Below are 68,793 nucleotides of genomic sequence, written 5' to 3' on the forward strand. Positions count from 1 at the left end.
ATGTCACCCTCCGGCCTTTGTCGCCACTTTGGTTTAACCCTCGCCTTCCCTTCATGTGTTTTCTCAGTTGTAGAAGGAAAGATTTTTGTCACAGGTATGTTGAGCAAAAGAAAAACACTGGTGGCCTTCACCGCCCGATTGCTCCTCCTCTCCCAAGAAAGCCGCCGGAGTTCCCACTGTTGATCACCGGGTTAAGAACCCAACTCCTATCCACGAGGATGCGCGTTTGATCTCTGGCCTCACTCAGTGGGTTAAGGATCCGGCATTGCCACGAGCCGTGGTGCAGGTCACAGAGGCAGCTCAGATCCCGCATTGCTGTGGCTGTGGTGGAGGCTGGCAGCTGTGGCTCCGATTCACCCCTAGCCTGGGAGCCTCCACATGCCGCACTGTGGCCCTCAAGAGAAAAGTACTGAATGTAGTCTAGAAACAAGAACACACTTTCATTTTGAATGTTTCCAAGTTGTGTCAGCCAATCTAGACAGTTTGTATTTCCATATAAGTTTTTAAATCTTTTGCCAGATAGGTATTTTGCAAACATTTTCTCCAACCTTAGAGCTTGTACTTTCATTTTTATAACAATTGAGGGAAGGAGAAAAATTGGGAATAGAGTGTATTATGATGAGAAAAGTGGCCCTGCTGATATTAACGTCTGATGTCTGATGGGGGTTCACTCTTTGTGCGAAGGTTAAGCTGAGCCTTAGCTGAAGGCCCAGGTTCTGGGGTTCACAGACTAGGGGGTGCTGTTACCTCCAGCACAGTGGTGTTTCTTTATCCCCTTTTTTTTTTTTTTTTTTTTTTTTTTTTTTTCTTTAGGGCTGCAGCCACAGCATCTGGAAGTTCCCAGGCTTGGGTCGAATCACCTGCCAACCTACACAGCAGCCATAGGAATGCTAGGTCCAAGGCACATCTGCGACCTACACCACAGCTCATAGCCACGCCGGATCCTTAACTTACTGAGCAGGGCCAGGGATAGAGCCCGGATCCTCATGGATGCTAGCTGGGTTCATTACTGCTGAGCCACAAGGGGAGCTCCCACAATGATGTTTCTGTGTGAGCTCTTCCGAGTCTCCCCCCAACTTCATCAGGTCCAAGTGACATTGAGAAAATGCAGTTCCTCTGGGGCTTTGGGCTCACACCGGCTGGGGCCTCCCTCTGCTCTTTCCTGTCCTCCCCCAGGGAAGAGGTGGCTTGCTCTGGCCTGGTGAGGAGATTCAAACTGCTGAGCTTTGGGGCATCACACATAACCCTACGCAATCCGACTTCACCTGCCCTTCAGATCCCTCGAACGAGTCATTGACCCGATGAGTCTTAATAATTGAACGTCCTACTTTCAAGTCATAGTTTAACTCGGTGCCTTGAGAGAAGTTATAAAAACTAGTTTTGAGTTCAGGTGACCTAGGGCTACAGCAGACCCAGGAACAGATGAGCTGAGGAGACAAAGGGCAGTTCGTCCCCCACCCCCCTCAACACTGAAAGATAGCTGACAGGTGTGGGAGTCCGGACCTCAGCTCCAGTGCCGCTGCTATAGGTCCTGCCCCGTGGCCTTCACTGACCTCCTGCTGCAGGTCGGGGGAGTCGGCCGCTTCCAGCAGATCCAGATTGTTCTGCTGACCCTGCTCATGACCTTCATGCATAACACCCTGCAGAACCTCACGGCCGCCATCCCCACCCACCACTGCCGCCCACCTGCCGACACCAACTTCAGCAGGTGGAGGCCTGGCTGCCCCGGGACGGCCAGGGGCGGCCTGCATCCTGTCTCCGCTTCACGTCCCCCCAGCGGGGACCGCCCTTTCCCAGTGGCGCAGGGACCAACGGCACGGGGACCGCAGAGCCCTGCACCAATGGCTGGATCTCTGACCCCAGCACCTTCCCTTCCACCATCGTGGCTGAGCTGAGGACCCCTGGATCCCCTAACCCCCACGTCCAACCCTGTGACCCCATCTTACCATCCCCACACACAGACATAGACGGTGTGAACCTGACCGGAGTGCGTCTGACTGTGGGAGGACCCTGGAGCCTTTAAGAGCTCTGCCCCAAACACAGGTAAGAGGACAGGGGCAGGGGTGGGTGGGGTGGAGTTGAGGTCTTCCTGGTAGAGAAGGTTGTGGAATTCCTTGCAGAGGGTGGCTCCCTGCCCCTCCACTGCCAGCAGAGAGACAGTTACTGCTGCTGGAGATTGATATGGTGCTTTGGTTTCCCTGAAGGGTTGGACGATTCCACAGGGTAAGGGCATGGGGAGGTGGTACAGAGGAAGGGAGAAAAGAGCCCCGCAGAGAGTGGAGGGTAAAAAACGAATTCCTGAGCAGGGGATGCTAGGCTCAGAGTCCTAGAGACAAAAACCATTTCCTGACTTCATCTAGAAATAGCTCTCAGCAGCTGGAGCCAAGAGATGGAGAGCAGCCAAGGAACTAAGAGGGGAAAAAACAACAGGGTTATGGGGAGGGGGGAGTCCTTTCATCTCTAGTAATTTAACACCCATCCTCTGAAACACACATGCAGTCGATTGTCGAGTCTCCCTGCTAAATGGTGCATCTGGCTGAATTCTGCACCTCGTAGCTGTGACATCGATGATGCTCTTAACATCTGTTCTAGTTCATGGCCTTTTGGTTGCAAGGAAGAGAGGCTGTCTCAAGTCGGCTCATGAGAAAAGGGACTTGCGGGGAATCCAAGTGCAGGAAATCCAGGTGTGTGTCCAGGCCTCACAGAAACTGCAACCAGGAATTAGAGCCCGGGCCATCTCTATACACTGAGCTCTGTTACTCTCTTTCTCCATCCGTTTCACCTGTGTGTTCATATTGCAAGACAGCCACCCGTGCCTGCTCTGATCCACCACCCCTCAGATTCTTTTTTTTTTTTTTTTTCTTTTTATGGCCACACCTGAGCCATATGGAAGTTTCTGGGCTAGAGGCCAAATTAGCTGCAGCTGGGGCCTATGCCACAACCACGGCAACACGGGATCCGAGCATGTCTTCGACCTATGCCACCGCGTGACAATGCTGGATCCTTAACCCACTGAGCCAGGCTAGGGATCGAACCTGCACCTTCCCAGAGGCAACATCGAGTCCTTCACCTGCTGAGCCACAATAGGAATGCTTACCTCTCAGATTTAGGGCCCACCACCAACCAGGACGTTTCTGTGTATCTTCATTCAAGTTCTTAAAAAAAGGCTCTGATTGGCTCAGCGCGGCACACTGATGCACAACTGTCGTTCAACGCAAGCTCATCTGAGCATGAAGAGTAAGTATATAAAGACTCCCGAGGCCAAATCCCAAGATGGGCAGAGGTGGAGCTGGCTCTACAGGCAAGAGGAAGCAGGGCCGTGATGTCATCAGGACCCTTGCTGACGCTCTCCCGTCTTTACCTTTCTTTGCATACCAGGCACATAGCTGCCTCCCAGAGCCTTCACCACGTGGCCTCTGACATCCCAGGCTCACTGCTAATAACGTCTTCATCAGAGAGAAAAAAAGTTTCTGTCTCTCTGCTCCAACACTGAAAAAATCTAGGACAGATTTATTTGCGACCTTCGGTCCTGTGCCCACCCCTTGGTCCAATAGCTGTAGGGAGGGAGGGAGTTATTATGAAGGACCAGGCTGAGTCTTAATTTCGCTTCTGTTCTGCAGATGCTAAACAGCTGTCATTCCACCGCTCTACTTCCTGGGCCCACGACCATCGGGTTTCTTTTCTCTCTTGTTCTTTCCCCTGAGGCCAGTCTCATAGCATCTGTTCATTTCTCATAGCCTTTATCAAGTTAGCAAGGCAGAGCTTTCCTCGGCAGCAATTCTCTCAGTCTCCCTCAAATCCACCTCTGTCTGTTCCTAGACTTTGGTTCCCGTTGGCGATAAAGTAATTCTATATACATGAAGCCCAGGAGCCCACGGAAATATATGATCCTCAGAGTCTCGTGGGCACGTGAAGAGGACATAGTACATACACAGTGAAAGCCAGGGCCAAAACCAAGGTGATGGACGCCCCATGCACCTGTCGCTTTTGCGGATGACAAGCACAGTGAGGCAGAGTCGAGGCAGAGAAGTTCTTTCTGAGCACATAGTCTATATTCATTTATCCATTTCTAACCTGAACTATACCCCGTTTCATCGCTAGACCACATACAGGTCTTGTTCCTTTGCATTCCTCTGGTTTGTCACCTCTTTCCTACAGTCTCTTGGTTCTCATCCTTCTGTTCCTCAGTTCCAGTATACAGGGTCCCTAACCCCTCACTGTAAGAGGCCCCACGTGCCTCTCCTCGGTCGTATTTCACTCACTGTTAAAATTATTACCCAGTATAACACAAATCTTTAATAAATAAGTTATATCAGAGAGTTCCCACTGTGGCTCAGTGGGTTATGAACCCAACGGGTATCCATGAGGATGCAGGTTCGATCCCCAGCCCTAATCAGTGGATCAAGGATCCAGCATTGCCATGAGGTGAGGTGTAGGTCACAGATGCAGCTCAGATCCCGTGTGGCTGTGGCTGTGGCTGTGGCGTAGGCCAGTAGCTACAGCTCCAATTCAACCCCTGGCTTGGGAACTTCCATATGCCACGGGTGCAGCCCTAAAAAAAAAAAAAAAAGAAAAAAAAAAAGTTACCTCAGATAACACATAGAATTACAGAATAGCAGTTATTTGAATAAAACAGCGATAAAGTCCATTGCTCTTTAAAGAAAGTGTTCAAATGCCAACCTCCCAAATTTTACGTCATGTGATGTGTGCATCCACAGGGGATTCAAAGTCCCGCAGTAGAGTTCCCACCATGGCACAGTGGGTTAAGAATCTCAGTGCAGGAGTTCCCGTCGTGGCGCAGTGGTTAATGAATCCGACTAGAAACCATGAGGTTGCGGGTTCGGTCCCTGCCCTTGGTCAGTGGGTTAATGATCCGGCGTTGCCGTGAGCTGTGGTGTAGGTTGCAGACGCAGCGCGGATCCCGCGTTGCTGTGGCTCTGGCGTAGGCCGGTGGCTACAGCTCCGATTCAACCCCTAGCCTGAGAACCTCCATATGCCACGGGAGTGGTCCAAGAAGTAGCAAAAAAAAAAAAAGAATCTCAGTGCAGGATGTGAGGGCAATCTGGCTGCGACATCTGTCACCCCATTGATGGCCAGGGTTGATTCAGCTGATCTGGCTGGCTAGACGGGTGTCCCCTTCCTCCCTCACTGCTCCATGTGCGTCCCCCCCGCCCCGAAGCCGACCATCCCCGAGAAAGGAGGACCGTTCTTCCGTCAAGGGTATAGGAGTAGCGGCGCTCCCCTGCTAGAACCTCCAAACGAGCTCTCAAGAATCTGACTGCATCAGCTCAGGTCACCGTGCAGGTGCGGGGTTTGATCCCTGGCCCAGAATAGTGGGTTAAAATTTCCGCGTTTCCTTGGAGAATAGCCTTGTGGCTGCCCTTCGGGAGAGGAAGGGAGTGGGAGGGATCGGGAGCTTGGGGTTATCAGATACAACTTAGAATAGATTTACAAGGAGATCCTGCTGAGTGGCATTGAGAACTATGTCTAGATACTCATATTGCAACAGAACAAAGGGTGGGGGAAAAATATGTATACATGTAAGAACAACTTGATCCCCTTGCTGCACAGCGGGGGCGGGGGGCGGGGAATAAAAAAAGAAAAAGAAAGAAAAGAAAACACAATGAAAATTTGAGGGAAAAAAAAAATTTCCGCGTTTCTGCCACTGAGGCACAAGTTGCAGTAGTGGCTCGGATTCAACCCCTGGCTCGGATTCAACTTCCATAAGCTGCAGAGGTGACCATTAGAAGAAGAAAAAAAAAAAAAGTCCCAGAGTAATCATTACATTCACAAATAAGGATTTCTCTCCAATCAAATCAGGAAGAGAAGTAATGACACTTAAAGGATGAATTCATTTGGACATAAACTAACATATTTTAGGGAGCATTCCCTAATCGTCCTGATCAAGCCGGCCCCTTTTCCTTTTTTTTCAGTTAACAAAAGAAATGAGTTTTCAGATCCACTCCAAAGTATACAAAAATGAGCTCTTAATTGTGAAGGAAATGCCACCGCTGTTTGTCATTTTGACTTAATTTTAATAGCACATCCATCCGTAGTATGATTCCTGCAGGCTAGAGAGCTGTTTTACTCCAGCTAGAGAGGAAGCAATTTTAAAGTGAGAAGTTTTTTCTTATATACATTGAAAAGAGCAACAAAGTGTAAACTATCAATTGAGGTATCCAATTGCTGCTAATTCAGGATGGCAAGTAACTACCACCCCCGCAAATGTGCTTATGAGAAGTTGATGGAAGAATGCACAAGGGCATTTCACAGACCCCAAGGTCAAGAGCCTGAGCCCAGCCCTACGATGGACCAGGATCAGGTAGTTCAGGAGAACTGCAGCTGGACTCTCCATCTCTGCCTCTCTGGCACTAAGCTCTCACCTTGACGTCTCTCTGACTAGATTATTGCATCCTTTGCCCCTCCCCGTCTTCCTTCTCCCCCACCTCCTCCTTCTTTTTCTCCCTCTCCCTCTCCCACTCTCTCTCTGTCTCATGATTTCTCAACTCCACTTCCACGCTGTTCCAGCCTTGGCTGTCCTTACGAACCTCGCTTCTCTGAGTTGCTTTTTCCAAGTTTTGTAAGAAAAGAACCTGATGAGCTCTGTCTGCCCACCTCCAGGGTCACTTTTCTTCAGCCACACCCAGGTCAAAGAGCCCTGAAAGAGGGTGAGGTGTCAGTGCTTGGAGAAGAGGGAGCAGTCTGGGAAGATATCCCTTTACACATCTTGTCTGTTTGTTTTTGCTTTTTAGGGCCGCACCTGCAGCACATGGAGGTTCCCAAGCTAGGGGTCTCATCGAAGCTACAGCCGCCGGCCCACACAACGCCAGATCCGAGCCGCGTCTGTGACCTATACCACAGCTCACAGCAACACCAGATCCTGACTCCCTGAGCGAGGCCAGGGATCGAACCTGAAACCTCATGGTTCCTAGTCAGATTCATTTCCACTGCGCCATATTTTGAAATAACTTCTCACCAGATGATGAGAAAGTGTGGGTGACTCAGGGAAGGAGGCCTCCTTACGTGCTAGTTCCAATTCAAGATCCTCAGCCCCACCAGGAGAGAGGGAGTGGGTTTTTGTGGGGCCAACCCAGCTCTCCCTGACCCCAGTTCTTCCTTCCTCACAGTGGGATCTCATATGCACACACAAGAGCTTGCCGCAGTTGAGTCAGTCCATCACCATGGCAGGGGTACTCGTTGGAAGCTCTATATTTGGGATCACAGCCAACAGGTCAGTGGTGAACAAGGCTGAATCAAGAGCAAAGGCCTCACGGAGTTCCCATCATGGCTCAGTGGTTAATGAATCCAACTAGGAACCATGAGGTTGCGGGTTCGATCCCTGGCCTTGCTCAGTGGGTTAAGGATGCGGCGTTGCCTTGAGCTGTGGTGTAGGTCACAGTCTCGGCTTGGATCCCGTGTTGCTATGGCTCTTGCATAGGTAGGCTGGCGACTACACCTCCAATTAGACCCCTAGCCTGGGAACCTCCACATGCTATGGGTGTGGCCCTAAAAAGACAAAAAGACCAAAAAAAAAAAAAAAAAAAGAGCAAAGGCCTCAGCCCTCTAGGGAGCACTGGCATCCTTGAGAATCTAGGGAGGGACACAGGACCGTTCCACCCAAGCCTGACCACGTCTGGAAAGTCTGTGGGAACTATATATCAGCATTTTCCATGTTTCTCCTCATTTCAGTTACTCCTTACAATTATGCTTGCGAAGCCAGGGTGAATGGTACTATTATCTGCATTTTTTTTTTTTTGATGAAGACATTAAGTTTCAAGGATGATAGATAACTTGCCCAAACTGCCTAGAAGGAACCCAAGATAATTACGCTATTAATTATGGGGAGCAGAATTGGAGAGAAGAGGAATTTTCCTTTTTCATTACTATGCTGTTTGAATTTTTATGATCATTCATTACTTTTACGGTGCTATAAAGTGAAAGTTAAATGTTTACTTTTTTAAAAGTACAGTCAGGGAGTTCCCACTGTGGTGCAATGGGATCCACGGCATCTCGGGAGCACTGGGGCAAGGGTTCAATCTCTGGCCTAGCACAGTGGGTTGAGGATCTGGTGTTGCCATAGCTGCAGCTTGGATCCGATCCCTGGCCCAAGAACTCCATGTGCCACAAGACAGCCAAAAAATTTTAAAAATAAAAAATAAATAAAAGTACAGTCAGTACAGCTACTAAGTGGCAAAAGCAGGACAAGCATCGAGATTTCCCGACATCCTGAAGAAGTCACTTTCCACCACTTCTGCCTTGTATGTGACACGTGAGTGTCACAGAAACACAGACCTAGGAATCGGTAACCACTAGGGACAAGTCTCAGATCTGCCATAACTGTGTGGCACAGCCTCTCTTGGACTTGGTTTTTCCATTTATATAATGGGGGCCATGGCGAGAGTTAAATTAGCACCTGCAGCTCAGCATTGGTTACCCTAACCTTGACCATCTTCCAGGCCAAAGTCCATAAAAAGACATGGGATGAATAAGAGGCGGCATAAAGAATCAAATTTGAAAATATTAGAAATGTCATAGCAGATCAAAGACACAAAACTAGATCTATTATTCATAAAATATAAGCCACAGACATGTCCATTCTGCACAAAGCATAAACCTTGCATGCATTTCCCCCCTAAAAAAAAATCACATAAGCCAAGCTCATAGATACAGAGAACAAGATGGCTAGTTGCCAGAGGCAAGGAGGGGTAGAGTGGGGGTGAAGGGTGTCAAAAAGTACAAGCTTCCAGTTATAAAATAATTCGATCATGGGAGTGTAATACACAGCATGATGAATATACTTAATAACACCATATTGCTTGTTTGAAAGTCTCTGAGTAGATCTTAAGTGGTCTCATCACACGCGCGCGCACACACACGCACACACACGCACACACACACCAATCATGACTATATATGGTGATGAATTTTAAGTATATTTATTGTGGTGATAACTTCACAATATATACAATACAGAATCGTTATGTTAGACGCCTGAAACTATTTATAGTATTGTGTGTCAATTATACCTCCGTTTTTTAAAAAGCACACACGAAAAGGCTGTCTCCTGTCTTAACAGGAGTCACCATTGACCAACAGTTGAAGAATCAACCACACCCCAGAGCAGTAGTTCCCAAACCTTGGGAGCTTGTTAAAAAATCAGATTTTTAGGAGTTTGTCATGGCTCAGCGTTAATGAACCCAACTAGTATCCATGAGAATTCAGGTTCAATCCCTGGCCTTGTTCAGTTGGTTAAGGATCTGGTGTTGCCTTAAGTTGCGGTGTAGGTTGAGATGTGGCTCAGATCCTGCATTGCTGTGGCTGTGGTGTAGGCTGGCAGCTGCAGCTTCAATCTGACCCCTAGCCTGGGAACTTCCCTATTGAGCGAAAAAAAAAAATCAGATTTTTAGCTTACCTTTCAGATATTCACCAGGCCTTGCGTAGAACTTAGGTATCTGGATTATTTTCAACACACCCCTATGATTCTGATGAAAGTGTGCAGCTCCCTTCAAGGAGATATCATAGGTTGTGTCAGGACCCTGGACAGCAGCAACCAAAGGCTCCTCCCAACACAAGGTCCCCTGGATGCCAGCAGTTACCCAACTATTCCCCACTTCCCATTCCAGCATCGAACTCATGGCCACATGTACGCAGCCTGAAAAGCATCTGTTAGATTGTCCAGGGCACTAAGGATGAGACAGCCGAGGACATGGGGTGGGGGAGCAAGCAATGTGTTAAGTTAAGTGGGACACAGAGTTCCCGTGGTGGCTCAGTGGTTAATGAATCTGACTAGAAACCATGAGGTTGCAGGTTTGATACCTGGCCTTGCTCAGTGGGTTAAGGATCTGGCGTTGCCATGACCTATGGTGTAGGTTGCAGACACGGTTCGGATCTCTCGTTGCTGTGGCTCTGGCATAGGCTGGCAGCTACAGCTCCGATTAGACCCCTAGCCTGGGAACCTCCATATGCTGCGGGTTCGGCCCTTGAAAAGGCAAAAAGACAAAAAAAAAAAAAGAAAAAAAGAAAAAAAGAAGTGAATGAAAAGTGAGGCAGAAAGAGAGGGGAATAAAGTTCTGGGGCAGAGTTCTAGACAAAAAAAGTAGAATAGGCAAGGCCCAGAGGCCAGAGTGTGACTCACTGAAGGAAGGGAAAGTGGAGCAGGATGGCCTGAGGGTAAGGCTTGTTCATCTCTATTTCCCAGGTCAAGCAAAGGGCATGGCACAGAGTTGCCAACACAAAATATTTGTTGAATTAAAAAGAGTTGAAGGAAGTGCAGAGGGAGTGGCTGTAGACAGGTCAAAAGGGGTTTGGGACAAGCAAGGAAATATGAATGTTGGGGTTGGGGACACCGAACAGGAGTATGCCTGGGAATTCAGAGCCTTCCAGTCCATCCTTGCTCCACACATTACTGAACCTAGCCAGAGATCACACCATCCTTGCCTTACCTGTGAGGGGGCTGGGAGTGCAGAGTAGGACTGAGCTGAAGAGAGGAGCCCTTCTACTCCAATGTGAGGATCCTCCTCCATCTGGAAGTGACAATCACCCCCAAATACACACACTCACACAACCCTGACTTCAACCTAAACTCTGCTCTGCTCCCCAGATCTGAAGTGGCTGCTCATCCATGCCTGGCCAGGTCTAGGTCTCCTATTTGGATTTACCCCCACCTTAGATCAGCTGTTCCTGGCTGGCATGGCTTATGCTGTGCCCCACTGGTGCCACCTGAAGCTACTGGTCTCTCTGTCCCTCTTTGTCGTCCTCATCTACTAGAGGTGTGTGGGACCTCGAGTAAGGTAGAGGGTTCACAGTAAGTCACAGATGGACATAGTCTCTCCAAGAACACCCCCTACCTTTCCCCCTAGTATCAAAGCAGATCCAAGCAAAAAAGAACCAATGCCCAGATTGATAGGTAGGGTAGACCATGACCAGAAAGGGGCAAGATGTATTCCAGGTCTCCCAAGAAGACAGTGGCAATCCTTGCAGTGGTACCCAGGTCTCCTAATCCCCAGCCCAGAATTCTTTTCGCCACTCCAAATTGTCTTTCTGCCCTGGTCTGTGCCTGTCTCAGAAAGCCACACCTCTGTCAACCTGTGCTGAAGTCATGCCCACTCTCACCCCCCACCCATAGGTTCTTCATCGAGTCTGCCCTCTGGTACTGCTCCTTGGGGAAACTGGACATCACCCTGAAGGCCCTGCAGAGAGTGGCCCAGATCGACAGGAAGCAGAGAGAAGGTGCCAAACTGAGTGTGGAGGTGAGAATCCTGGGACCTTCTGTGATACCCCTCCCAGGGCTCTGCCTGCCCCCACCTTCATCCTAGAACCCAGGACATCTGATGCTTCCCAAGCAGGGAGTAGAGGGAGGGGTCCTCAGAGGAACCCAATCCCTGAGCCCCTTCTATCCAAGCAGATGCTCCAGATGAGTCTGCAGAGGGGCCTGACCATGGGCCAAGCCCAGCCTTTGATGCTGCAACTGCTGCACATGCCAGCTGTCCAGAAGCTCTTCTTCTGTCTCCTGCCACTATGGTAGGTCCATCCCCACTCAGGTAAGGGGACAGACCAAATGATGGACAGATAAGAAGACTGAGAAAACAGGACAAGCTGGGAAGGTGAGAGGCTGAGGGAGGCCCCCCAGCCAGTGGAAAAGGACACAGGTGCTCTGGAGGCACAGAGGGTTCCCCACTTGTCTAGAGAACGCCCAGCTGTCCCTCTGCTCCTGAGCTTTGAGCTCGGCCAAGTGGCCCTACTGACCTTATGGAAAAAAAAAAGCAGCAGCCACCCCCAGGAGCCCTGATATTCCAGGCCTGAGATTTCTGTATCCCAGGCTTTCACATTCCTCCGAAGATGTCCCTATGCTTCTTCTCTTGCCTTCTAACAAATTACCCTCTATTTAGCACCTTAAAATGGCACATACTTATGATCTCACAGTTTCTGTGGGTCAGGAGCCCAGGCAGAGCTGAGCTCCTGCCTGAGTCTTCTGCTTAGGGCTTCACGAGGATGAAAGCAATGTGTCAGACAGGCAGCATTCTCCTCTGGAGGCTCAACTTGAGAAGAATCCACTTGTAAGCTCACCCAGATTGTTGCCTGAACTCACTCTCTCGCAGCTATAGGACAGGGAACCCTGGTTTCTTGCTGGTTATCGGCTGAAGGTTACTGCAGCTTCTAGAGACTTCTCCGTTCTTCATATGGCTTCCCATATCACCATGCCAGTAAGCAGGGTCTCCAGAGTGGGTCTGCTAGCAGGGGACCGCCCTAGAGTCTATCTGCCACCCTGTCTTCTTAAATACTGTGCAATGTGTCCCTGCCAATAGGGGATCATTTGCCGTTGACAAAAGTACAGCCATTATCTCACTTGATTTGAATATTTCCATAGTGACTCCAAAGGAAAACTTAGAGGTAATCCCTGTTTATAAGTTGATGGTAGGCAGCCAGGATAAGCAAACAGAAAATTTTTAATTTCTTTTATTATAGTTGATTTACATTGTTCTGTCAATTTCTGCTGCACAGCAAAGTGAGCCAGCTATACATCCACACACATTCTTTTTTTCACATTATCCTCCATCATGTTCCATCACAAGTGATCGGATATAGTTCCCTCTGCTATACAGCACAAAAACATTTCTTAATGATTTCCTAATCCTGTATTTCAGAAATAACCACCACGGAGCACATGTCTGTTCAAACATTTACTATTTTCACATACAAGAAACACACCAACACAGAGTAATTTACATTACATGTATTTACAAAAATTCAATCTTACTCTTTGTATAGTTTTAGAATCTTTTTGTCCTTAATATCTCATGAACATCTTTCCACATCAATAAAAGCGGACCTAGACGATTGGTCCTGTATTCTCACTGAGTCACTCCCTCCAGGTGGGCTCCAGTCTCTTTGCCTACGGCAAGGAGCTGGAAGAATTTTGAAGGCAGCAGGTGGTCCCGGCAACTAACAACTCAAGCCAACTCATGAAAGGCTCAGGACAATGAAGTTCCACCTGTTTCCAGACCAAACTGCCTCCAGGCATTGGTGCTGAGAGGAGGAGAAGTGGGGCAATTCACAGGCATGGGGCTTATTTGTGCTAGTTGCTCCCAGGCCAGCCATAGAAATAATAGGCAAATGCTAGAAATTCTGGGGCGCCTAAGTTGAGTATATTCTTGTATCCACTACTCAAGAGCGCCACCATAGGATTCCTGTGCTCCACACACACACCTCCCAAGCTTTACCTTGTTCTCATTCTCTCTTCTCCTCCAGACACACACAGACACACACACAGACACACACACACACACACACACACACACGTACCTATGTTAAAAAGCACTGTCTTCTTTATCATTTACACATCTCCAAGCATCTTGTGCCCTAGGTTTTTGTGGCTGCTGTTGACAGAGATAATTATGTTGATCCAGCTGCACTGAATCAATGTCTTCCCTTTTCTAACAACAAAACTTCACACACAAGATGTTGCCAAACATGTAAGACCCCACATAAAATCTCTAACAAACATTTACAGTACCTATTACCTTTCCTGGAAGTTGCTCCCTATTCTGTTAGAATAAATTTTCCCCACCTCCAAAGAGAACTCCATTTTTAAAGACTACCTAGTATTCCATAATTTTGGAATTTATTTTATTCGTATCAGTGGTTCTTTCCAGCTCTCCCCAATCATAACCAAGAAGCCACAGGCACACATATCCCCTTGCATCTGTCTTACATCCCTTGGAATAAACCTTAAAAGTATACTTACTGGCACAAAATTTTGAAACTATGTAAGGCTTTTCACAGATATTTTCACCTACTTTCCAATAGAGTCATGTTTTACAAATGTGTATAAGAGACTCTTGTCAAGACCAAATACTACTGTGCTGAGAAACAGGAGACATATGTCATTGTTTTAATTCACATGTATTTTATTCTGGAGGGAGTTGAACTTTTTCTTTATATAATTTTGATCTGTTTGTAATTTCTTTTCTTTGTAAACTTTCTGTTTGTATCCCTTGCCCATTTTTTCTTTTCATGGACTCGTTAAGAACCCTCTTTTGCATTAAAGATATTAACCTCTTACCATACGAAAAGGGTATTTTTGCATTTGCCTTTTAAAATCTGTCTTTTAAATTTACCACTTTTTAAAAAATGAGATCTTTTATTGCTTTATCTAATCACATGTATCTTTTTTAAAATTCATTTAGGTTACCCTCCTTCTATTTTTTTTTTTTAGGGCCACACCCACGGCTTATGGCTAGGGGTCCAATTGGAGCTGTAGCTGCCGGCCTAAACCACAGCCACAGCAACGCAGGATCCGAGCTGCGTCTGCGACCTACACCACAGCTCACAGCTACGCTAGATCCTTAACCCACTGAGCGAGGACAGGGATCAAACCCGAAACTTCATGGATACTAGTCAAGTTCGATAACCACTGAGCCATGACAGGAACGCCAAAGTTACCCTCCTCCTGAATATAAAACTATTCACCTGGATTCTCCTGGATGGTGTGAAGCCACCTTTATTACAATACTGTTTCTGGACTCCTCAGTCCCACTGACTTGTCTATTCTGGTGCCAATACTTTTCTGTGTAATTCTTTTTTTAATGGTTGCACTTGCAGCATATGGAAGTTCCCAAGTCTGGAGTCTTGGGAACTTAACACTGGAGACTTAACCCACTGAGCAAGGCCAGGGATCGAACCCACATCCTCACAGAGACATCGGGTCCTTAACCTGCTGAGCCACAAGAACTGCTGTGTAATTCTTAATTATAGGGTGGCTCACATAAGGCTGTCTTCCATGGGAGTTCCCTTCATGGCTCAGCGGTTAACGAACCCGACTAGAATCCATGAGGATGCAGGTTCCATCCCTGGCTTCACTCAGTGGGTTAAGGATCCAGCATTGCTGTGAGCTGTGGTGTAGGTCGCAGATGTGGCTTGGATCCTGCGTTGCTGTGGCTATGGTGCAGGCTGGCAGCTGTAGCTTGGATTCGACCCCTAGCCTGGGAACTTCCATATGCTACTGGTGCAGCCCTAAAAAGAAAAAAAAAGAAAGAAAAAAAGATTGTCTTCCAAGGAGAATTTCTCACATGCCCTTTACCAACCTAGAGGCAAGACGCTGCACTTCAGCACATCTCTAAGGAGCAAAGCTGCCCCACAAAGTGTCACAAAATATTGTTTTTGCTGATTTTATGAAGACTCCCCGAGAGGTGGAAACGATGCTTATATCACATACCACGGAGTCAAAACACTCAACAGCTGTTTCTGTTCTCCCTCAAATCCATTTGAACAGTCAGTGATGCCCCCCCCCCGACCCCTGCCCCACATAAACTCTAAAACCTCCTAAGGGTTCCTCTCCGGGGGTAAATGTTCGTACACCACTCACAGAGCAAAGCTCCTGGCATTAAATGAACCCTCTTTCTTACAAATCAAGATGTCACACACAGACACACAAAAAGGTGTTACTTAAGCATCCCCATGAGGAGGGGTTTCTCTAAAACACCCTCTCCCAGGGCAATGAACGAATCCAAGTATGTGCCTATAAATAGCAGGTCCCTGGGGCAGGGGTTTGGGTAGAGGGAAGAGGATCTATTGCAAAGTGAAAACATTTTCTCCTAGATAATTTTAAAATGTATGATAGATAGCGTTATTTTTTTAGAACTCAAGAAAGACTTTCTTAGCCACGTTCCAAATATAAAAAGGCCACTCTAGGAGTTCCCGTCGTGGCACAGCAGAAATGAATCCAACTAGGAACCATGAAGTTGCGGGTTCGATCCCTGGCCTTGCTCAGTGGGTTAAGGATCTGGTGTTGCCATGAGCTGTGGTGTAGGTCGCCGACGCAGCTCGGATCCTGCGTTGCTGTGGCTCTGGTGTAGGCCGGCAGCTACAGCTCCAATTGGACCCCTAGCCTGGGAACCTCCATACGCTGCAGGTGCGACCCTAAAAAGCAAAACAAAACAAACCAAAAAAAAAAAAAAATGCCCACTCTAAGGATGGATATAAGGCCTAAAGGAAAGGACAGATAGGAGAGCGATTTGCCTATTGCAACTGCGAGACAGATGTGGAAGTTTGGCTGTGACCCAAAACGTATCCCCTCTGCTTGTGCCCCAGGTTGGTACCATATTTCAGCTTCTCTGGCTTGATCATGAATCCGCAATGTTTTGGGATCAACATCTACCTGACACAGGTACCCTTCGAAACTGTGGAAACACCATTCTATTTCCTGATCCTTTTTTTTTTTTTTTTTTTTTTTTTTTTTTTTGTCTTTTTGGGCCGCTCCCACTGCATATGGAGGTTCCCAGGCTAGGGGTCTAATCGGAGCTATAGCTGCCGGCCTACACCAGAGCCACAGCAACATGGGATCCGAGCCGCATCTGCAACCCACACACAGCTCACAGCAACTCCGGATCCTTAACCCACTGAGCAAGGGCAGGGATCGAACCCGCAACCTCATGGTTCCTAGTCGGATTTGTTAACCACTGAGCCTCGATGGGAACTCCTCTATTTCCTGAGCTTTAAGGCCACCAAATCACTTGGTCGCAGGCCTCCCCACTTCTTCTTGCTGCTGTCAGGAATCTTCATTCTGACCTGTGCAAGGATCCCCCTGGGTGAGCACGTGCCCCGGTTCCTGCTCCTGCCCTGGTCCTTTCCCAAGCCCAGCTCCCAGTCTGGCCAAAATCAGCTACCTAGAAGGGTACAAAAGACTCGAGTCTCCTCCCAGCCTTTCCCAGCACCTTAGCATTTACCTCTTTTCCTTCCGGGTCAGACAGTCCTCCGCAGGAGAATGGTGGTTTTAGGAAAAGGCGGTATGAGCAGCTCTATGAACTGCCTCTTTATGTACCCCACAGTAATACGGATGAGTGGGACATGGGGGAGAAGTCCTGGAATGGAACAATTCTAGTTTCTAGAATCAGAAAGTTTCCAGTCAGAAAGCGGGGGAAGGTCAATCAATTGGTTTTGGGGTTTTTTGTTTTTTGTTTTTTTGTTTTTTTTTTTTGCTTTTTAGGGCCATACCCTCAGCATATGAAAGTTCCCAGGCTAGGGGTTGAATCAGAGCTACAGCTGCTGGCCTACACCGCAGCCACAGCAACGCTGCATCCTTAACCCACTGATCGAGGCCAGGGATCAAACTCCCATCCTCATGGATACTAATCGGGTTCACTACTGCTGAGCCACAGTGGGAACTCCCAATCAATTGTTTTTTAAGAGAAGAAAGGCTAACAAAAACATGCAGAAATAATGACAAATTAAAGACAAAAAGCAAGAGGTGGGGGTTCTCACGGTGGCTCAGCAGGTGAAAAAACCGATATTGACTCCGTAAAAATTGACATAGGTCACAGAAGCGGCTTAGATCTGGCATTGCTGTGGCTGTGGTGTAGGCCTCAGCTGCAGCTCCAATTCCACCCCTAGTCCAGGAACTTCATATGCCGCAGAAGTGGCCATTAAAAAAAAAAATAAGATGGTATCAATAACTCCAAATATATCAAATCACTATAATATGCAAATGAATTAAACCTACCAGTTAAGAGGCAGAGATATTCCAAGTTGATTTCAATTAAATCTAGTTCATGCAGTTTATGAGACCCATCTAAAATGTTAGACAATGAAAATCTTAAATGTGGAGAAATAGAAAAAGATATATTAGGTAAATATTAACCAGATGAAAGTTAGATAGATACAGGAGTCAAAACAGACTTTAAGACCAAAAAAATACAACGGTTAAGAATATGGCTCTGGGAGTTCCTGTTGTGTCTCACTGGGTTAAGAACCCAACTAATATCCATGAAGATGCAGATTTGATCCCAGGCCTCAGCGGGTTAAGGATCCGGTGTAGCTGCAAGCTACGGCACAGGTTCCAAATGCGCCTCGGATCTGGCGTTGCTGTGGCTGTGGCGTAGGCTGGCAGCTGCAGCTCCAATCTGACCCTGAGCCCTGGAACTTCCAAATGCTGTGGGTGCTGCTGAAAGAAAAAGAAAAATAGAATATTACTCTGGGAATAAAAGGTAACTAATCCAAATGCTAAGTTGTCTTACCTATAAAACACAAAAAATAATAACAGTACCAGAAATAGATTAAATAGAAAACAAAGATATAAAAAAGAGATTCAAGGAGGCATTCCCGTCGTGGCGCAGTGGTTAACGAATCCGACTGGGAACCATGAGGTTGAGGGTTCGATCCCTGGCCTTGCTCAGTGGGGTAAGGATCCAGCGTTGCCGTGAGCTGTGGTGTAGGTTGCAGAGGCAGCTCGGATCCCGCGTTGCTGTGGCTCTAGCAAAGGCCAGTGGCTACAGCTCCGATTAGACACCTAGCCTGGAAACCTCCATATGCCGCAAGAGCAGCCCTAGAAAAGGCAAAAAGACAAAAAAAAAAAAAAGATTCAACAAAACAAAAATTGATCTTTGACAATATCAATGAAATGGACAAATCCCTCCAAATAATAATTTTTAAAAAAGAAAGATTAGGCATGAATAAATATTAGGAATAAAAAAATCTGAAATATAGATTTAGAGTAATTACAAAGATGCAAAAAAGATCTATAGACAAGTTTACACTAATAAATTTTAAATTTAGATGAAATTGACAAATTCCTAAAAAAGATAATATAGGAAAACTAATTCTAGAATAAATAAAAATTCTGAACATTAAGCTTTAAAATCTTGCCTCAAAGAAAACATCAGGCCCAGGAGTTCCTGTTGTGGCTCAGTGGTTAACGAATCCAACTAGTATCCATGAGATTGCGGGTTCAATCCCTGGCCTTGCTCAGTGGGTTAAGGATCTGGCATTGTCAGGAGCTGTGGTATAAGTCACAGATGCGGCTCGGATCTTGCATTGCTGTGGCCGTGGTGTAGGCCGGCAGCTACAGCTCTGATTTGACCCCTAGCCTGAGAACCTGCATATGCTGTGGGTGCGGCCTTAAAAAAAATAAAAAGGAACAGCAAATAATAGAAATAGGACTGGAAAGGAAAAATAAAAACTATTACTATTTAAAGAGCATAGAATTATCTATATATAAACATCTAAAATTATTAGAAATAGTAAAGTTTGGCAAGATGGCTGGATACAAGCTCAATAAATAAAGATCAACTGCATTCTCTACTCTTCTAAAAATTAGAGTTTTATTTCAATGCCTACATCAAGAAAAATTTTAAATTATATCGAAAAGTATCAAAGAAAATGTAAATAAATGTATTATGAGCATGGATAGGAAATCTCATATGTCAACTCATAACTGACAAAAGATGAAATTAAAATGTTAGTGATTCTAATACTGATTTATAAATTCTATGAAATTCTGATCAAAATCCCAAGAGTTCCCTGGTGGCTCAGTGGGTTAAGGACCCAGCAATGTCACTGCTGTGGTGCAAGTTTGATCCCTGGCCCTGGAACTTCTGCATGCCACAGGCATGGCCAAAAAAAAAAAAAAGAAAGAAAGAAAGAAAGAAATCCCAATGGCTATTTTCAGGAAACTGGCAAGCAAATTCTAAAATGTATATAAAAGTGCTATGAGTCAAGTATAACTAAGGTATTTTTTAAAAAAGAACAGAGTGGGTGTTCCTATTGTGGCTCAGTGATAACGAACCCAACTTGTATGCATGAGGACATCCTGGCCCTACTCAGTGGGTTCAGGATCCTGCATTGCTGTGAGCTGAGGCATCGGCCGGCAGCTGTAGCTCGAAATCAACCCCTAGCCTGGGAACATCCATATGCCACGGGTGTGGCCCTAAAAAGCAAAAAAGAAAAGAAGAAGAAAATAAATGAAAGAAAAAAAGGGCTTCTATTTCTTTCTTTTTTTTTTTTTTTTTTTGTCTTTTTAGGGCTGCACCTGTGGCATATGGAGGTTCCCAGCCTAGGAGCTGAATCGGAGCTCTTGCTGCCGGCCTACACCACAGCCATAGCAATGCTGGATCCTTAACCCACTGAGCGAGGCCAGGGATAGAACCTGCATCCTCATGGTCACTAGTCAGATTCATTTTCACTGTGCCACAATGGGAAATCCTATTTCCATTAAAATAATAAAATAACATTGGCAATAATCCCCAAAAGAGTATAAAGTTTTTGGGGAGGAGTTGTTTGTTTTTGTTTTTGTTTTTTTGCTTTTTGGCCACACACGAGGCATATGGAGATTCCCAGGCTAGGGGTCCAATTGGAACTGTAGCCACTGGCACACGGGATCCGAGCTGCTTCTGTGACCTACACCACAGCTCATGGCAACACCAGATCCTTAACCCACTGAACAAGGCCAGGGATCGAACCCACAACCTCATGGTTCCTAGTCGGATTCCTTTCTGCTGTGCCACATGGGAACTCCTAAAGTGTTTTTAAATATCTTTAAAGTATTCTTAAATATCCACCAAAGAGGTCGAATAAGAGTTTAGGCCAACTATCTGGAGTTCTTGTCATGGTTCGGCAAATTAAGAACCCAACTAATATCCATGAGGACGCAGGTTCAATCCCTGGCCTCACTCAGCAGGTTAAGGATCCAGCATTGCCAGAGCTGTGTTGTAGGTTGCAGACCCTGCTCAGATCCAGCATTGCTGTGTCTGTACCACAGTCCAGCAGCTCCAGCTCCGATTCAACCCCTAGCCTGGGAACTTGCACATGCTGTGGGTGCAGGCCTAAAAAGACAAAAAAAAAAAAAAAAAGACAGAGAGAGAGAGAGAGAGAGAAGCATGTAAAATGTCATTTATTTAGAGAAAATACGATCATCTACCTAGATAAACCAATAAAGTCAATCAACAATTAAAATTAATAAAAAGAGTTCAGTAGGATGCCGGATACGAAATTAAATCAATGACATGTCAATAACAATAACCTAGAAGCTATAACCTAGAACCAATAATCTAGAGAAATAATCTTGAAAATCTTTGAAAATGAAGACACCATTCAGAATAACACCAAAAGCTACATATTATCAGGAAATTAACAGAGGACACCCAAGACTTCCGTGGAGAAAACTCTTGAAAACTTTTTAATATCATAAAGATCATCCTTGTAAATGAAGAGATTTCTACACTCTTGTTTAGAAAGACATAATATAACAAAGATGTTCATCCTCAATTAATTTATAGAAATTCAATGGAATCTAATCAGAATTTCCATTAGATCATTTTTTTTTAGAGACTCCAAAAATTTACTCCAAAACTTATATGGAAGGAAAAAGACCACAATTGCTAGTTAATTCTGAAACAGGAAAGCAAAGATGATGTTTCTACCATCTGTTAGAAATATACAACAAAGCCATAGTGTGTCTATGGCTTTCTTGGTGCAAGAAGAGGCAAACAGAATTAAGAGAGGGCTTGGAGACAGATGGTTAGAGATGGAGACAGAGATGCAGATGGAGATGGAAAGGGAGAGAGAGGAAGAGAGAGAGAGGGCAACTGTATCAATCTGATTACATCAAAAGAATGACTTGTGGGAAGGACCCAATGGACAAATTTAAAAGACAGATGACAGGTTAGGAGGAGATATTTGCAACACCTAACACAAGCAAAGTTCAAATATTAAGAATGTACATGAAACTCCTACAAATCAACAAGAAAAAGAAGGAATCGTAGCAGAAACATGGGCAAAAAATATATATATAAATAAAGAAATGAGGATATTAAAGACAATGAAACCCAGAAGGCTAACCACAGAAAGAATGAGATCATTCTTTACACACATTAAACTGGCAACATTAAAAAGCTGGATAATGGAGTTCCCGTCGTGGCTCAATGGTTAATGAATCCGACTAGGAACCATGAGGTTGCAGGTTCCATCCCTGGACATGCTCAGTGGGTTAAGGATCCGGCGTTGCCGTGAGCTGTGGTGTAGGTCGAAGACGCGGCTCGGATCCCACGTTGCTGTGGCTGTAGTGTAGGCTGGTGGCTACAGCTCCGATTAGACCCCTAGCCTGGGAACCTCCATATGCTCCTGGTACGGCCCTAGAAAAGGCAAAAAGACAAAAAAAAAAAAAAAAAAGAAAAAAAAAAAAGCTGGATAAGGGAGTCCCCGTCATGGCTCAGCAGAAATGCTTCTGACTAGTATCCATGAGGACGAAGGTTCTAGCCCTGGCCTTGCTCAGTGGTTTAAGGATCCAGCCTGGCCGTGAGCTGTAGTGTATGTCACAGACACGGCTTGGATCCTGCATTGCTGTGGCTGTGGGATAGGCCAACGGCTACAGCTCCAATTCAACACCTAGCCTGGGAACCTCCATATACCATGGGTGCGGCCCTAAAAAATAATTAAGTAATTATTTTTTAAAAAGCGGAATCCGTGGTGGCTCCAAGGGTTAAGGATCCAGCATTGTCACCATTGCGGCTCTGGTTACTGCTGTGGCAGGGTTGGATCACTGGCCTGGGAGTTCTGCGTGCCTCAGGTGTGGCCAAAAAATAAATAAAAAGCTGGAAATGCCAAATGTTAGTGGCCATAGGAGAATACAAGACCCCCTACCTCCCCACATGATAAGAGCGAAAGTTGGTGCCACCATTCTGGAGAACTGGCAGCACTCACCCACACACGGAGTAACCCAGTAATTCCCTTATCTTAGAGAATTCCCAAAGACCCCTAAGGATTCATGTACAGGCACCTTCACTGCAATGTTGTTTGAGCTCATGGGTGATGGCAGCAATCTAGATATTTAGGCGAATCGTCGAGAGATGCACACTGTGGCGGTCTATACGTCAGCACGGAAATATCTTTAAAACAGACTGCCGAAGGAAAGGAAAAACAGAATGATGTATTACATATACCATCTAGCTAAATTAAAATATTTGCAAAAAAAAAAAAAAAAAAAAAAAAGGAGGAGTTCCTGTTGTGGCACAGTGGAAACGAATCCGACTAGGAACCATGAGGTTGTAGGTTCCATCCCTGGCCTCACTCTGTGGGTTAAGGATCCGGCGTTGCTGTGAGCTGTGGTGTAGGTCACAGATGTGGCTCAGATCTGGCGTTGCTGTGCCTGTGGCATAGGCTGGCAGCTGTAGCTCTGATTAGACCCCTAGCCTGGAAAATTCCATGTGCCACAGGCACAGCCCTAAAAAGCAAAAAAAAAAAAAAAAAAAAAAAAAAATTTGCACACAAAACAACACATTTTACAAAGACATATTCAAATAAAAAATGCACATCAGAAGTTCCCACTGTGACCCAGTGGGTTAAGAATCCAGCTGTAGTGGTTCTGGTCGCTGCTGAGGCATGAGTTCAACCCCCGGCCCAGCACAGTGGGTGAAAGGATCAGGCATTGTCACATCTGCTGCAGCTCAGATGCAGTCCCTGGCTTGGGAACTTTCATATGCCGTGGGTGTAGCCTTTAAAAGAAAAAAAAAAGCAAGCAAGCAAGCAAGCACGCACATCCATGCAATAGAATAGTTGACTTTGGCAAGGAAGGGATTAAGAGTGGATAATGGTGATAAAAAAAGAGTACACAGTTTTGTTTTGCTTTTTTGTCTTTTTAGGGCCACACCCACGGCATATGGAAGTTCCCAGGCTAGGGGTTGAATCGGAGCTGTAGCCTTCAGCCTACACCACAGCTACAGCAATGCCAGATCCAAGCAGCGTCTGCAACCTACACCACAACTCACAGCAACGCCAGATCCTTAACCCACGGAGTGAGGCCAGGGATCGAACCCACAACCTCATGGTTCCTAGGCAGATTCATTTCTGCTGCACGACAACAGGACCACCTGTTTCTAATCTTTAAGTAAAAGTTTGGGTCATGATTTCTCTTACTTGTGGCTGCAAGTATCCTACTGGATACTTCTGCAGGGTAAAGGAGAATAAACGTGGTCAGCACGATGGCCTAAAAAAAAAAAGAAAAAGAAAAGGGCTTGGTGTGAACAGGTAGGCAGTGGTTGTGGGGAAGGAGAGGATCAGAACTGATCCTGAATGTAGTTTCGAGGAAGAGCCAACCAAATTCATATTTAGGACGTGGGAAATAAGGGCGCAGGAGGCATCCAGCATCATTACTAGTTGTTGTACACCTATAACGGTAATAAAATTTGTTAAGTAATTTAAGAATAAAATAAAATAAAATAAAATAAAATAAAATAAAATAAAATAAAATAAAATAAAATGAAATGAAATGTAACACACACACACACAAAAGAATCATTACTAGATACTTGAGCAGCTGGGTGGTTAGAGGTACCCTGGGCTAGGGATGGGGAGACCCGATCAAAGAGCAGACTTGGAGGCAGAAATGAAGAATTCCTGACCATATAAAATTTGAGGGGCCTTTTAGATGTCCAAAATGCAGATGACAAGTTGGACACTGGATATCTCATCTGGAGCTTGGGGGAGAAGGTGGTGGTCGCCTTGTTCAAAGTTATACAGCAGGTCCAAATTGGAACTGGAGGAGTTCCCTGGTGGCCTAGCGGTTAAGAATCTGGCATTGTCACTGCTATGGCGAGGGTTCAGTCCCTGGCCTGGGGACTACCAAATGCCATGGATGCAGCCAGAAAAAAAAAAAAAAAAAAATGGAACTAGGACCCAGGCTTCCTGGTTCTGAAAGCATTTATTTCCATCTTTCCTTGCAGCCAAGGTATGTGCAAGCATGTGGCCCTAGAGGGATGTGAGAAGAGAAAATACTATCAGCCGTCACCCATAAGCCCCACCACCTCACCAAGGTGCTCTTCCTCCCCGCAGGCAGAGAGGTCTGAGCATGACAGCCTCCTTGGCCAACACAGGCAGCATCCTGAGCCCGCTGGTGAGCACGGCCTCAGAGGTTTACCCTTCCCTGCCTCTCTGCATCTCTGGAGCTGCCTGTCCCATCACTGTCCTCCTGCCGGAGACTCTGGGGCAGCCACTGCCCAACACAGTGCAGGACCTGGAGAGAAGGTAGGCTGCCCCCTCTCCCCACCGCCCAGAGCTATAAGGAGCTCCCAGCTTCTTGATTCAGCCCCATTTGCCAAAAAAAAAAAAAAAAGGCCAGACCTGGAGTTTCCATCTCGGCTCAGTGGTAACGAACCTGACTAGTATCCATGAGGACGCAGGTTCGATCCCTGGCCCCACTCAGTGGGTTAAGGATCCGGCATTGCTGTGGCTGTGGCATAGGCTGGCAGCTACAGTTCTGACTGGACCCTTAGCCTTGGAACTTCCATATGCTGCAGGTGCGGCCCTAAAAAGACAGGGACTAACCAGTGGTCATTCAGTTGGACTCTGGTGGAGCCAAGGCCAGAATCAAGGCCTCCTGCCTCCTGAGGCTCCTGGTCCCGTTCTCACAGATAAGTGGAGTCCCCCAGAATCCTTTCTGGGACTCTCAGCTCTTGGAAACAGCGAGGGATTTGGAATAAAGCGGGACCGCCGAGCACAAACCCCTCAGAAGGATTCCCCAACTCTACTCCCACACCCTGCTCCTCCTTTCCCACAGGTGGAAAGAGAAACCCGGGCAGAAGCAGCAGGAGCAGCAGATGGTCCTGCTCCAGCCTCCCGAGGACTGAGAAGGGGCAAAGCACGGACGGAGCCCCCGCATCTCCTGGAGGTCCTCACCCAGAGGAGGGGGAGAGGAACAGCAGCCAGGGGAAGACGGGAGGGACCCCTGCTGGACCTGTAATTCCAGAGGACACTTCCCCTGGGCCTCCACTCCTAGCCAGACCCACCCTCCCATTTCATTGAAAGTAGCTACACACAACTTCTCCCATTCTTTCCACTGTGGCCACTCCGTATCAGCTAACCCTTGGTGCAAAAATTCACATGGCAGAGTTCCCACTGTGGTGCAATGGGATTGGTGGCGTCTTTGCAGCACCAGGATGCAGGTTCGATCCCCAGCCCAGCACAATGGGTTAAAGGACCCAGTCTTGCCACAGTGGCATTGGTTGCAGCTGTGGCTAGGATCTGATCCTGGCCTGGGAACGCCGCATGTCTTGGGGCAGCCAAAAAGCAAACAAACAAAAAAACACAACAACAACTCATTCGATGATCATTGGTGTAGAAAACCCAGTGGAATCTACACAAACACTACTTCAACAACAAGGAGTTTAGGAAAGTGGTAGGGAGTTCACGTTGTGGCTCAGCGGAAACGAATCTGACTAGTAACCATGAGGACACAAGTTCGATCCCTGGCCTTACTCAGTGAGTTAAGGATCCGGCATGGCTGTGGCTTTGGCGTAGCCAGGAGCTGTAGCTCCGATTGGAACCCTAGCCTGGGAACCTCTATATGCCACGGGTGAGGCCCTAAATAAAAAAAGAGAGAGAAAGTGGTGGATTATAATATTTCTATATACTAGCAATAAACACATGGAAATTGAACTTTTTTTTTCTTTTTTTTTTTTGCCTTTTCTAGGGCTGCTCCTGTGGCATATGGAGGTTCCCAAGCTAGGGGTCTAATCGGAGCCGTAGCCACCGGCCTACACTACAGCCACAGCAATGTGGGATCCAAGCCACATCTGCAACCTACACCACAGCTCACGGCAACACCGGATCCTTAACCCACTGAGCAAGGGCAGGGATCAAACCCGCAACCTCATGGTTCCTTGTCGGATTCGTTAACCACGGAGCCAAGACAGGAACTCCTGGAAATTGAACTTTTAAAAAGAATACCATTTACATAGCATAGAAAATACAAAATATATGAAGACAGTAAAAACATCAGTGGTTGCCTGATGTTCAGAGAGAGGGAGAAAGGGTGGAGAGGTGGAAGGCAGGGCATTTGTAGGGCAGGCAAACTATTTTGTATGATACTGCAATGTCATTACATGTGTCAAAATGCTCAATAATAAAAAAAAAAAGTTAAAAAAAATTTTAAATGCTCATTAAGCTACAAGGTAAGCACTGTTACTCTCTTTAGGCTGAGGAAGGTCGTGAGGTACAGCTAAGAAATGAAAGAGGCTACACTTGAAGTTAACCCGACAGCAAAATACATGCATTTGTATACACACACACACACACACACACACACACACACACACACACACACACTGCACTCCCACCTTTCTTACCATCTTTCTCTGCTTCCTTCAAGGCTTTCTTTCAGTTACAGTGAAAACCTGTGGGGAGTTCCCGTCATGGCTTAGTGGTTAACGAATCCGACTAGGAACCATGAGGTTGCGGGTTCGATCCCTGGCCTTGCTCAGTGGGTTGAGGATCTGGCGTTGCAGTGAGCTGTGGTGTAGGTTGTAGACACAGCTCAGATCCTGCATTGCTGTAGCTCTGGTGTAGGCTACAGCTCTGATTGGACCCCTAGCCTGGGAACCTCCATATGCTGTGGGAGCGCCCCTAGAAAAGACAAAAAAAAAAAAAAAAAAAAAAACCTGTGTACACCTGGCTCCCCCCACCTCCCTATTCAGTCTTTCCTGGAAGCAAAGGCCTAAAATGAAAGCAGCCAATCAGGAGGCTGTGAAACTCCTTCGGCGCCGCCCACCCAGGCAGGTGCAAACCTTTGCCAACAAAGGAGAAAAGAAGAAAGGGGAGAAGAACACAGAGGCAGCCTAGTTTCCGCCCTCCAAGCCAGGTGGTGGTTGCGCGAACACTGTGCCACCTTCACCTGGGCTCTTGTCCAGGGAGGTCAGCCTTCCGACCAACCTAAGCTTTCCCGCTGGACTCCAGGCTCCTCTGTGATCTGCCTCCAGCGAGACATGGGTTGGTAGGGAGGAGGCCCAAGAAGGCAAAACACAGCAGGAGGAGTCACAGAGGTCTCCTCCCTCAGGCCCTTCCTCTTCCTCAACCCCTGTCGGCCGCTCCTGGGAGGGCAGGAACCAGTGCCGATGGCCCTGGGGAGACCACGTGCACGCGGGATGCTGGATGGCATGATGTGCCGTCCAGGAGCGAACTCAGGATTCCTGCTCCTCGTACCAGTTCTGGACCCGGAGCGAGGTCCAGCAGAGAGGCGATGAGGAGCTCTGGCATTCGCTTCCGAGAGGCAGGAGCAGGTGGATGTAAGCTGTGGCTGCCAGCCCGGAAAGCTAACCGTTCATCCATGCTCAGCTGCCCACCCAAGGACCTGCTCTGGCCCCTTCCTGCGCTAAGGGGATTCTACCCTAGACCAGGGAGCCTAGATCCTGGCGCATCCAGAGAAAGTCACGCGTTGCCCCCGACCAGGCAGGGGAGAGGGAGCAGCAAGTGTGCAACCGCCTACCCAACTGCGTAGGTACCCGCCAAAATCCCATTGGTCTGGGTCTTTGTTTCGAGACCCGCCCCTTAGCCTTAGCCCTGCCCCCTGACTTCTGGCCCCAACCCCTCTATTCCTCGGCTTTCCCAGCCCTAGAGGCTCCTCGACCCCTGCCCCACCTCTCGGCCTCGGCGCTGCCCCTGAGACCTGTCTCCTGCTCTGGAGGCCCCAGGTCTCGAGGACCCATCACCTGGCCCCATCTCAGCTGGGAACACAGGGACGTGTGCGGCCTTCTCTCTCAGCTGCTCCGCCTGCTGCCCTCTCCCTTTCCTGGCTGGATGACTGGTTCGGGACCGTCCTCACCTGAGCCAGGTGAGCGCCCCTTCCCCTACGCGGCCCCGCCTCTGTGCCCATGCTCCACCCCTCTCTGGCCGGTACCGCCTCCCAAGCAGACCTGCTCTGCTACCAAGCGCAAGGTGTCTGTCCTTTACATTAACCCTTGTCCTATGAGACAAGACCGGCTACCCACATTTAACAAGCCAGGAACGTCCTGTCCTGCCTTGGGCCGGGTCTCTGCAGCTCTTTTTCTCCTTGGATCTTCCCAGTAGCATCTGTGTCCAGCTCATCCTCTCAGAAGGCTTTTTTTTTTTTTTTTTTTGTCTTTTTGCCATCTTCTTGGGCCGATCTCGCGGCATATGGAGGTTCCCAGGCTAGGGGTCGAATCGGAGCTGTAGCCACCAGCCTATGCCAGAGCCACAGCAACGCTGGATCCCAGCCGCGTCTGCAACCTACACCACAGCTCACGGCAACGCCGGATCGTTAACCCAATGAGCAAGGCCAGGGATCGAACCCACCACCTCATGGTTCCTAGTCGGGTTCGTTAACCACTGCACCATGACGGGAACTCCTCAGAAGGCTTTTGAGTCCAGGGCTGGAACTAGGATGAAGGATCCTTGGTACTCTCTCGCCTCACCCAGCTCCTGTCTTTACTTAAAAATTCGACATTTCCTTCATCGTGGATTTTTTGTTTTTGTATTAATTTTGATTTTTAATACTACACCTAAAGGTCGCATATCTTGATCACTCAGCATTCTGGCACGCCCAGAAATTTTGCACCTGAGGTGAGTGCTTCATTCACCTCACCCTAGTCCCAGCCCTGCCCTGCACACACACACACACCTTCCCTGGCTGCCCACTGTTGGGGGACATCCAGGGACTTGATCTGGTCCCTCCCTGCCAAGGTCTCTGGGCTCCACTCTCTGTGCCCACTGCCCCAAGCCTTAGCCCTGCGTATGATCTCATTATCATCTTTATCTTGCAGAAAACTGATGGTTTGTTTACTATCATTGGGCAAAGGTAACAGTAGTGCAAAGTCCTCTAGTAAGGAAAGTGCCTGGTATGTTCTAGAAACAGAGGAGTAAGGAGGCAGTGGTAGGAAATTAAATCAAGGAAGAGGAGAGGCTGGTAGCACAGGAGCCTTGCAGGTACTTATAAGTTGATAGAGCATCTTGAATGGAAATGGGATCCGATTTGACTTCCATGTCAAAAGGAACCTTCTGGATGCTGGGTTGAGAACAGACTGTACAATGAGTCTGGGTAGAAGCAGGAAGACAGTGTGGAGGCAGTCATCCAGGTGAGAGATGACACTGGCCAAGACCACAGTGCTTGCACCCTGGATATATTGAAGGAAGAATCAACCAGATTCTCTAATGAATTAGATTTGGGACGTGGCAGAAAATGAAGTCAAGGATGACTACAAGGTTTGGGGGCCGAGCTACTGAAAGGACAGGGTTGCCACCTACTGAGATAATCACAGCTGCAGATAGAGCAGGTTTGGGTTAGGAATGAGTCATGTCTGAGGTGATTCTAGATATCTGAGTGGAGCTGGCAGGCCGTAATAATGACAGCGAGAACAATAATCATAGCTCCAGACGTCACAGTCAATCTGAGCCAGGCACTCTTCCGATGCTGTATGTGTCTTAACTCATTTAATCCTCCCAACAGCCCTGTGACATTGAGCTTCCATTATCCCCATTTTACAGATGAGGAAAACTGGACATACCCCTCGGATGTTCAGAGGAGAGGCTGGGCTAGAGACATGCATTTGGAAGTCATCAACATGGGGTGGCATAAGCCCCCTGGGGAGTGGATATGAAGGTCCAAGGACGGAGCCCAAAGACTCCAAAGTTCAGAGAGTGGGAGGAGAAAGATGGGCAAAGGAGACTGTGGAATAGCAGCCGGGGATATAGGAGGAGAACTAAGAGGGGGGGTTCCCCAGAGGGTCTGCACAGAAAATATTTCTATAATGAGGAAGTAATAGAAAGCACATTGAAAACTACAAATCGAGGAGTTCCCGTCGTGGCTCAGTGGTTAATGAACCAGACTAGGAACCATGAGGTTGCCAGTTCGATCCCTGGCCTCGCTGAGTGGGTTAAGGATCTGGCGTTGCCGTGAGCTGTGGTGTGGGTTGCAGACGCGGCTCGGATCCCGCGTTGCTGTGGCTCTGGCGTAGGCCGGTGGCTACAGCTCCGATTAGACCCCTAGCCTGGGAACCTCCACAAGCCGTGGGGGCGGCCCTAGAAAAGACAAAAAGACAAAAAAGAGCAAAGAAAACTACAAATTGAGATCACCATACAAGGAGACAATCTGGGGACGGGCACTAGCCACTGAATGGTTACGCAGCCTATATGCGTAAGTCACAAGTCCTCAGCTCCCACATCTGTCCAATGGATCTTTACTTTTTACATCCTGCGGCTGGTCCTCGTCCCCAGTCTCATCCCAGGACCACCTGCCAAGTTAGGCTTATCAGCCTCATCCTTCTGCCTTTACCTCCCCAACCCCCCCACTCCCTGTCACTTACCTACTAGAATGTTCTAGTTCCTAATCTACATGTTTGCTTCTAAGGTGTTCCCCCATTTTGAACTAGGCTTATGTTGGGGGTGGGGGGGAGGTATTACCATAAATACTTATAGTATTTACCTCTCACCCTGCCTCTCCTCTGGGCCCTGGCTCTCCTTTGACCCTGGCTGGGGCCCAAAGACCTAAGAGATGCAGCTAGGGAGGGAGAAGGAGCTGCCTGTTAAAGCCCTAGAGTCCAAAATCTCAGAAAGGGCTTTAGGGAGGAAAGCTGGGAGCCATGGTGGGAAGTGGGACTAGGGCCAGAAGCTGAAGTTCAAGGTGCAAGGGTCTGGAGCTGGAACCAGGAGACTTGGGGGCAGAGGCCTCATGGGGGGCTGAGCAATAAGGTCTATTGATTGAGGACTGGAGGCTGGGGCCTGGAATGGGGGACCAGGAAATCACATCTTGGGGCTACAGGCAGCCATCACTTTGACCCCCGGCCAGGAGGGCCCAGACAGCACCCCTCAGGCCTCTGGGGACCAGAAAGGATCTGGGAAGGAGCAGCTGGATGGAGTCTGAGCTCTCCACAGCTAAGCCAGGGAAAGTCACAGGAAGCCAAGCCCAAAGCAAGACACACTAAGAAGAGAAGAGCAAGGGGCCAGGAGATGGAAGTGTGCAGAAAAAGCTGGAGCCAGGGAAAAAAGCCCTTGAAGGAGCAAGAGTTGAGGCCTAAAAGAGGGAAGGCCTCAAAGGATCACCTGGTGGAGCTAGAGGGGTTCCAGATAAGCTAGTCCAGCGTGACTCAAGTATGTTCCGCACATGCCAGCTCTGAAAGATGCTCTACACAAAAATGGTTCCAGGTGACACAAGTTTGGAAAACACTGCTTGTTCTCTCTGCCTCTCTGGGATTCTTAGAATACATGTGCCATTTAAAGGCTCTGATAGGTTCCTCCAGTAAAGAAAATGACAGCAAAGTAAAGTAGTGTTCTATTTTATCATGGAAGACTTTTTGCTCATAACTTACACCTACTAATGTCCTATAAAACTGACTTTGAGGCCTACCAGCCTTCTGTATTACTTCCAGGAAACCAAAGCTCAGAGAAGGCAAGAAATGTGCCCAAGTCTCATGGCCAGAAGAGGCAGAGCTGAGTCAAAGCCCAGGGGTTCCATCTTCAAAGAACATCAGAGCCCAGAGACTCCTCTGGGACCATTTTTGCCTTTAACCTCAATCCCATTTTTGGGTGGGTAGACTGAGGCTGGGAGAGAGGCCATGACTCTTTCTCTCCCCCAGGGTCTAGACGGGACCCCCTACTTGACACAAGAGTCCGGTGCCCTGAAAACTACATAACCTCCAGAACCAGCTCATCCTCCCCAGACAGGCCTACACCATCCCCGCTGGGGCCAGCTCCCACTGACCTTCCCTCTATCTTTCTTCACCTCTTTTTCCTATTCTCAGGAAGTTCATGGGCTCTGGTCTGCCCTGGTCCCTTTCTCAGGATCATCCTGTCTCCTCAGCTCACTCACCGACCCCATGGCTTCTGGGCTCTGATTTCTCCTGTTCCCTCCTCAGTGTTGAGCACAGTGCTGGGCACAGAGTCCAGACTGTTCCCTTCAGGATGGGGCTGCATGATCAATCTGGAGGAAGTAGGATACATTATAGGATGCACTGTGTGGTTTTTTTTTTCCTTTGACTTTTTGCCTTTTCTAGGGCTGCTCCTGCCCTAGAATATGGAGGTTCCCAGGCTAGGGGTCGAATCGGAGCTGTAGCCGCCAGCCTATGCCAGAGCCACAGCAATGTGGGATCCAAGCTGCGTCTGCAACCTCCACCACAGCTCCAGATCACAGCAACGTCGGGTCCTTGACCCACTGAGCAAGGCCAGGGATCAAATCTGAAACCTCGTGGTTCCCAGTCGGATTCGTTAACCACTGTGCCACGACAGGAACTCCCCACTGTGTGTTTTTTAAACAGTGGCTACCAGTTTAAACTCTGAATGCCTGTCCCTGGAATGTAAGGCAAAGGAGCACAAGCATCTTTGTGCCAGGATCCGCCCCAGGCATCCTTTGATCACCAGGAAAAGGGCTGAGCCGAAGCTGGGCTTTTAATCCCTGTCCTCCTCCCCTCCCCCTCCCCCTCCCCCTCGCCACCCAGTGGTTTGCGGAGTCACCCCACTTGGTGGCCAGAAAGCTAGAGCAGGCTAAGCATGTGCTCCAGGGAGAGGTTCACACGCCTGGGAGAAAAGCAGAAAGATCAATACCCCAAAGTGAGGCAGATTGAGGCCCAAACCTGGCTGCTTCCCACAATCCAAAACCCATCCCCAGCCCGTCTTCCTACCTCCCTCTCTGTACCACCGCCACTGTCTCTTGGGAGGTGTCCCTTCAGAAAAGGGCTTCCTTCCTCTGATGTGCAGCCAGTCCCTCCCTTTCCGAGCCTCCGGTCCTCTGTGGGAAGAGGAAGAAAGGTAAGACGGGCAGGGGGGGTTGGTTCTTCACCCCTGAGGACCACGCGCGCCCTATGCCTGCTGGCAATGCACAACCCTTCCCCGTCTCCCCAGGGGGCTCCAGCTTCCCGCAAACCCCTGAGGTGCCCCAAGGTCAGGCAGCTCCAGCCGGCAGGCCCCTCCCCCACCCCAGCCTCCGCCTTGGAGCTCCAGCCCTAACTCGATTGTGCACTGTTAATCACAGCGTGCCGGCCGGTGGAGTAAACAGGCGGCCTCCGAGATCCACTCAAACTCATCAGTCCCTGCCCTGATCAGGCCCTCCTTCATCTCTGCGGCTGGCGGCTGGCCGGAGGCGCCAAGGGGGCAGGGGAAGAGTGGACATGGGGCCAGGGTCCTGTTAGACCCTGGCAGAAAGGTTGATTGCCTCACAGTCCAGGGATCTAGGTGGGGAGGAAAGGAGAGATGTGGGTACACTCGCGTTGACATTCAGGGGGACTTTAGGATAGGGGCAAAAGCAATGACTGGGGACCGACCACCATGCAACCAGAGACAAATTTCTGAACCTCTCAGTGCCTCGGTTTCCATCTATAAAATGGGGATAATAATTCCAACGACTTTGCCATGCTGCTACAAAAGTTAAATTAGTTAAAACGCAAAAACACTGAGAACGGTGCCCACACACAGTTGGGGCGATGTTAAGAGTCTGTTAAACGGGACAGCGAGATGAATGACTTGCTTCGCGAGTTCCCAGGATACGCCTCCGTCTTATAAACGGCCTAGAGAGTTCCCAATTAGTTAGGCTCAAGCTGGGAGTAAAACCCACATACAGCGAAGGAGTTCAGAGGGCAGAATGAGCTCACCTAACCTCTCTGGGCCTTATTTTTCTGCCTGTAAAATGGAAATAACTGTGCCGACATCATGGAGCTGTTGCGAGGATTAAATGAGAAAATGCACCAGAGCGCTTGTAGCCAGCGCTGCAAAGGGCAAGCCAGCTCCTATTTCTTTCTGAAGGTTAAATCTGCCCCATCCCTTACCCATCCCTGCCAACAAAGGGCCTGCACTGTAGGCCATGAAGGAGGTAGTTGTGCTATCATTCCTGTCCCTGTGACGGAAAATGGGCAACTGGCACACGCCGATCCGAGGCACCGCGGCTCCTCTCGCTGCCCCCGTCCCGGGCAAGAAGCTGGGCGGGCCACTAGAGGGCGCGGCGGGAGGTGCAGAGCGCGGTAGGTACCGCTGGAGCCGCCCAGGCAGCTTGCACTGAGGCAAAGGACCTGGTGCCGCCGAAGCTCAGAGATTCGCGATGCTGCGGGCGAGCGGGGAGAGGGGCCGCCCCCTACCCAACGGCAGCCTTGCTGCGCCTGCGCAGAGGCGAGGGTCTCACCCAGAGATGGGTGGCAAGAGTGAGCCACCTTAGGCTCCCCTCTCCCGGCTCCGTCCCACTCCTCGCCTTCGTGGGCTTCGAGCTTCGGTCTCCGCCTTGGTGGGGACTGGACGACAAAGCATAGGTGCCCACGGGAGTCCACCAGAAAAGGAGGCACAGTTAACTGGGTCTAGGACAGGGGTCTCTAAAATCGGTCCTACCTCACCAGGTCACTCCCTGGGCGCAGCTTGGGAGACGTTGGGGAGAAGCCTTGGGCGTCTGGACCTCAGGCCCGGGCTCCGGCCTGAAGTTCCAGCCCAAAGCTACAGCCAACTTGTCTCCGGCAGTCTTCCGTCGAACCTAGTCCTGGGCCGGGGCCCCTATACCACGTGGCGGAAAACTTGGGGGCCCCACGTCCACTGAACAAGCGAAGCAGAGTCGACGCTACTCATCAGATTTGTTGAGCTGCTTTTGGGCATTCCAGATCCGAGCGAGAAGCACGGGCCTCTGCAACGCGAAGCGCGCCTTTCTTCCGCCTGGCTGCACGTCTGTAGGACGTCCAACACCTAAGTGGCTGCAAGAAACCTGGATCCCGGAGGTCCGGCCCGCTTAGGTAGGGCAGAGAACGCTTACAGATGCCCTTCGGGAACGCAGATCCCCCCTGTCGTCCGGTCCCACCGGGATCTAGAGGTTTGTCAGGATGCGTTGCTTCAGTTCCCAACACCTTCCCCGCCCAACCCCGGCGCCTCAACTCAACCCCGCCGGCTCAAGGAGGAGGCAGCACCCCACAGGTTCAGGCTTTGCGAGGCACCAGTCTTACGTATCCTATCTTCGGAGGGTAACCTCGAGGCTTCGGGGCCGGTGGAGCTGGGCTCCTGCGGGTCCTCTGCCTGCCCCAAGGCTCCCATCATAGAGCCAGGACGGGGAGGTAAAGCGCCCGGTAGGTGAAGGGGAGATTGTTTCTACGAGGCCTTAACTTCGGAACCAGACTCGGAAAACCGGGATTTCCTGCCCAAGCTGATGCTTTTGTTGTGGCCACTTTGGGCCCTCGGGAGGCAGGGACTCCCGCTCCCCTTTCTAGGCCTGCTATATCCGCAGCCCCGCCCTCGATTTTAGTCGCTGCTTTTAAATCCGGGTATTAGTCCCTGCTGGAGTCTCGCTGTCGAGGACGTGAGGGGGAGGGGGTAACGAGGCTGAGCGCCTAAAGCAATGGTGGGTGGAGCTAGGGGTGCGCATATTGGAAGGGTGCCCTGTGGACCACCGGCTGCCTCCCTCCTGGGCTCGGAGGGGAGGTCAGTTGCCACTGCGGGTGAGACCACCCATCCACGAGCTTTGAGAGAGCTTTCCAGAGAGCTCTGAGGACCAACCCCTTCGTCTTCGTCGCCCGGTGGGGACCAGGAGGGTCGTCCAACCCCGCCTCCTTCTCCCAGGACAGAGAAAGCAGCACCGAGAAGAGATACGTTTATTGCCATTTGAGCTTCTGGGGTGTGTTCAAGCCGAACGTGAGGGTTCAACCGAGAGGCTTACAGCCGTACAGCATGAGCGCACTCCGGGGGCGCGCACTTCCTCCCCCAACCCCGGCCGAGCATTCAGCCTGGATCCCCGACCTTTTAAAAATGCTCTCCCAGTTTTTGCCATCCCTGAAACTGCAGCCTACACACTCCCACCCCGACCCCAGTCCCAGGATGGCCCAAGGCACACAGCACCCAACCCGAAACCCTGGAAACGCGTCCGGCATATACCTCTACTCATCTGTAAAATGGGAATAATAATAGAACCTCCCTCACAGAGTTGTGAGAAACAAACCAGTTGATGAATTAGAAAGCTTAGCAGCGCCTGGCATGTAGTAAGCGCTCAATACGAGTTATAAATAATAATAATGGCTTTCACTCGCAGCCAACGCCAGCGCCAAGTTTAACTTGCAACTGAGGATGATCGTTTTTCATCATGGAGAGCCCGATTCGCACCCAAGGCTGCATCTCTCTTCTCCCTTCTTTCCTCCCTCCCTCTCTCTCTGCACGAGAGAAAGGTGAGAGAGGCGGCCCGGGCTTGCGGGGCGACCTCGTGTTCCCTCGGTGGCCTGGAGGAGTAAATCCTCCACCAAGCGACCAAAAATAGCAACCGACAGGAGCTAAGACCCAGGTGGCCTGTGCCGTCAGAGGTCCCATCCGGCCAGAGAGAAAAGTGCACCGGCTAAGTTCAGGCCCGGCAGCTTTAGAGCCGCTGGGGGTCGCGCGGGGGCGGGGCTGGACCCCCACGTGCGCCGCCTGCCGCTGCTTCGCGGAGCCCTTTGTCGCGTTCGTGCCGCACTCCGCGGCTTAAAATAAAGACAATGTTCCCAGCCTCCCTGCGGCTAAATCCGGCTCGGGTGCGGGGGCGGTGAGAGAGCCGGGCGGGAGAGCTGCTTCTGGCCCTACCTCCCTTCTCCTTTCCTGCCTCAGTTTCCCCATCTGGTAAAGGGACCCAGCCAAGTCTGAACCGAGAAGAGTCATAAAATGGGGGGGGGGGCCCGCCGGGGGCGTCATCCCCCTGTTTCCGCAGCTGCAGGGACTTAAGGAGCAAACAAACCTTTTGGGACAGAGAGGGACACTCAAGAGGAGGCAAGGGAAAGCTGGACACCCTCCTCTCCCGCCTACAAAATAAGTGTTTTTATTTCTAAAGGGACGTGTGCAGAGGCGGTGGGAGAAGAGAAAAGGGAGACCAAGGAGCCTGGGGGGAGGGGGTTAAAGAGAGAGCCTGATTCAGACTCGGAAATGGATGTTGAGCGTGGAGACCTAACACCCCCACACTCAGCCACGTGTACGCGCACAAGTACACGCAGCCGCACCGCGCGCACAAGCCGCACGCCGCAAACCGAGCACAGCCCAGCAGGGGGCAGCCAGAGTCCGTGCCCACGGGCAGGGACTGGTCGAGTTCTGACCCGCTTATCGACCCCAGCCCGGGAGGGGTTGCTCAGATTCCTCTCCAAGCGGCAGGATGTCCTGGACTTCAGTGGGGAGGTGGAGTGGGTGCTTGCTCTAGCCTCTGCTGGCTTCCTGAAGCAGAGATGCCCCCACATGTACCTGCCACGTGTGCCCACCAGCGGCATGATGGCTGCTGGCCACGCCCCAGGGACTCCAGTTTCTGCTCCACCTGGCTCCATCAGCACCTGGGCTCCAGCCTGAGGAAGCCCAGGTTGCCCTCAGGCATTAGGATTGAAAGGGGGTGTTACCAGGGAAAAGGAGCGAGGAGCGAGTGGTGGGGCTGGTTCCAACCCCCTGCCCCATTCCAGAGCCATGGGCTTAGAGCCACGGGACCTGAGTCCAACCACTTGCCCAGCACATTTTAAGCATCCCTCTGCTCCTGGATTTTCTCTTCTATATAGTGTGGATTCATAGATGGTCCTGGTTCTGCCTACCTTCCACCCTAGGACTTCAGCAAAGGACCCAGCAGCCCAGCAGTGGCCTCCCCATCTCTGCCCTCTGTGGCCAGCTCCCCAGGAGGTCTCTAGGGCCAGGTGAGGGCGGTGCAGGACTCAGGTCTCTAAGGCAAAAGGCCCCCCGGGGTTCTGTCTCTGAGGACACAGAAATTCAAACCGGCCTGGGGGAGTAGGATGCTGGCCAAGCAGCTGGGCTAAGGGAGGTGGGGAGGAAGAGCAGGCTCGGCACTTCCCAGGTGCACACCTGTGCGCCCTGAGTGGGAGTCAGGAGAGACAGAATTTGACAAGCTGGGAGGAGAGCTGTCTGTCTGCCTGTCTGTCTGTCTTCCAAGTGGAAGCTGGGGGTGGAACAGGCAGGGAGGTAGAGGCTTGCCTCACTTGTCAGAATTAGCAAGTTCCACGATTGGGCAACACTTAGACACACAGCGAATACAGATACACGCGTCCTGGCTCCAGACCGACAGGGCGACACCTGCATCTACAGGCTGCACGGTGATATGCGTACTCAGGGACACACGTGTGCGGGACGCTCAGCAATGCGTGGAGCAGGCACAGCCCCCCACTCATCCCCGCAAACCAGGCACCGACCAGGCTGTGCAGCAGGAACAGAAGACAGCGCACAGCCCAGCACGCGGGGCTCGTCTGCTCAGCCCCGGGGTGGGTGCGCCAGCCCTCTGGGTCTGTTCCAAGTTGGAGCCTCTCACGTGAGGCCCAATGTGTCATTTCCAAACAGAAGAAATCGAGCTCCTTCCCAGCAGAGAGGAAGAGCAGGGTGTGGGGCTGGGTGGGTGGGCGCGTGGGCATGTGCAGGGGGCAGGGCGTGTGTGCGAGGGAAAAAATAGGCATGTGAATGCCGGGGAGTGCGTGTGTGGCAGGGCATGGTGCTCACGGGCTGGGGGCTCTAAGGTTGGGTGGGGGAAGGAGCCCCGGGAAACAGTGTGCCTGTGTGTGTGTGTGTGTGTGTGTGTGTGTGCCGCTGAGTCTGTGTGCATTGGGTGTGGGTGTTTGTCTCCCTGTATCCGCCTTCTCTCCCATTCTGGACTTTTAGCCTTCCTGGGCTCATCTTTCTCATGTCCTACCCCCTCTCTCTCAGGGCGCAAATGGGGTGCCCTGGTGGAGGAGGAGGGCAAGCTCCAGGACCCGGTCCAACCTCGGACATTGCCTGAGGCTTCCCTCCAGCTCCCCCTCCCTTCCTTTCCTCTCTTTCCTCCCTCCCTCTCTTTCTCTTCCTCCCTCCCCCCCACCCCCAGGCTGGCGTGCCAGGGGGTGGGACATGCCAATCACTGGCTGTGCCTCTCCGGCTGCCAGCACAGGGCGCAGCTCCCCCCAGGAGCCAGGTGTTTGGGTCCCTGGAGACGCCATCGGCCCCGGAGAGGCAGTGGGGCTGCCGACCCTCCAGACCCCTCTCCAGCCCCATGGTGAGTATCCCTGGGAGGAACTGGGAGGGGCTCCACCGAGGTGGGAGCAGGAGAAGCAGGATCCTGAGAGCTAGACAGGGACCTGGACTAGAAGGAAATGGGGATGGACCCCAGAGAGAGGAGGGGGCGGGGGGGGCGGTCTAGAGACCAAGGGGGCTCTGTAGCATTGGACACTGGCTGCTCCAAATACCCCGTCTCCTGGCTTTGAGCAGATACACCTAATATTTTTCTGGGGTTCAGCTGGCAAAGGAGATGGAGACCCCCTTAGGAAACTGCACCTGGAGCCAAGAAGGGGTGAGGCTGCCATGTAGCAGGCAGAGCCCCCAAATCCCACTAACGGGGGGGGGGGGGCAAGGGATAGCCAGTGCCACCAGGATCCTCTGGGAGTTTCACCACCACCCCTAATTGGGGTGCCAGTCCCAAAACCTCCTCCTCTCCTCCCTCAGGGAACCCTGAATTCCACCAGCCCCATCCACCTCCAGACCCTCCAAGATGGACTGAGCCAGGCGGCTGGCCAGATGGACAAGCCGGATGCCAAGGTGGGTGCTGGGCCAGGAGCCAGCAGGAGACCAGGCCAAGAGCTCCAGGGGTCTCAGAGGGTCGTGGACACACGGACGACCACGCTGGCCAGGGAATGTGGTCCTGATGAGTACAGGGGCCCAGAGGGGCCTTCCCATGTCCAGAGTACCTTGGGCTCCCACAGGACAGGTCTCAGTCCCATGACCAGGTAATGCATGGATACTGATGGGCACCCATGCCAAGTGCCCATCCCAGGACCCCCCCCCCAGACCCCACAATGTGGGGATGGGCTGGAGGCCAGGAGCTGATTCTTGCCGAGTTGCCAGCTCCTGAGCTGGCAGCTGGGGAGGGGTTGGGCAGCTTTCATGGGGTCACTCAGACATGATAACTTGATGGTGATCAGTGCCAGCAGGAGGGGGTTCCCCTCTGCCTGCAAAATGTACCTGCAGCGCCATCCAGACTGACCCGGGGCCTCCGGCCCAAGGGGCCGGAAGGAGTCAGACTCTCTCCTGCAGGCGGTCGGTGTCCTGTCCCCAGGTGATCAGCTGCTCACTGAGCTGTCAGATGGGAGTTAGTTATCTGCTCTCTGAGCTCAGCCACTAAGCAAGCCATGATCGCCAGCCAGTGCGATGTAGGAGGCGGGGGAGGCGGTGGTGAAATGAGGCTACAGAAGATGTGACTTGGCTCCCCGGCTGGGCCTGCAGGTCCGAGAACTGAATCCCCAAGTGCAAAGGGGAATCAGAGGGTCAAGAAGGCGCTAGGCAGAGGTCACGTCAGACTGGAAAGGTACCTCCCTGTTGTACAGATGGAGAGACTGAGGCTGAGCAAGGGGAGGGGACATGCTTATGGTCACAGAAGGGACATTTAGGGGCTTGGGCCCCATTCTCCTCACTCTCAGCGCAGCGCTGAACTCCCACCTCCCTGAGCAGGGTGACGGGGTGGCGGGGGGCGGGGGGAGCAGTGAGCTCTGTGCGCAGGAGCTCGGGCTCCTGGTGGCAGGCGGGGAGAGAGGTGGGTGAATATCGCACTGGGTTTCTGTTCTGCCGTGATGCCATGGTGATGCCTGAAAGATGGAGGAGGGAGGGAGGAGAGAGAAGAAAGGAACTGGGGAGGGGAGCACAAGGAGTAAAGAGCAGGACCATGTGGAGTGGAGGACGAGGTGGTTTCTGATGCCACCTGGCAGAGCGAGGTCTAGGGCCCAGGCTGCTAACTGCCAGGCTCTGGCATGGTCCAGCTAAAGTTGGGCAACTGGTTAAGGTCCATCAACAGTGAGAGTATTTGGCACCGATTCTAAGGCTGACGCTCCTCTTCCGGCTCAGCAGTACATTTATGAGCATTTAACTGATGGCTCCTGCCTTCCCCAGGGCTGGTTGGCACTCCCAGTGGTGACTGTTGAGCCTGAAAAGGTGATAAATTGTATCTGTTTACCCCCTCGTTTCCAAGGCCAGTTATCAGAGGTAGAAGTTTTATGTGCCTTGAATGGCTAAAGAACTGCCTTTGGAGGAAAGTTAACTCAGGGGAGAGAGCCACCTCTGACAGGCTGGCTTCTGGGTTAAGGCTCCAGCAGAAGGGACAGGTCAAGAGGCCGCTCGAGAGCAGCATCCTCGCTACATGTGTGAGGTCGCAGGTACCCAGCCCCACAGCCCCCACCTCATACCTCCTCCTCTTCCCCAGTATGGTCCGTCCTCTCCAGCCAGGGTTAGGCCAATTTCCACGTCCAGCATCACAAGATGGCTTCACTCCTCCCTCCTGAATCTCTTCCCCAGAACCCCCTCACCCTCGGCCTCCCCTTCTGCCCTCCTTGGCCAGTGGTAAGATTCAGGAAGCCCTCGTGTTCAGGAATCCTTCTCCCCAGCAATCTCTCCCCTCCCCCCCCTTCCTCTCACCAGCCAGATCCCCGGTCCCTGGGGATTGGTCCAGGGCGCTGGCGGTCAACAATCTGGCCTGCCATGCAGAGGCTCTGACCTCATCCCTTAACTCTTTGAGCCCAGGCTACTGTTTTCTTCCCCCCAACACGGACAGGCGCCATCCCACACACAGCACCTGTCCCGTCCCCTCCCGCAGCTTCCCTGTGGCAGAGGAGGCAAGGTTTCCTGGTCCATTTTACGAGGACTCTTCTTCTCCTGTGCTTTCAAGCCAGACAGGGCCTCACAGAGGGGACAAGGACCTGGCAGATGAAGGGATGCAGGCACTGTCCCAAGCAGAGGGACCACGCTCCAGAGCCGGTTCTGCCCTCACCCCACCCCACCCCCCGCAGCCCCCCAAAGGCACATCCCCATGCCGGAGGTCCTGAAGTCAACCCGGAGGACTCCTTGTGCACATTCATGGATGTCTTCCAGCTATTTAGTGAGCAACTGCTGTGTGCCAAGCCCTGGGATAAGGCAGACACAGCCCCTGCCCTGCCTCTCAGAGAGCTGCAGCTAGACCACCCCTCCCCACAGCCCCGTGATCATACATCACCCAGAAGGATGACAGATACTGTCACGTGCACACTAGCCAGATTCCAAAAGAAGGACTAATTCCTTCCTATTAACTGAATTCAAACTAGGATTTGACCAAGCTAGTGGAGGGGGTGGGCGGCAAGGAGGCTCTTGCGCGCCCCCCCCAACCCCCGACCCCAATCCCCACAAGAGCAGTTTAGAGTAAGGGTCCAAATTTGGTCCTGGAGGCAGACTCGCTGGATCCAAATCCAGATTGCATCACTGATAAACTGTAAGATCTCTAAGGTCTGAAAGCCTCGTTGCCCCTTTTGCAAATTGAAGATAATGGAACCTACTTCCCCGGGATTTGTAACAGGTCAATTAAATCACGTATATAATGCTTAGAGCCATGTCTGGTTATAGTAAGCAGTCTGTAAATATCAGTTGCTATGATAATATTAATAATATTATTAGATACTCCCAGTGACCTTCATCAGGAAGCCACAGCCCTGGGCAGAAGAGCACCTCCTGCTTCCTTTCCACTTTCCTGTACCCTAGACACCCTCAAAGGATGAGTCCCCAACCATCCCCACAAAGACTCGCCCCATCATTTCTTTCACTCAGTAATGTACAAGCCTAACCTACAACCATTCCACAGAAGGTGGGGACACCAACTTACCCAGGGTCACATAGCAAGACAAGAACAGAGACGGGGCTTGAAGCAGGGGCCATGCCAAGGACCCCTAAACTATCCCATCCACCGTGGGTGTTTTCACAGGCTATGCTGTGCAAATACCTCCAGCCCCCCTTTCAACCAGATGACTAACCCTAAGCCCCTCCTCTGTAGAAATTCTGGAGCTGCTGTAGAACCCTGGCACCCTGACTCTGAGCCCAGGGCTCATCCCCAGGGGAATCGGCCGCAATGTCTGGACACTATGTTCTCACACAACCATCATCTGGCTGAGCCCCCACTAGCCTCGAAGAGGCCGAGGGTTGCCTCCAATACAGAGCAGGGACCAGAGCAGACCTCCAGGAACCTTCTCCAGAGCAAATCACTGTCCAAGAGGGGTGCGGGGGAGGATCCCCCACTTGTGATTGTGGAGGAAAGGCAGAGTCCCTGACGGCTCTGTTCTTGGGCTGCATCCCAGTGGCTCAGAAGGCCCTGGGGGGTTGGCGAGGCCCGAGGTCCAGTTCCCAGAACCTTGACTTTTCTCCTTCCCAGCCTGGGTGGGGCACAAAGGGTCCGCCAGGTGGAAAGAACACAGGCCTTGGAGCCTGCAGGTCCAGGGCTGAGAGAAGCTAAGTGAGCCTTCAGCCTCTGCAGCATCACCTGGAGGACTTTGGTCCTTTCTGTTCAATGTCTTGAGATCTAGGTTTCAGGATCCTGTAAAATCTCCCCAGATATCAGGCTGGTCCAACTCCTCTAATGTACAAAGGAGCAATCTGGGGACCGAAGAGGGGCTGCGCCTGGGCTCTAGAGAGGAAGGGGCAGGGTGAGAGGTGGCTGAGCAGTGGATCGGAATGAGGAGTCGGGAATAATAGCAGAGGCCTTCGACTGAGTGTCATCTCAGTGCCAGGCACTCTGGTCACTATTATCCCCATCGGCTGGGGAATGCAGGGATGCAGGGAAGGAAAGGTCCAGGCGCTGCTGATGGTCACACAGCAAGGAAGGGACAGCTTGGAAATTCAAACCCAGGGCTGTGGTCCGCAATGCAGGAATTAGGGTGAGGCGAGTGAAGTACACGCCTTGGAGCAAAATTTCAGGGGAGGGGCACAAAAATACCTCCTAATCAAGATAAATAATACTGTCATGTAATATTTTTAAAAATCAAATAGCAAACTGCAGCTCCCAGGCGGTCTGTTTTTGTAAATCAAGTTTCGCCAGAGGCAGGGCCAGGGTTAGGGCGAGGCACGGGTGATGGGGTGTTTGTGCAAGTGGGGACTTAGAGCCTGTCTTGGTTTAAAAGTGTGTTTGTGATGGATGTTTCGCATGGATTTCTCTTCTTTAAATATCACATTAAAATGGGATTTTCTTGCTGACTGAGTTTGGGGCAGCTCCTTAAATTTCACACCCAAGGCAAGTGCCTCACTCACCCCACCCTAATCCTAGCCCTGCTGTGGCATAAGGACCAAGTTCAATGGCAGAGGGCTTGGTCAGCGTTGCCCCTACACAGTGCCCACAGAGACAGGAGGCCCTTGCAGCTGCAGAGGGTACAGCGTCTCAGGCCCGCAAGCTCCTCTTCTAACTCAGCCTTTGCAAGTCTTGCCCAGAGAGCTTCAGGGGAGCGGGAGGCAGGGGTTGGGGGGGGGGAGCGTTGGCTGGCTACAGAGCTGCCCCAAGGCACCCCAGGGTTGAGGCGCGGGGACCAGCAGCCAGTCTAGGAGCTGAAGACCTTGGGCTTCACAATGACTTTTTCCCCATTTTCTCTGGGCCTCAATTGCTCCACCTCTGCCACGGGCATTAAATAGCATTGAGTTCAGAATGAGATCCTGCTGCGTAGCACTGGAATCTCTGTCTAGTCTATCTAGTCATGCTCTATCACTTATGATGAAGCATGATGATATGAGAAAAAGGAATGTATACATGTATGTGTAACCGGGTCACCATGTTGTACAATGGAAAATTGACAGAACACTGTAAACCAGCTATAATGGAAAATAAAAATCGTTATTTAGGAGTTCCCGTCATGGCGCAGCGAAAACGAATCTGACTAGGAACCATGAGGTTGCAGGTTCGATCCCTGGCCTTGCTCAGTGGGTTAAGGATCCGGCGTTGCCGTGAGCTGTGGTGTAGGTCACAGACATGGCTCAGATCTGGTTTGGCTGTGGCTGTGGTGTAGGCTGGCGTCTACAGCTCCGATTAGACCCCTAGCCTGGAAACCTCCGTATGCCAAGGGTGCAGCCCTCAAAGGACAAAAGACAAAAAAAAAAAAATCATTATTTAAAAAAAAAGGGAGTTCCCGTCGTGGCACAGTGGTTAACGAATCCAACTAGGAACCATGAGGTTGCGGGTTCGGTCCCTGCCCTTGCTCAGTGGGTTAAGGATCCAGCGTTGCCGTGAGCTGTGGTGTAGGTTGCAGATGCGGCTCGGATCCCGCGTTGCTGTGGCTCTGGCGTAGGCCAGTGGCTACAGCTCCGATTAGACCCCTAGCCTGGGAACCTCCATATGCTGCGGGAGCGGCCCAAAGAAATAGCAAAAAGACAAAAAAAAAAAAAAAAAAAAAAAGGATCCGAGACTTCCCTTGTGGCCCAGTAGGTTAAGAACCCAACTAATATCCAAGAGGATGAGGGTTCAATCTCTGGCCTTGCTCAGTGGTATTGCCACAAGCTTCGGCATAGGTCAGCGGATGCGGCTCGGATCTGGCCATGCTGTGGCTGTGACGTAGGCGGCAACTACAGCTCCAATTCGACCCCCCGGCCTCGTCAAAGGGACGAGAGTTGTGAAGGGTCACCTCTCAAGGGCAGTGTCTATCAGTAGGCTCCCGGGGAAAGCCCCAGCAGGCACTGTCTGATCCCACTCCTGCCCAGCACCTGACTGGTTAAGGGAAGGGATGCAACAAAACTCAGTAAGCAAGAGCAATATTTTATTTAAATTTATTTTATTTTATTTTGTTTTGCTTTTTTAGGGTCGCACCTGCTGCATATGGAGATTCCCAAGCTAGGGGTCCAATCAGAGCTACAGATGCCAGCCTACGCCCCAAGCCACAGCAACCCCAGGATCTGAGCCCTGTCTTCAACCTACACCATAGCTCACGGCAACACCAGATCCTCGGCCTGTTGACTGAGGCCAGGGATCGAATCCGCAACCTCATGGTCCCTAGCCGGATTCGTTTCTGCTGTGCCATGATGGGAACTCCAAGAGCAATCTTATTTTAATGCAATATAATTTTAATTCAAATTGGCAAACGGTGGCCCCCCAGAGGACCATCAGTTCTTATAGTTTCTTTTTTTTTTTTTTTGTCTTTTTGCTATTTCTCGGGCCGCTCCCGTGGCATATGGAGGTTCCCAGGCTAGGGGTCGAATCGGAGCTGTAGCCACTGGCCTACGCCAGAGCCACAGCAACGCGGGATCCGAGCTGCGTCTGCGACCTACACCACAACTCATGGCAACCCCGGATCGTTAACCCACTAAGCAAGGGCAGGGACCGAACCCGCAACCTCATAGTTCCTAGTCGGATTCGTTAACCACTGTGCCACGACAGGAACTTCCTCTCATAGTTTCTTTGGAATACATTGCTTGGCGCCAATCCTGGTTCTTACCTTACCTGTGTGACCTTGTGCAAATCCTCATGCTTTTCTCGGCCTCAGTTTCTTCATCTGTAAAATGGAAAGAAGAGAAATCCCTAGATCATAGGTTCCCTGTTAAGGTTAAGTGGGACATGGAGTTCCCGTGATGGCTCAGTGGTTAACGAATCCGACTAGGAACCATGAGGTTGCGGGTTCGATCCCTGCCCTTGCTCAGTGGGTTAACGATCCGGCGTTGCCGTGAGCTCTGGTGTAGGTTGCAGACGCGGCTCGGATCCCGTGTTGCTGTGACTCTGGCGTAGGCCGGCGGCTACAGCTCCAATTCTACCCCTAGCCTGGGAACCTCCATATGCCACTGGAGCGGCCCAAGAAAAATGGCAAAAAGACAAAAAAATAATAAAATAAAATAAAGAAAAAGGTTAAGTGGGACAGGGCAGTGACCGGCACTCAGGGACACTAAATAACACTAAGTAAGAGTGATGACTGTTATTAGTAGTTGCCGTTGTCATAGTATTAGAAAAAAATTTTTTTTTGGCCACACCTGTAGCACGTGAAAGTTCCCTGGCCAGGGAACAAACCCATGCCACAGTTGTAGCAATGCTGGATCCTTAACCACTAGGCCACCAGGGAACCCCTAGAAAATGTTAAATCAAAGAAACAGCCACTTCTAGGCAGGAGGGAGCCCCTGTGGCTACTTGTGTTAAGAGGTAATGGGAATTTAGTGCTTACCATGGACCAGGGTATTCTAAGCACTTTACATCTATTGAGACTCTTTAAGCCTCACAATAATTCCTTGATTTATTAACTAGGGACTAGCATTATCCCCATTTTTTTCTTTCTTTCTTTCTTTCTTCCTTTCTTTTTTTTTTTTTTTTTTTTTGGTCTTTTTTGTCTTTTTAGGGCCGCACCCACAGCATGTGGAGGTTCCCAGGCTAGGGGTCATTATCAGAGCTACACTTGCCAGCCTACGCCACAGCCACAACAACACAGGATCCGAGCCACATCTGCAACCTATACCACAGCACAGCAATGCTGGATCCTTAACCCACAGAGCAAGGCTAGAGATCGAACCTGTGTCCTTGTGGATACTAGTCAGGATCATTAACTGCTGAACCATGACGGGAACTCCATCCCCATTTTTCAGTTGAGGAAACCAAGGCACAGAAGAGTTATATCACTGGCGGAGACCACACCCCCAGTACAGGGCATCATCTGGACTCAAATGCAGAGTCTACCTCCAGAGTCCAGATCTTTCCACCAGGAGGTCCCTTGTGCCCGCTCACGTCCAGATTATCCCAGACACACAAGCACAGACCATCACAGCCTTTCTTGCCCGTTCTGCCACACTCTGTGAACTCCTCAGGCTGAGAGTCGCTGTCATGCACCGACGGTCCCCCTCCCTCAAGCCACACACTCCGGGTCACATGCCACCACAGCCACACACCACCGAGGCAGCGCCCCCCTCACGGGCACAGGACTCCAGTCTTTCTGTCTCAGATCAGGTGGGCATGGTGGGCCCCCGGCCCAGCGTCTCTCTCTGAAGCCACAGCTGCAGGTAGGAGGAGACCCCAGTCTCTTTAACAAACGGATGGATGCTTGAAGCCCAGAACAGGAAGGAACCAGCCAAAACACATAGCAGCAAGGCCATGGCTGAGCGAGGGGGGCCTCTGCCTGGCTAGTAGTCGCTAGGAGTCCTGGCTTTTCTCCTACCCACCCTTAGTGTTTGGGCTGGACTCCAGCTTCCGAAAAAGTCGGGGGGATCTTCCCACCCCCCCGTGTTGCCCCCCCACTCAGCTGGGGCCTGGGAACAGAGTGGGGAGGTGGGGGCCTCCCACGCCCCATCTGGGGCCAGACCCCCGCTTATCTGGGAGCTGAGGCCCTCGCCTCTGCTGCCTGCTTTTCTCCAGATCTTTTTACCCCAGCCCAACCTTCCCTGCGGCCCTCATAGCAGGTCCGATCCAGTCCCAAACACCTCCCTCCTTTCTGTCTCTCTCTGTCTCTCTATCACACACACACACACACACACACACACACACCCCGCCCCTCTGCTCCCATCTCTTTCCACTGTCGTCTCCGGAGTCCTCCCCTGCCTTCCCATCTCTCCTTACTTGATAGAAGAATCCCCCTAGATCTTCACATAGCCCAAGAATGAGCGAGAGAAGGGGTTCTGCTCACTCACCACCTGTGTCACGGTGACCAGGCCCTGGAGCTGCTCAGAGCCGCGGTTGCCTCAGTGAGATGGGAATCATAAGAGACCTTCCTCCTACAAATGTTCAACAATTAAATTAGATAATTCAATTAAGTGCTTAGCACTGTGTCTGGCATGTAGTAACTACTCAGTAAATGAGAGCTCTAATAAAATTGAGTGAAATGCTTTGAAAATTTGGCAGTACCGTATACAAAGCGAGTCTCCCCACTGCTGCCACATGAGTTAAGCAAGACAAGCATTAGTGGCAATTTCCCGATGAGAAAATTGAGGCTCAGAGTCTGACTGCTGAAGCTGGAAGGAGGACTCGGGTCTCTGGATTCCAAGGGCATCCCCCTCCCCCGCCACCCCCCCCCCCCGCCCCGTGCTGCTGGTAAGCCCGTTCCTTCGTGGCTGGGAAAGTGCATTAGCGATGACCGGGTGTGGGCACCAGGAAGCGGGGGTGGCGCTGTCTGGCCTGCCAGCTCTGCCAAACGTCCAGCAGCCCACGCCAAGCCCGCATTCTCTCTTTTCAGGCGACCACCACCCCTGAGGAAGCCCCGGCCTGTGCCTAGAGGAAGGGGCTGCCCACCCCGACCCCGACCCCACCCAGCACCATGAATACCTCCGCCCCGCCCGCCGTCAGCCCCAACATCACCGTCCTGGCCCCGGGGAAGGGTCCCTGGCAAGTGGCCTTCATTGGGATCACCACGGGCCTCCTGTCACTGGCCACGGTGACGGGCAACCTCCTGGTGCTCATCTCCTTCAAGGTCAACACCGAGCTCAAGACGGTCAACAACTACTTCCTGCTGAGCCTGGCCTGCGCTGACCTCATCATCGGCACCTTCTCCATGAACCTCTACACCACGTACCTGCTCATGGGCCACTGGGCTCTGGGCACGCTGGCCTGCGACCTCTGGCTGGCCCTGGACTACGTGGCCAGCAACGCCTCGGTCATGAACCTGCTGCTCATCAGCTTTGACCGCTACTTCTCCGTGACCCGGCCCCTGAGCTACCGCGCCAAGCGCACCCCCCGCCGGGCAGCCCTGATGATCGGCCTGGCCTGGCTGGTCTCCTTCGTCCTCTGGGCCCCGGCCATCCTCTTTTGGCAGTACCTGGTGGGGGAGCGGACGGTGCTGGCCGGGCAGTGCTATATCCAGTTCCTCTCCCAGCCCATCATCACCTTTGGCACGGCCATGGCCGCCTTCTACCTCCCTGTCACGGTCATGTGCACACTCTACTGGCGCATCTACCGGGAGACAGAGAACCGGGCCCGGGAGCTGGCGGCCCTGCAGGGCTCCGAGACGCCGGGGAAGGGGGGCGGCAGCAGCAGCAGCTCAGAGCGGTCCCAGCCGGGGGCCGAGGGCTCCCCGGAGACCCCTCCGGGGCGCTGCTGCCGCTGCTGCCGGGCCCCCCGGCTGCTCCAGGCCTACAGCTGGAAGGAGGAAGAGGAGGAGGATGAAGGCTCCATGGAGTCCCTCACCTCCTCGGAGGGCGAGGAGCCCGGCTCCGAAGTGGTGATCAAGATGCCCATGGTGGACCCCGAGGCGCAGGCGCCCGCCAAGCAGCCGCCCCGGAGCTCCCCGAATACGGTCAAGAGGCCGACCCGGAAGGGGCGCGAGCGAGCGGGCAAGGGCCAGAAGCCCCGCGGGAAGGAGCAGTTGGCCAAGCGGAAGACCTTCTCGCTGGTCAAGGAGAAGAAGGCGGCTCGGACCCTGAGCGCCATCCTGCTGGCCTTCATCGTCACCTGGACGCCGTACAACATCATGGTGCTGGTGTCCACGTTCTGCAAGGACTGTGTCCCCGAGACCCTGTGGGAGCTGGGCTACTGGCTGTGCTACGTCAACAGCACCATCAACCCCATGTGCTACGCGCTCTGCAACAAAGCCTTCCGGGACACCTTCCGCCTGCTGCTGCTCTGCCGCTGGGACAAGCGTCGCTGGCGCAAGATTCCCAAGCGCCCCGGCTCTGTGCACCGCACCCCCTCCCGCCAGTGCTGATGGCCCCCTCGCCTGCATCCCTCCACCCCAGGCCCTGGTAGAAAGCAGGCAGGGGCTGGGACCTGAGACCCAGGGCCCTGCTCAGGCCTCACCGGGCTTCCCCGGGCCCTCGGTCACCTTCCTGCACAGCCCAGAGAGACCCGGCCAACGTTCCAAACTTTGCTGTCCCCAGGCAGGGAGGGGGGACCCGGGGAACTGGTTTTTCTGTTCCCTGCTGGATAGGAATGGGCTCTTCACCAGGAAGAAGCCCCGGGAGGAGGATCCGGGCTTCAGATCTTGTTTGTGTTTGGGCAGGAAGTCCTTCCAGAGCCCGCAGGGCAGGCCAGAAGAAAGAAGGTTTAACCGCGCAGTCAGCCTCGGGCCAATGGCTGGCCTGGACTGAGTGGGAGATGGCACGCCCTGCCAGCAGGGGACTGACCCCAACCGCTGAGAGAAAAGCTTGGCTCAGAGGGAGTTTCCCCCGGCTGGGGACCCCCTCCCTCCCAGACACAGCCCACCGTGCTGGGCCCTAGGCACACTCCAGAATGGTCATCTTCCCTGCACAGGTCCCCAGAGGGTCCCTATGTCTGAATGTCCAAGCGTCAGCAGGACAATGACACACCAGAGGGGACCTAGTGGGGTCGGTCACACGTCAAGTCCCAAGGCAGCAGCAGGACCAGGCGCCAGGTGTCCCGACGGTCCCACTATGTCATTTCCCTGGGAGTGAGGGGCAGGGGGGCCTGCCGTCCAGCCCCACACCGATCCCCCCCGCCCCAGAGAAACGCTCGGTCCCTCCCTCCCTGGCTCACAGACGCTGCCTGGCTGGATCTCCTCCATCAGATTTCTAGCCAGGCCTCCTGCATGCTGCCTGCCTCTGGCCCCACCCCACGCCGGCCTGGCTCGGCCTGGCCCCATGTGTTCCTTCCTTCCAACAGGTCCTCCCCTGGGAGCTTCCCCCATCCGACCCGTGCATGGCCTCCCAGCCACCCTTATCTCCAGGCCCAGCCTGGCTCCCCCAAATGTTCTTTCCTCCCAACCTCAGCAAGTGCTGAGTCTGTGAATAAAGCCACATAACCAGCAGGTGCTAAGAGGCCTTCTTCCCTGTGTGGGCTTGAGGACCTGGTCTTAAGCCAGGGCAGGATGGGGCAGGGAGGGCCCAAGTCCCATGAGAAACGGGCCACTGCCCTGAGGGTGGTCCCAGGAAGGGCAGCACCATGTGGCTGGATCTACTGAAACCTGTGGGCCCCACATCTGGGGTCGCCTGCTCAGGTGAGTGGGGCTGTGATGGGCCAAGCTGGCTATGCTGGAAGTAGGGAGTCGGTGAAATAAACTGCCCCTGCCTAGGGGTTCCTGTTGTGGCTCAGAGGGTTAAGAACCCGACTCGTATCCATGAGCATGCGGGTTTGATCCCTGGCCTCTCTCAGTGGGTTAAGGATCTGGCATTGCAGTGGCTGTGGTGTGGGCCGGCAGCTGCAGCTCCGATTCAACCCCTAGCCCAGGAACCTTCATATGCCATGGGTGCAGCCATAAAAAAAAAGAAGAAGAAGAGGAAACTTCTTTTTTATTTTATTTTATTTATTTTTTTGGCTGCCACACAGCATGCAGAAATTCCTCCGGCCAGGGGTCAAACCTGTGCCACAAGCAGCAACCCAAGTGGCAACAGTAACAGTGCTGGATCCATAACCTGCTGTATAGTTGGTTTACAATGTTGAGAGAAGAGGAAACTTCTTCTTCCACAGCCCAGCACATTCTTCATCAGCTTTGCCGACATGGGGCTGCTCCACCCTTGGGGAGAACAGAACTGGTCCAAAGCCCCATTTACAGATGGGGAAACCAAGTCCCAGTGACCCAGGAGGACCTTTCAAAGTAACCCCCCAAAACAACACCCAGATTTCCAGGAAATTCACGGCCCCTCAACACACTCCTCAAAAGGGCCCCTCAGGCCAGGTGAGAAGGTACTTCATTTGGGAGACGGCCCCAAAGCCGAAAGCTGTTAATCCCACAGCAAAGAGCAGTGGTTCTCACCGTGTGGCTGTCCTTAGGTGTCCTCAAGGCCACGCACAGGCTCAGTCTTTCGCTAGGACACAGAACTTAGCAAAGCTGGGAAACTCGGAGTTCCCACTGTGGCTCAGCAGTAACGAACCCAACTCGTATCCATGAGGATGGGGGTTCGATCCCTCAGAGGGTTAAGGATCCAGCGTTGCTATGAGTTGTGGTGTAGGTCGCAGATACAGCTTGGATCCTGTGCTGCTGTAGCTGTGGTGTAGGCTGGCAGCTATGGCTCCGATTCAACCCCTAGTCTGGGAACTTCCATATGCCGTGGGTGCAACCCTAAAAAGATCCCCCCCCTCAAAAAAAAAGCTATTAAACTATTGGTTACAATTTCTTACCGTGAAAGGGTGAAAGGATATGCATTAAAGTCAGGAAGGGATAAAAACGCCCAGGCAGAGCTGGGAGCTTCCACTTGTCCCGTGTCCCAGTGGAGTCATGGGAACGGCACTTAATTCTTCCAGCAACAGAGTTGCCAACCAAGAAACACAGTTTACAGCTGCATGAAGTAGTGCCGACCAGGCAATTTCAGCCAAGTCTTGGTGTCCTGTGTTTACAGGAGGCGGCTGACCATCCGCATGGCTGACCTTAGTTCTTTAGTTACTGCAGCCCCTCTAGAGCTTACACTGATAGCAAGAGGCCCGTGGCCACCAGGTAAGCAAAACCTTCTCATCAGGCAGGATGTTCCAAGGGTTTAGGGGTTGTCTCCCAGGAGCCAGGCAAGGGACACATCTCTCCCTAGAATACGGGGGGTTTGGACAACCCAGACTTGCTGAGTTACTCCTTCAGTCTACTGTGGTCCTGACCGTAGCATCGGTATCACCTGGGAACTTAAATATATAAGTTCTCAGGGTCACCCCAGATTTACTGAACTAAAAACTCTAGAGGTGGAGTCCAGCCATCTGTTTCAACAAGCCATCCAGGTGACTGTAATGCAGGCTAAAATTTGAGAGAGGGTGGCCTAGAGGAATGAGGTCCTGGGTAAGACCAAACCCTTACAGAGAGAGAGAGAGAGAAGATTCACCCCACACCCAGCTGTCAGGACTCCAGAATCCTTTGAAAAGGCAGCTTTTTCACTATGGGCAGGGCCAGTCCACTCAAGACGTAGAAAGGAGTTCCTGTCGTGGCTCAGTGGTTAACGAATCTGACTACGAACCATGAGGTTGTGAGTTTGATCCCTGGCCTCGCTCAGTGGGGTAAGGATCTGGCGTTGCCGTGAGCTGTGGTGTAGGTCGCAGACACGGCTAGGATCTGGCGTTGCTGTGGCTCTGTCATAGGCTGGCGGCTACAGCTTCAATTAGTCCCTTAGCCTGGGAACCTCCAAATGCTGCGGGAGCAGCCACAGAAAAGGCAAAAGGGAAAAAAAAAAAAAAAAAAAGGAGGATGAGGGGGACAGCAGGAAAAGCACCTCAATGGCTCTATGATCAGTGTTAACCACAGGACCAAGCTGCTCACAGGGGAAGGCCGGACACCAAGTCGCACCTTGCCCCCTGCTCCCCCCGCCTGGGCTTCAAAGTGTTCAGAGTCCCAACATCCCAGCCCAGGGAGAAGAAACAGGGCTTGGGGAAAGGAATAGGGGCCAGGGGAGTGTGCAATCCAGGAAGGCTTCCCAGAGATGGTGTCTGTGCCCTGAAAGCAAGATCCCTGCAGATCCAGCTGCCGGAAGATAGAGGAGGTGGTGGGTGTGAGCCCGGCCAGAGAGGGTGGCTGAACAGGCATCATCCAACTCCAAACACTGCACCCCCTCCCGCTTTGATCGAGTCTCTTGCGGGCCCCAGAAACAAGGGTGTTTTTTGTGCCTGAACAGGAAGTAGGGAAAGAATGAGGAGGCTTTGTGAATGCAGGTTGGAGCAGACCTAGAGAAGGGGGCCGGTTAGGGCTATTTCTCCTCCCGCCGGCCCCCACCCCTCCAGTGCCATCGTGTCACCTCAGCGCCATCTGCAGGCAATCAAGGGAATAGCCCTGCCGAGAAAGGAGGCGCTTAGAACCTGCCTTGGCCGCATCCCAGAGAACAAGACCGCAGGACAAATGATAGAGAAGGTGGTCTTGGCAACCTCGGCAGGGCCCCGAAGGATCAGCCCACTTGGTGGATACTACTCTGAGGCAGGCCTTACCCCCCTCCAGGGTGCCAGCCTCACGGGTCAGCTAGGAGATGGAGGAGGGGAGACTTGGCCCCTGGACAATTCCGTATTCTCCTGGGTCTCTCCCAGGCTTTTAGAATCCTCAGTTTCCTTTTTTGGAGCCTGGCTCTGATTTTACATACCTGGTGCTGACCCAACTGGAAATTCTTTTGTTGCTGTTGTTGTTGTTGTTGCTTTTCAGGGCTTCACTTGAGGCATACAGAGCTTCCCAGGCTAGGGGTCAAATCGGAGTAACAGCTGCTGGCCTTTGCCACAGCCAGAGCAACGCTGGACCCAAGTGGGGTCTGCAACCTACACCACTGCTCACGGCAACGCCAGATCCTTAACCCGTGAGTGAGGCCAGGGATCAAACCCACATCTTCATGGATACTAGTGGGATTTCTGCTGTGCCACAATGGAAACTCCCCAACTGGAAATTCTAACAAGTATCTGCTTCCTTTCATAGCACCTAAGATGTGTCAGGCACCCCTCACCAGCCTCCAGGCTCTAAAGAGTTTGAGGTGATGTTTTTGTCCTTAGCATCTTTGGTGACACATACGAACTGCATAAAGTCTGATCCAGGGATCAGACATACACACACAAAGTAGACCTGGGAACTGTTCTCACTCTCCCCTCCCAGTCACCTAAGCTACAGCTATGGCAACGTCTTTTACTTTTTCTTTTTCTTTTTCTTTTTTTTTTTTGGTTTTGCTTTTTAGGGTCGCACTTGCGGCATATGGAAGTTCTCAGGCTAGGAGTTGAATCGGAGCTATAGCTGTTGGCCTACACCACAACCACAGCAATGCAGGGTCCAAGCCACGTCTGCAAACTACACCACAGCTCAAAGCAATGCTGGATCCCTGACCCATTGAGCAAGGTCAGGGTTCAAACCAGCATCCTCATGGATACTGGTTGCCACAACTGCCAACGCCAGATCTTTAACCCACTGTGCTAGGCCAGGGATGGAACCTGCGTTCCAAAACACCACTGACCCCTGTTGTGCCACAGCAGGAATTCCAAAAGATATTTTTTAGGTACTTATATATTATACAGACTTGGTGGCAAAAATCCAATTCTGCCATTGGAGTCAAAAGCAGTCATGAACAACACCCAAGTACATGGAGTTCCCGTTGTGGCTCAATGGGTTAAGAACCTGACATAGTGTCGATGAGCTTGCAGGTGCAATCCCTGTCCTTGTTCAGTGGGTTAAGGATCCAGCTTTGCTGTGGCATAGGCTTCAGCTTGCAGCTCTGATTCAACCGCTAGCCTGGGAACTTCCATATGTCGCAGGTGCAGCCCTAAAAAGAAAGGAAAAAAAAAAATATATATATATATATATATAGGTAAATGAACATGGCAATGTTCCAATAAAACTTGATTTTTTAAAAAATGAGTGAATGAGTGAAAGATAAAGGTAAACAAAATGGAAAAATGGGATCAGCCCATGGAAGTGAGGTAGCGGATTGGCCTGTCCTGAGGCCCAGTTGAAATAGCATCAGCCCCAGTCAGCATTCCCCAGTGGCAGATGCTTCTGCATTCCAAGGCTGCTCCACAAATTCTATGAAGAGGCACCCAGGGAGTTCCCTGGCAGTCTAGTCCTTAGCACTTGGTGCTTTCAACACTGCAACCTGGTCTGAGAATTGTCCCTGGTCTGAGAACTGACATTCCACATCAAGCCACTGCACACTGCAGCCAAAAAATTAAAAATAAAATAGCTATAAAGAGAAAACAGGAAGGAGGTTGTAGGATAGAAAATATTATTCTTGGAGTTCTCTTTGAGGCTCGGCAGAAATGAACCTGACAAGTAGCCCCAAGGATGCAGATTTGATCCCCGGCCTCACTCACTGGGTTAAGGATCCGGCAATGCTATGAGCTGTGTTATGGGTCGCAGACCTGGCTCAGATCTGGTGTTGCTGTGACTGTGGTGTAGGCTGGAAGCTGGAGATTTGATTTGATCCTAGCCTGGGAGCCTCCATATGCTACAGGTGAGGCTCTAAAAAAAAAAAAAAGAATAGTCTTTTGACTTGTTTTTCAGCCATTTAAAAATGCAAAATCCACGAGTTCCCGTTGTGGCGCAGTGGTTAACGAATCTGACTAGGAACCATGAGGTTGTGAGTTAAATCCCTGGCCTCTCTCCATGGGTTAAGGATCTGGTGTTGCTGTGGCTGTGGTGTAGGCTGGCGGCTACAGCTCTGATTAGACCCCTAGCCTGGGAGCCTCCATATGCCATGGGTGGGGCCCTAGAAAAGGCAAAAAGACAAAAAAAAAAAATGCAAAATCCATTCCTAGCTTACAGGGGGTACAGACCCACAGGCTGTAGTTTGCAACCCCTGCCTTAATCAGTCCCATGCTTCAGCCAAAGTGCTTTTGCCAAAAGTATAGATCTGAGAGTTCCTGTTGTGGCTCAGTGAGTTAAGAACACGACATGGTGTTCATGAGGTTGCTGGTTCAATCCCTGGCCTCGCTCAGGGGGTTAAGGACCTGACATTCCCCAAAACTGCATCATAGGCAGATGCAGCTCAGAGCCTGTGTTGCTTTGGCTGTGGTGTAGGCTGGCAGCTGCCACTCTGATTCAACCCCTGGCCTGGGAACCTCCATATGCTGCAGCTGTGGCCATGAAAAGAAAAATAAAATAAAATAATACATAAAGGAGTTCCCGTCTGGCTCAGTGGTTAACGAATCCAACTAGGAACCATGAGGTTTCGGGTCTGATCCCTGGCCTTGCTCAGTGGGTTAAGGATCCCGCGTTGCTGTGGCTCTGGCATAGGCTGGCAGCTACAGCTCCGATTAGACCCCTAGCCTGGGAACCTCCATACGCCTCGGGTGAGGCCCTAAAAAGCAAAAAAAAAAAAAAAAAAAAAGGACACTCCTTCTTCTCTTCCAGAAAATTCTAAGGGATTTAGGAGGGCTGTGTCAGGAACCAGGATCAAAAACCAAATCCTAGGAGTTCCCGTTGTGGCGCAGTGGTTGACAAATCCGACTAGGAACCATGAGGTTGCAGGTTCGATCCCTGGCCTTGCTCAGTGGGTCGGGGATCCGGCGTTGCCGTGAGCTGTGGTGTAGGTTGCAGACGCAGCTCGGATCCCGCATTGCAGTGGCTTCAGCTCCGATTCGACCCCTAGTCTGGGAACCTCCATATGCCGCGAGAGGGGCCCAAGAAATGGCAAAAAGACCACACACACAAAAAAAAGAAAAAGACATCCTAGAACAAAAGATGCCCCCAGCACCCCTATCATTCAAGAAATGCCAAGGCGAGAGTTTCGGAGCCAGAGTTTGTGAACCTGGGCAAATGGCTTCATTGTTCCTGTCCCCAGTGTCCTTGTCTGTAAAAGAGGTTTAATCAGACGGGGCCAGTCGGATACGAAAACCTCAGAAAGCACCGGCTTCCCTCCCGCCCCTACAGTCTTAACGTCTCTTTCTCCTGCTCCTCTGCCTCTGCCCAGCCAAGGATGGGGCCCACACGTTAACCCTCAGGTTCGGTAAAGTATTGCACACACGTTCTGTGATATAGTAGATAGCAAATCATTATTACGTTATATTTTTGCTACCGTAATCAGCTGGGAGCCAGACAGGAAGCCTATAGGTTTTTCGACTCCTAGTACCATTCTTTCCCCCTGAAATGTGAACAGACTCTCTTTTCAAATCTCAAAAGTCCTGCCAGGAGTTCCCTGGCAGCCTAGCGGTTAAGGATCAGGCATTGTCATGGCTGTGGCACAGGTTCGATCCCTGGCCCAGGAACTTCTGCCTGTCATGGGCTCAGCCAAAAAAATCCCTTGAGATGGATGGCACTGTCCCTATCTGTGATGTAATGAAAAATCTATATTTGATCTTCCTCCCCAGTTCCTGACACAGAGCTTCTAGATCCCTTGGAATTTCCTGAGCTCTTGGTGAAAGGAATGCCTTTCGTTCTTCACAGGGAGACCATTTCAATCTTTTGAGTTTATACTAATGAGGGGACACAAAGGGGGCCCTGGAGAGCTTCAGAATGGGGGCTGGCTGCCAGAGGAACCCATTTTGTGAGTAGAGGGCTGGACTTTCCAGCCCCACCAGTGACCCCTGGGGAGGGGACAGGGGCTGGAGAGTGAGCTCAGTCAGGCCGAATAATGGAGCTTCAGGAAAAACCCTTGAACCACAGAGTCTGGAGCTTCCAGGCGGGTATACACAGCTAGGTGCTGGGAGGTGACTCGCCTGGAGAGGGCGTGGAACATATGCCCACACCTTGCGCCCTGTACGTCTCTTCTATTTGGCTGTTCCTGAGTGGCAAATCTTCTTTCTTTTTTTTCTTTTTCTTTTTTTTTTTTTCTTTTCTGTCTTTTTAGGGTCACACCTGCAGCATACGAAAGTTCCCAGGCTAGGGGTCAAACTGGAGCTGAAGCTGCCAGCCTACACCACAGCCAGAGCAATGCCAGATCTGAGCCACATCTTCGACCTACACTGCAGCTCATGGCAATGGCGGATCCTTAACCCACTGAGCAAGGCCAGGGATCGAACCCACATCTTCTTGGATACTAGTTGGGTTCTTTACTGCTGAGCCACAAGGGGAACACCCTTGAGTTGTAGCTTTTCTAATAAACTGGTAGTACTGGAGTTCCTGTGGTGGCGCAGTGGTTAACAAATCTGACTAGGAACCATGAGGTGGCAGGTTCGATCCCTGGCCTCGCTCAGTGGGTTAAGGATCCAGCGTTGCTGTGAGCTGGGGTGTAGGTCACAGACGTGGCCCTAGAAAAGTCAAAAAGGCAAAAAAAATAAAAAATAAAATAAAATAAACTGGTAATACTAAGTAAAGCACTTTCCAGAGTTGAGTTGAGTTTTCCTAGAGAATAATGGGAGTTGTAGGAATGCCCTGAATATATAGCACCCTTGACAACCGGGGACTTACAGCTGGCACCTCAAATGGGGACAGTCTTGGAGGAACAAGCCCTTAATTGGAGGTGCTGGCTCTAATTCCAAGTAGAACTGAATTGACTCATAGGACACCCAGTTAGCATCCAGAGAATCAGAGAACTGGTCGGAGTGAGAAAAAGAAAAACAACACACAAACACACACACACACACACATTTGGTGTCAGAAGTGTTGTGGGTAAAAACATTTCAGCCTCTATCAGAGAGGAGGAACCTGAGGTCAAGAGCTTAGTCAAGGGTAGAGCCAAGGGTCAGTCCCCCAAGGATCTCCAAGCTCCTGCTCTCGTCCTCTTCACCCTGGCTGCCACCCCGGTTGGGTGATGCATTCAGCTTATCAGTGCAGATGTCCTGACCTCTTCGGCCCCAGGGACCTCGCTGTGCCTGTCGGCCACACCCTGAGCCCTCAACCGCATTCTCTTCCAGAGCTTAACCTCTTCACTCTGGTTCCCGCCCTGACCTGGCCCCATCCTCTTCCTCCAGACCCTGTCCTGTTCTCCCAGTCATCAGCTCTCTCCCCCACCATGGCATCGCCTTCCCTGAGAAGCCTGAACACGGCCACAGGTATCCACGATCCCCTGCTTCCAGCCTCCACCATCCAACCCCCACCATCCATCTCTCCTGGTCCTGCGCCGGGGCAGTCAACACGGCTGGGAAAAAGTTCTGCCACCTTGCGGGCTGGCACCAGAACAGAGGCCGGGTTCCTGATCTCAGCCCCTGGGCCTCCTGGCACCCTCTCACCGCCCTTGTACTTGTCCTCAGTCAGCTCCCTGGCCTTATTCCCAAAGGCGTTCTCAGCTCTCGCCTTCTCTTCTCATGCCCCCTACCCTCCAAGCTCACAAGTGACCTTGCCCCCTCTGCGTTCATTTAAAGGCGACTCCAACTCTACTGAATACATCTTGCAGGCACTGTTGCAAGTATTTTACTTCGTGCACGTGGGAGAAGAGGCATGTGCCAGTGCTCCCCTTCTGGCTTAACAAAAAAAACTCACAGGTATTTATACCTTTTAGAAAATAGAGATGTGAATTGAAATGCTATTGCCAGGGCAACGCATTATTAAGGAAGACAAGCAATCAGAATCACAAGCTTTTTAAAAGTTAAAGGTTACGTTCCCAGGACAAAAGCAACAGCCTCTTAAATGTGATTGTCTGACAAGACAAGACGCCCTTGTTAGAAATAACATTTGCAAAGATGGTTTTATGATGCAGAAAAGAATCTGCTTCTTTTTCTTTTTCTTTTTTTTTTTTTCCTGCTGCTTCAGAGAGGGAATGTCTTATCATACTGAGGTTTTGGAGGGGGGGGTTGGTTTGCCTTTTTTTTTGTGTGTGTGCTCTCCATGTTAAGGAACCTGGACTTTTCAAGGCCAAGCCCTGAAATTCCATTAGTGAACAGCAAGGGAAACAAAGGCAAAGCGTTCCTGTTCCGTTGTGGCTCAGCTATAACGAACCCAACTAGGATCCATGAGGACGCAGGTTCCATCCCTGGCCTCGCTCAGTGGATTAAGGATCCAGCCACAAGCTGGGGTGTAGGTTGCAGATGCAGCTTGGACCCCTCATTGCTGTGGCTGTGGTGTAGGCTGGCAGCTGCAGCTCTGATTTGACCCCTAGCCTGGGAACCTCCCTATGCTGTGGATGTGTCCCTCAAAAGACAAAAAAAAGAAAAGAGAAAGAAACAAAGGCAGATCTGAAGCTGGCTGTTCACACTGCCTGGCCATCCATCCATCTACATTCCCCTCAATTCGTGGCTCTACCATTCCGCTCCATTAGGGCTGGTCTAACTCCAGTTTGCATGAGTCAGCTGGCACTAAAATGCAGATGTAGGTTCCCTTTGTGACACAGCAGGATTATCCACTCTCTGCAGAGGCAGGGAGTCAGGTTTGATCCCCGGCCCGGTGCAATAGGTTAAGGATACGGTGCTGCCACAGCTGTGATATAGATGTGTGCTGGTGTGATGTAGGCCAAAGATGCATCTCAGATCTGGGGCTGCCGTGGCTATGGCACAGGCCGGCAGCTGCAGTGGTGATTTGACCCCTAGCCCGGGAACTTCCACATGCCGCAGATGTGGCCCTAAAAATAAATAAATAAATGCAGATGCAGATCCCAAATCAATAGGTCTCAGGTGGGCCTGACAATCTGCATTTTGAACGAGTATGCGATGTACTTAGTCCTCAGGAAACACGGGGACAGGAAGTTCCTGGATGTTTACTCCTACTTTCTCCCCTCTCCTCACACCTCCAACACTGGGGAAGCCCCAGTCCTCACTCTCAACCAAGATCTTGTTTTCTGTTTCACCGAGAAAAGAAAAGCAATCCGTGAGTGGCATCTGCCCGTCAACCCACTAATGCTACACCCGGTACTCTGCCTTCCCTGTGACCAGCTCCCAGTAAAAGCCGGCCCCCTCCCTCGCCCCCCCACCACTACATGCCACCCTCTCTCCCAAACTCAAAGACATCCATCCATCAAGGCTTCTCTCCAGCATTTTCCCCCCTGTACTGAAGCAAATGTGCTACCATTGTGCCCTTAAAAAAATAAAGAAAAAGCCTTGGATTGCATTTTTGAAAGTGGCTAAGAGTAGATCTTTTTTTTTTTTCTCTTAGGACCACACCTGCAGTATATGGGAGTTCCCAAGCCAGGGGTCCAATAGGAGCTGCGGCTGCAAGCCTACGCCACAGCCACAGCAACGCCAGATCTGAGCCACATCTGTGATCTATGCCACAGCTCTTGTGGCAGTGCTGGATCCTTAACCCACTGAGCAAGGTCAGGGATCCAGCCCACCTCCTCATGGATACTCGTTGGGTTCTTAAGCCACTGAGCCACCACAATGGGAACTCCAGTAGATCTTTTTTCTTTTTTGGCCACACCCACACAGCATGTCAAAGTTTTCAGGCCAGGGATCAAACCCACACGACAGCAGCGACCCAAGCTGCTGCAGCAACAACAGCAAATCCTTCACCCACTGAGCCACAAGAGAACTCCAAGAGAGTAGATCTTAAAAGTTCTCATCCCGGGAGTTCCCATTGTGGCGCAGCAGAAACGAATCCAACTAGGAACCATGAGGTTGCGGGTTCGATCCCTGGCCTCACTCTGTGGGTTAAGGATCCTGTGTGCTGTGAGCTGTGGTGTCGTCGAAGATGAGGTTCGGATCCTGCATTGCTGTGGCTGTGGTGTAGGCCAGCGGCTACAGCTCCAATTAGACCCCTAGCCTGGGAACCTCCATATGCCAAAGGGATGGCCCTAAAAAGACAAAAAGACACACCCCCAAAAAAAAGTACTCATCCCAAGGAAAAAAAATTCCATAACTATGTATGAGAACAGATGTTAACTAGACTTATCATGATGATCATTTCCCAATATATACAAATATCAGATCAGTATCTTGTACAGCTGAAACTAAAATAACGTTGTATGCCAATTACACCTCAATTAAAAAGTAAAATAAAAAATTGGAGTTTTACACACAGTACCATGTGCGTGACTTAGTGACCAGATGGAGCCTTTCGTGAGAAGAAGGTAATCCCCCATTTCTGGACCCATCACCACTGCAGGTGGGACGCTTCTGCATCTCAGCATCGCCTGCAGCCAACTGCACTTGCATTGGCAGCGTGTCCCCAGTGGCAGCCTCCCAGGCAGTTCCAGTTAGAGGACAATGGTACTTCCTGCTGCTTGGCGCCCACTTCCTGCCCATTTTTCAAGTCTGGTTCTGGCAGTTCCTGAGAGCCTTTCAGTAAGTTCTTGTGCTTCTTAAGAAAACCAGGAACTCTGGGGGAGGGAGTGGGATGGATGGGATTTTAGGATGAAAACTGTTATGCTTGGAATGGATGGGCAACGGGGTCCTACTACACAGCGCAGGGACCTGTGTGTGACTTGTGTACAACAGAAATTGAAGAAACACTGCAAGTCAACTATACTTTAATGAAATAAATAAAAGAAAAAAGAAAACCACAAACTTCAACAGATACTATCTCAAAACTTAAAATATCCTGTGATGGAGTTCCCGTCGTGGCTCAGTGGTTAACGAATCCGACTAGGAACCAGGAGGTTGCCGGTTCGATCCCTAGCCTTGCTCAATCGGTTAAGGATCCAGCATTGCCGTGAGCTGTGGTGTAGGTTGAAGACGCAGCTCAGACCCCGCATTTCTGTGGCTCTGGTATAGGCGGGCAGCTCCGGCTCTGATGAGACCCCTAGCCTGGGAACCTCCATATGCCACGGGAACAGCCCTAGAAAAGGCAAAAAGACAAATAAAATAAAATAAAATAAAATATCCTGTGAAATTGGATTGCTATGATCATTATAGGAGTACAGATGTGATAAAAATCATTTGAGTAATAAAAAAAAATTTTTTTTAAACCTTAAAATACCTCCCACCCTTAAAATTAGAAAACCCCAGAGTTCACATTGTGGCGCAGGGGAAATGAATCCAACTAGTTACCATGAGGTGGCGGGTTCGATCCCTGGCCTTGTTCAGAGGGTTAGGGATCCAGTGTTGCCATGAGCTGTGGTGTAGGTTGCAGATGTGGCTTGGATCCTGCATTGCTGTGGCTGTGGTGCAGGCTGGCAGCTATAGCTCCGATTTGACCCCTAGGATGGGAACTTCCAAATGCCCCAGGAGTGGCCCTAAAAAGCAAAAAACAAAACCAAACCCAAAAACTCCACTTCTCCACATATGTGCACACCCACCCCCACCCCCACTCCCACCCTACCCCCTGCCCCGGGCCAAGGGCTCTGGAGAAGACCAGCAGAAGACTACCAACAATCTCCTTGTCCCCAAACTGCAGGCCACCAGGGACAGCTCTGCTCCCACACCGCCCTGGCTTTTTCCTCCTGCCTTCCTGTCCCCACCCCTGGGGCTCCGTTCTCTTCTCTTCCTTCTCTGTGTGTGTCCCTCTTCCCCTGTGTGTCCTTCGAACGTCGCCAGTTCCGAGGGCTCCATCCTCCCCTCTGTCCTTCTCACACACCGACCAGGGCATCCTTGCCACTCAAGGTATGTACCCCAGCTCCACCCTTCTGCTGAGCTCTGGACCCTCCACTGATGGAAACCTCCACCTGCAGGTCCAAGGCCCCTAAACCCAGCACGGCTACAAGGGTCACCCTCCCGCCCAGAGCGGCTTCTCTTCCCGCCTCCCCTGCTCAGCCTGCACCTCCAGTTTCCTAAGCTGGAAACTCAGGAGCCACCACGAAGCAAGCTTCTCCCCTCGCATGAAGTGCGTCTCTCCTAAGCTATCATGATCCGTGGAGCTTCTTCTCTTTCTCTCTCCCTGTCTCTCTCTCTCTGGCTTTGTAGGGCTGCACCTTCAGCATGTGGAAGTTCAGGGGTCAAAACAGAGCTACACCTGCCTGCCACAGTCACAGCCACAGCAATGCAGGATCCGAGCCATATCTGTGACCTGTACCACAGCTCACGGTAACACCGGATCCTTAACCCACTGAGCAAGGCCAAGGATTGAACCCACAACCTCATGGTTCCTAGTCAGATTCGTAACCACTGCGCCACAACAGGAACTCTTCCCTCCTCATTCTTATCGGAGCTTCTTAGACAATCTTGTGTTTTATCCCAGACCTTCTGAGACAGAACATCTAGGAGAAAAACCAGGGAGGGCTTTTCTTTCTAATCATTGTCCTTGGGCACAATTAAGCAAGCTTGACAAACCCCACACCAGTGATTCCCAAACTGCTTCGGGAATCATTTCAGAAAGTTCATTTAAAATACAAAAAAAAAGGAATTCCCTTCAAGTCTCAGTGGTTAACAAACCCATCTGGTATCCATGAGGATGAGGGTTCAATCCCTGGCCTCACTCAGTGGGTTAAGGATCCAGCGTTGCCAAGAGCTGCAGTGTAGGTCGCAGATGTAGCTTGGATCCCGCGTTGCTGTGGCTGTGGCGTAGGCTGGCAGCTATAGCTCCAATTCAACCCCTAGCCTAGGAACCTCCATATGCCCCAGTTGTGGCCCTAAAAAGGAAAAAAAAAAAAAAAAAAAAAAAAGACTCCCAGGGAGTTCCTGCTGTGGTGCAGTGGGTTAAGGATCTGGCGTTGCTGCCGCTGGGGCTTGGATTCTATTCCTGGCCCGGGAAACTTCCATATGCTGCAAGTGCAGCCAAAAAAAGGGAAAAAAAAAAACAAAAAAAAAAACAAAAAAAACTGGAACACTACTAGGCTCATCACCTCGAGATTCCAATTCAGTGGATGTTAAAGGGCAGAGACTTTTCCAGAAGATTCTGCATCACCAGGCTGGGACCCATTAATCCACAAGCAGGCAAAGTAGAGCTAACTGGAGCCTGGCTGGTAAAGCCCTTGGTTCATCAGCTTCTGGTTGGCTCTCACCACTCCCCCAGGCTGCCCAAAACCACACTCACCGTGCCGTCTCACCTGAGTGGCTGTACGCAATGTCCCTTCTATTCCGGTGGGCCTACCGGTGCCTCCGTTTCAGCTCAAAGGAAGGTTCTAAGAAGGCTTCACTTAAGCAGAGAGACCCTGCTGTACAGCACTGGGAACTATACCCAGTCACTTCGGATGGAGCATGACGGAGGATAATGTGAGAAAAAAAAATGTACATATGTATATGCGACTAGGTCACTTCGCTGCACAGTAGAAAACTGACGGGACACTGTAAACCAGCTATAATGGAAAAAACAAAAATCATTTAAAAAATAAAATAGGAGTTCCTGTCGTGGCACAGTGGTTAACGAATCCGACTAGGAACCATGAGGTTGCGGGTTCGATCCCTGGCCTTGCTAAGTGGGTTAAGGACCCGGCATTGCTGTGAGCTGTGGTGTAGGTCACAGATGCGGCTCGGATCCCGCGTTGCTGTGGCTCTGGCGTAGGCCGGTGGCTACAGCTCTGATTCGACCCCTAGCCTGGGAACCTCCATATGCCGCGGGAGCAGCTCAAGAAAAGGCAAAAAGACAAAATAAATAAATAAACAAATAAATAAATAAAATAAAATCTCCTGGGTTAAAAACTTCACCTAGGAGGGAGCCTGAGTTCTCTCTGCCCGGTGCTCCCGGCCACTCTATTGGTTGATAAATCTGCTTACGATCTCACTGCCCCCGTCTCTGTCCCCTTCGACGCTGCCGTCCTAACCCTAAAACCACAGGGCCCAGTTCACCGCTGCTTCACAGCCTTTATCTCCGGACTGCGATTATTCACATGCCTGCCTCCACTCCACTCGGGGAAGCGCAGAACAGAGGGCAGTCTTTTCTCACCCCTTATGCCCCCACATACAGCAGGTTGAATGGTACTCAGGCCAATAGAAGTGTTAGTTCCCTCCCTGACCCACGGGCAGGTCATTGGCTAGAGGTCCTGGGGAAAGACCAAGTCCAATGATACAGTGGGCTTGACTACAGGGCTGAGGCCTGGGTTCAAGTGGCGGCTCCACTGCTGTGTCCAAGGGGTTCCTTGCCCTGGAAAAAGTCCCCGAGGTCCTCAGAGATACATCACAGTGAATTAAAGGGAAAAAAAGTGAAATCTTATTTAACAGATTATCTCGGAGTTCCCGTTGTGGCTCAGCAGAAACGAAACCCACTAGCATCCAAGAGGACACGGGTTCGATTCCTGGCCCCACTCAGTGGGTTAAGCATCCAATGTTGCCGTGAGCTGTGGTGTTGCTCACAGACATGACCTGGATCTGGCGTTGCTGTGGCTGTGGCACTGGCCAGAGGCTACAGCTCTGATTCAACCCCTAGCCTGGGAACTTCCATATGCCACAGGTGCGGCCCTAAAAATGTGGCCCTAAAAATAAAAACAACAGCAACAACAGGAGTTCCCATCGTGGCTCAGTGGTTAACAAATCCCACTAGGAACCATGAGGTTGTGGGTTTGATCCCTGGCCTTGCTCAGCGGGTTCAGAATCTGGCGTTGCTATAGGTTAAGGATCCGGTGTAGGTCGCAGACGTGGCTCGAATTCGGCATTGCTATGACTGTGGTGTAGGCTGGCAGCTCTGACTCCGATTCTACCCCTGGCCTGGGAACCTCCATATGCCATGGGCGCAGCCCTAAAAAAAGCAAAAAAAAAAAAAAAGGTTTGTTGAGTGAATGAAGGAATAGCAGAGGTGCCTTGCTGCAGGAACCACCCGCTCTCTGTCCCCTACCCCCATGTCAGGTGACCTCTGCTGTCAGCTCAGACAGTCCTGGGGACCTGGGGAGAAGCATCCTGTGATAATAAGGGTGAGGCTTCTTCATGGGGTAGCCGGGGGCTAAGGAGAGAGTTGCCGTGACCACATCTGGTTCTACTTCCTTCTGTCCTTGACAGGGGCTGTTGGGGAGAGACAGGGAGAGAGCCTTAATGGCACGGCTCTTGCAGAGCTCAGAGGGCCTGCGAGTTCACATCTTTCCTGTTCCCCGCCCCCCCCAACACAGAGATCCAGAGATCAGAGCATCACCAGGATTCTCAGCACTGCTAGGAATTTGAATGTCTTTACTTAACTATGGGTTCATCATTTTGTTTTGAAAACAGGAATTCCCATTGTGACTCAGTGGTAAAGAACCCAGCTAGTATCCGTGAGGACACAGGTTTGATCCCTGGCCTCATTCAGTGGGTTAAAGGATCCGGTGTTGCCGTGAGCTGTGGTGTAGGTCACAGACATGGTTCGGCTCCTGCATTGCTGTGGCTGTTGTAGGCCAGCAGATGAAGCTCCAATTCAACCCCCTAGCCTGGGAACTTCCATATGCCCCAAGGGCGGACATTAAAAGAAAACAAAACAGGAGTTCCTGTCGTGGTACAGTGGAAATGAACCTGACTAGGAACTATGAGGTTGCGGGTTCGATCCTTGGCCTTGCTCAGTGGGTTAAGGATCCAGCGTTGCTGTGAGCTGTGGTGTAGGTCAGTGGCTACAGCTCCGATGAGACCCCTAGCCTGGGAACCTCCATATACTGCGGGTGCGGCCCTAAAAAGACCAAAAAAAAAGGGAAAAA

General features: G+C 51.1%; 2 protein-coding genes across 6 annotated transcripts; both read left to right on the forward strand.

Annotated features, from left to right (window-relative positions):
* The first annotated feature begins 1,397 nt into the window (after positions 1-1,397).
* LOC100622132 (solute carrier family 22 member 6-like) lies at positions 1,398-26,199 on the forward strand. 4 transcript variants are annotated; one of them, XM_085010898.1, is made up of 6 exons: positions 1,398-2,043; positions 7,128-7,231; positions 11,126-11,249; positions 11,405-11,520; positions 24,598-24,789; positions 25,322-26,199. In XM_085010898.1, the coding sequence occupies exons 2-6, from the start codon at positions 7,182-7,184 to the stop codon at positions 25,389-25,391; spliced, it is 552 nt and encodes a 183-aa protein (XP_084867024.1). In that variant the 5' UTR covers positions 1,398-2,043; positions 7,128-7,181; the 3' UTR covers positions 25,392-26,199. The 4 variants fall into 4 exon arrangements, with proteins under 4 accessions (XP_084867024.1, XP_084867025.1, XP_084867027.1 ...); XM_085010899.1 differs by lacking the exon at positions 7,128-7,231; XM_085010901.1 differs by lacking the exons at positions 24,598-24,789; positions 25,322-26,199 and adding an exon at positions 3,154-3,237 and having other exon boundaries at positions 11,405-14,066.
* A 12,417-nt stretch (positions 26,200-38,616) lies between these two features.
* CHRM1 (cholinergic receptor muscarinic 1) lies at positions 38,617-51,899 on the forward strand. Of its 2 annotated transcripts, NM_214034.1 has the most exon segments (4): positions 38,617-38,711; positions 39,305-39,472; positions 39,919-40,011; positions 49,377-51,898. In NM_214034.1, a coding segment is annotated over 1 exon segment (1,383 nt). In that variant the 5' UTR covers positions 38,617-38,711; positions 39,305-39,472; positions 39,919-40,011; positions 49,377-49,457; the 3' UTR covers positions 50,841-51,898.
* Positions 51,900-68,793: the final 16,894 nt, after the last annotated feature.

Source organism: Sus scrofa, chromosome 2 (assembly GCF_054392235.1).
Source record: "Sus scrofa isolate SSC_HxYL_T2T_F1_AM1 chromosome 2, Sscrofa_HxYL_maternal_Yorkshire_Landrace_v2.0, whole genome shotgun sequence".
NCBI lineage: Eukaryota > Metazoa > Chordata > Mammalia > Artiodactyla > Suidae > Sus > Sus scrofa.

Bases quoted from the DNA above. Each gene is read 5' to 3' on its own strand.
- LOC100622132 (XM_085010898.1), top strand. From the start codon at position 7,182: ATGGCAGGGGTACTCGTTGGAAGCTCTATATTTGGGATCACAGCCAAC. The intron at 7,232-11,125 runs GTCAGTGGTGAA...CCCCACCCATAG, and splicing joins TTTGGGATCACAGCCAACAG to GTTCTTCATCGAGTCTGCCC. The intron at 24,790-25,321 runs GTAGGCTGCCCC...CCTTTCCCACAG, and splicing joins GTGCAGGACCTGGAGAGAAG to GTGGAAAGAGAAACCCGGGC.
- CHRM1 (XM_085009660.1), top strand. From the start codon at position 49,458: ATGAATACCTCCGCCCCGCCCGCCGTCAGCCCCAACATCACCGTCCTG.